This window comes from Ambystoma mexicanum, chromosome 4p (genome assembly GCF_040938575.1).
Source record: "Ambystoma mexicanum isolate Mex_15411 chromosome 4p, UKY_AmexF1_1, whole genome shotgun sequence".
In the NCBI taxonomy this organism is placed as follows: Eukaryota; Metazoa; Chordata; class Amphibia; order Caudata; family Ambystomatidae; genus Ambystoma; species Ambystoma mexicanum.
In genome coordinates this window covers 817,412,770-817,484,858 of record NC_090927.1, presented here as the reverse complement: position 1 = coordinate 817,484,858, position 72,089 = coordinate 817,412,770, and the positions used below count along the sequence as shown (strand labels likewise).

Below are 72,089 nucleotides of genomic sequence, written 5' to 3'. Positions count from 1 at the left end.
GCTGGATGATGATGACAGAGAGGTACACTCACTTCTGATCTTGTTTGGCTTGGTTGAAACAGAAGACACAAATAAGAAAGCACCTAAAATGATTATGGGTTTACTGCTGGCCGTTCGAGCGTGCCTCACCATGGTGTGGAAAAGAGAAAGGCTCCCTAATAAGACTGAATGGCTGAGTGTTGCCTTGAATATATATAGAATGGACAACCTCACGGCGGTCCTACATGGAGATCGCACCGCAGTGGAGAATGCATGGTCGGAATTTCGGGCTAAATATGTGATATAAAAAATGTGTGGAAAGCGTTACAATGTTTGGAGGCATTTTGGTTGATGGCTGAATCTCACTGCTAGGCTAAACTTGCAAGTTCTAATATGTCTATGTACCTGATGTCAGGTAGTTAATATTGGTTCGGAGATAGATACTGGTTTCTTCCAGCCCTTCAGATGGTACTATTCACAAGGGGGTGAGAGGGGAGGGTAGGGGTAGTTGGGTTTGATGAACCTACTCAAGGATTCTGCGATGTGCATCAGATCCTAAACATTTTATACACTGTTCTGCTATCAATGTGATATTATTTTTTTTTGTACCTGACCGTTCGGTTTTCAAAAACAAATAAAAAGACGAAATTAAAAAAATGTTTAAAACGGGGCAAAGATAGCTTTATTTTTCAGGATGATCTTGGCTGCAATAATATTTTCAAGGCACGATGAAGGGTGCATTTTGGCCAAGGTCTCTTCCATGTCCAAGTTGGTAACTGGATTGAAGAAGAATTTGGCTTGCTCACTGTTGATCACTCCTTCGATTTTGGCTTCTGAGGTCGAGGGATGTAGGAGCATCCGACGCACATTAGGGATTTGTTTTCAGTTCTTCTTTGATTTTATTATGGCCCAGGGTGAGTTTATCCACAAAGGCCTGTTGTACATCAGTACAGTCCTGATCTATTGGAGAGATAAACAGGCAGAGTGCTTTGGGTTTATATAAGTGTTTTAGGATTTCACAACATTTCTGGGAGTTGTTATTGGCCTTATTTATTTGCTAATTGGAGAATGATTTCTTTGTGTTCAATTGGCAAGTTTGTATGAGCGCTCCAAGGTCTTCCAGGTGGCTTTATTTGGGGCAGTCAGATTTTCTCACCAGTGATATTCTCTGAGTCTTTTATCTTTTTTTAGATTTATGAGGTCAATAGTGAACCACTTTTTGTGGTCAGAATTTTCCCTGACAAAGTTCCTTTTCAGAGGCCATCACTGTGCTATTATATATTTCAACCAACCTCTCTGGTGAGTCTAGGAAGGTTGTGGAACACATAATGTTGTTAAGACCTGAAGACCAGAGGCTGTAACTCTTTTAAGGACTCAAATCATTTGAGGTATGATCAAACTAAGGATGGTCATTACCTTAAATGTTGACCTTGAGTAGCATCACTGCCTAAAGAGGAAGCATAACGTTGAAGCCAAGATTGTCAGATGAAGAGTGATGAAATTCACGTTAGCAGCACTTTGGTGGGGTCTTATGTTTGGTAGTGTTAATTGAACAAGGGTAATAAGCTAGTCGCGCACCAGGCGTCAAATTGTGAGGCCACCTGTAAAGACTGGAGGGGGTGTCTGCACTTCTGCTCTCTATATGGTAGAGGAGAGGCACGGAGGACCCCAGCCAAGATTCTCTATAGGGTAGCGCTGGTCGAGCAATCAAGGCCTAGCTTCTCAGGAGGTGATGCAGGCTGGTTCTTAAGTACAGTGTAGTCCCCAAACCCCCACAAAGGAATGTCCACACACTGTATTAGTTAAAACACAGTCTTTATATTATTAATATTCAAGGTTATGTACAATATCACAATAACTCACTTTGTGCTCAGAAAATCAACAATGGTAAATATATACCGTTCTAAAGTGGTACCACAAATATTATCAGATCTCATTTAAGTGCATCAACTATACTGTCAGAATGTCACACAGATCCAATAAAGAGGAAACCAGCAGTAGAGAGAGGAAGGAAAGCAAGATGGTTGAACAATTGGCAAAATACTGGCCTCTACCACCTAGGCACAGTTATGTGTGGAGATCCCCCCACCTGAGCAACCTGTAAAGCAAAGATGTATCACAAGCCCAGTCCATATATTGTTCTATGAGTCTTATTTCCCTTCTACAATAGTTCTACAGCCCCAATGTACCTGGAATTGTAGCATTCGTCGACGGGAAATCGACAGCCCTTCTTGAGTGCCCTCCCTTTAAGGTGGGAGTCACGGGTCGTCGAACGTCCGACGGAGAACAGGGTGAACTACGGCGGTGAAGTGGCAGCTTCGTTCCTAGCGGTGCTCGTCGAAGATGGAGCGTTGGCGTCCTGCAAGGAAGAGGCGCGCAGGGCACCTCGGTGATGACAGTTCTGGACCGCAAAGAGATGATGAAGAACCGTAGCCCAGCAAGGGCGTCGAGTCGTCGGCGTCTCTGTGGTCTTTAGGTGGCGGGAAACCCACCGGCGGATGCTCCTTGGCGTGTCGACGGTCGGGCCTACTCCAGCGGGATAAAGTGGCCCGCGATGCAGAGGAGAGCATCCTTGGATCAAATGAAGTTCTTAGGCAAACGGGAGCACGGCGGCTCCAGTCGGCGACGGCGGTCGTCGACAGTGGCGGACAACAGTCCGGGCACTTCTCTTTGGGATTCCGCGGCAGTCCCCATCTCTGGTCAGCAGCCTGTCGTAGGTCTGTCTACCAGGGAGCTTTGGCAAAGATCATCTGATGCACGATGGTCCCTCGTAGCTCGGGAAGAGGGTGCCTTACCAGGTCCTCTCTGGGTTAGTCCTTGGAGACAAAGCAGCTTTCAGATCGACGAAGTAGAGCAGCAACAAGACTTCTCTTCCAGCAGGGCTTCAATGTTAAGCTTCAGATTTACTCCAGTTACTCTTCGTAGTGGACTTCAGCTTCTGAACACCAATTCTAGCAGTGAGAGGCCCGGAGATATACTAGTTGATCTCCCATTCATTCTGCTGGGTCACACTCAGGCAACCAATCGGTCAGAAGGGCATTCATGCAGGCAGGCAGCCAATCAGGTGCATAGTGCATTCAGGCCATTCACTTCTCTCCAGACACTCACAACAAGTTATGTGTATTGGGATAAGTACCCAGCCATTCAACACTCCACACTGCATTCATACCAGTTTCGGGCAGGTTGTCTCAGTCATGGTGTCAAACACCAGATACTAGACAACCACAACACAGAATGCATATTCGTCACACACTCCATTCACCCAAGTCCCACCCACAGGCGTACCCACAACATACGGTCGTTGGGAAGGCTCCAGTCAGTCTGGTCAGCACTTCCCCACACTCCCATATATGGAACTTCCACCCAACAGCCAGTCAGGGGGAAGGGACAGAGTCAGGGCTTCCCAGGACTTTGGGGAAACAAGGTAACAGGCAATATAAAGCAAGAGGCCACAGGGGACATCTTGTTTCCTATCAGGAATCAACTGATTGCAATGGCAGGGCCTGGGTATCCCAAAATGGAGGATACCCAGAGCACCTGTCAAAATCAGCATGGAGCTGCCACTAGCCCATACCCTGCTCTGTGGGCCACACACAGGTGCCCAAAAACATACACTAGGGGCACAGGGTTGTACCCCCACCCATGGGTGCCATAAGGGTATCCCATGGGTCTGTTCACCAAACCAAGAGAGAGAGCTGCACCGCCAGGAGTCCCACATGAACTCCTGCGTGGAAAACACGACAGAACACACGATAAAAAGCAGTAAAGGACAAGGATACGGAGGCTCTGTCCATCCGATGCATTTCCAGCATCACACCACCCGCTTATTTTCTGATCCTCATAACGCTCCTCATCACTAACACGATTCACAAACATTTTCCAAACAATGGAAAAGTAGAAGGGAGCCTTGTACAACCATTACTACAAGACGCCTAAGAAATATCCTGCACCAGACAATGATAAAAGAATGAAAATGTTTGTTTTATAAAATGTCAATATATCCTCCAGGTTCACCCAGAACACAGAGAGAGGGCAGGAGGAAGGGACCGTCAAATAGAATTTCCTACATCAGTCCTATTCATTAGCATCAGCTAATTTCCACCCTCATTAGGAAACAACCCCCTGGCAAAGGTTGTTCTCACAGTGTGACCTGACAGATGCTGGGGATATGGAAGATTGACATAGGGCTTCATTCCGAGGTGGGCGCAAAGGGATTACCGGCACCGCCAAGGACCCCGGTGGCGGTAATCCCTTTGCGCCCTATTCTGAGGTCCCTTTGCGGCCCCGTCCTTAACACCTGATTTTACCAGGCGTTATGGACGGGACCCGCAAAGGAACAGAGCTAATAACAGTACCGCTATTTGCGGTAGTGTTATTAGCACCTTCCCATTGAGCCCTATGGGGGCTGAAATGGGAATGGGGAATGGCTTTTTCAATGGGGATTTACCGGTCCCGCAAAGGTCAGATTAGACCGGTAAGTCCCCATTGAACCAGGGCGGACACGGTACCGGTATTGGTGCTAGTCATGGCGCCAATAGCGCCATGACTAGCATCAACCTTGGAATGAGGCCCATAGTGTTTTGCAATAGAAACTCCAGACCTATGCCTATTGTTTTTCAGCATCTGGAAGAAAGCCAATGGGCAATATTGACAAGAGCGAAAACAATGACTTCTAATTATTCCATGCAACCCAAGATGTGGAGTTTTTCGTGAAAGAAAGTTGTCTGTTTATTAATGTGAGAAACTGTCTAGGAGTTTATATAAAATAAGTGCAAGAAATCATGTTTACCCCCTGATGAAAGCCCACAGCATTTAAAGCCTATATAAGGAAGGAAACATGCGCATGTTGGGGTGTTCTTGTCGATGGGATCTAGACAAGTTTTGCAACAATTATAATGTTTTTGACATAGGTTTGCTTACTATATACTGTGGATAAAATAAAAAACAACTGTTTTCATATACTTTGGTTTAAAATAAAAATGTTCTATATATGTATAAGGAAAGACATTGTTCTTTGTAATCTTTTGGAGGCTGAAGGCAATAGGGTCTGATTGTGTCTGGATGCAGATTCAGTGTTGCGTGTATAGGTTATGTTCAACTACATTGGAACTCCATTTTCATTCATAAAATCTCCCCAAAAAAGATAAACAATCAATTATAGTCAAGGTGTAATAAAACTGGAGAATGGCACTGCCCAGATCTCATAACTAATTTTTACAAGAAAATGTGCCATTTGGTATTGCGCTTAAAGCGTAACATGAAAGGCATTACAATAGCATGATGTTGCTGAGGGTTAGCTATTCCCAACTGTGGCAAGTAAGCCTTGTGACCTCGAGCAAATATATTCAGAACACGTGTATTCATGCTCAACAAAAGTAAGTGATCACCACTTGGAGAGGGAGGGCTTTCATTCTAGTGCAGTCTTGTGATCCTGGGCAAATAATAAATAACATTAATAAGTGGTGTTTTGCATAACACAACATAGAGGAGTCGTTCCCGGTTTCAGAGAGCTTGGTAGCAGGCGATACAATTAAAACTATTACCATAGTTGTGGTACTCAATTTGTGACCTCAGAGCGATGACAGCATGAATCAGCCCAGCAGCGATTTGCACCCTTGTCCCTGCAGCACTCTTCTCACCAAAGGCGCATGCTCTATGTGTAGAGATATTCACCCTAGACACTTTTTTCAAAGGGGAATATTCAGTACTGGGAGATATAAACCCCCATTATAGTGTATCCTTGTGTACTTTGGCAAGGCGAATCCTCTGAGCTCTTGTCATCCTTGGGAGGAAAGAAAAGCAATCAGCACAGGGAGATAGTAGGAGTCATTACAGTTCAACCTTGTAACTTTGGTCAATCAGTGTATTGTGAAATCCTGTTTTCCAGGGTGGAAAGAGAAGGATTCAGCACATCAATGTGAAGGGATTCAGTGCAGTGCAAAATAATGATCTGTGGTGAACAGTGTATTTTGCACTGCTGCGTTCCAGCCAAAGAAAGGCTATCAAGCAACAGAGCAGTCAGGACTGGGCTTAGATGGCTTAATTTCAGTGCAGCCTCAAGATCATGAGCAAACAATTTAACCAATGGTTGGAGTGTAAACAACCAGCTCTGGGAAGTGAATATATGTTCACAGCCTTGTGATCTTGTGCAAAGAGTATATCATGAGCTCTAGTGCCCCATTATGAAATATGACAAATAACACTGCCCAAGAGCCTTTTATTCCTGTGTGTGCTTTTTCCTTAACCTCACCTGCCATTCCCAATGGCCACGAGAGATTTATTTCTTTGGGGCGGGATCAAGACTGCGGGGCTAGGCTGCTGTTGCTTATTTTGCCCCTGTTGCCTCCACAGTCTGCAAATTAAAATGGCCTGCAGTGCCCCTAGCTGGACCTGCAACCATTGTGCTTTCTGCAAAGTGAAAAAAAGCAGATTTTGCATATGAAGATCGTTAATTGCCACGTGTAGATTCTAGGCTGGGGGAGTCGTCAATAGCATTTATTTCTGTAGACCGTAGGCCTCACATACTCTTCTGTAACCAACATTAGGCAAAGTTTTCATTGCGTTCAAATGAACCATTGCACACATTTCTCAGAAAATTTAAATTTTTTAAAAAAAGAAATACTAATTACAGTCAAAAATAGATCAATAAAATGACTGTTAGCCAGTGCCACGTGTAGATAGAACTGAGAATATCAGTCATTGCCACATTTAGATAGAAATGTGAATATTAGCCATTGCCACATTGAGATAGAATTGTCAATATTAGCGCGCGTCACATCTAGAAAGGATTGTAAATGTTGGCTTGCGTCGCTTCTAGACAGGACTGTGAATGTTAGCCAGTGCCACAAATAAATAGAACTGTGAATATCAGCCATGGTCACTTTAGATAGAACTCTGAATATTAGCCTGCGTCCCATCTAGATAGGATTGTGAATGTTAGCCAGTCCCACATTTAGATAGAATTGCTAACATTAGCCATTGCCACATTTAGATAGAACTGTGAATATTTGCCATTGCCACATTTAGATAGAACTGTGAATATTAGCCAGTCCCACATTTAGATAGAACTGTGAATATTAGCTTGTGTCACACGTAAGCAGGACTGTAATTATCGGCTTGCGTCGCTTCTAGACAGGATTGTGACTGTTAGCAAGGGCCGGATCTGGACAGAAACCGGGAGATGTTCAGATACGACATCTAGAAACTACTTGGAAATTAACGCACGTATCAAATCTAGATAGCAAGTCCATTAACCAACCCACTAACAATCTCACCCCTCTGCATACACCTGTAAACAGACACAACCATAACCCAAAAGCACAGCAAACTGCACAAACTTCACTACACCGCAACAACAAAACAAATTGCACATAGTTTCGCACAAGAGAACACGACGGCTACCGACCGAAAACCACATCTAAGTTCAGCAAACGGTGCTAACCAAACTGAAGTTGCCAACAGCACATCACAGCTCTCTTGCACTTTTCCCGCCAGAGCGCCACAGGACCACTCCGGTGGTGATAGTGCGCGATATAAATATCCTCTAACATTAACATTAAAATGAACACCATAAAATTATCTTTTGTCTAGTTTTTTTAATAAAAGGGTTTCCAATGCAAAGGTTCCCCTGGAGCCCCTCTTTGACAATCCAGTCCCCTAATGTTGGTACGGTACATTTGCCCCATGAAAATAAAACACTTGTACGCCCATGTTGTAATTTCTTCATTAAGTTTTACAAAGCTGTTGTTGGATGGGGGTGAGGTGTGAATCACTTTTGTTAAAGCCGCTAGTGATATTTGTCAACAGTGTACTGAACTGAACAACCCTTTCTAAATTGAACAAATGTGTGCACTATTTCTGAAAAAGTTAGGGTTAGCATGTTTATTTTCAGAATACAGTCCATCCACTCAACTCGTTCCATGCACTTCTTATAAACCATCCTATATGAAAGTAATTCATAATGTAGAGGAAGAAAGACGTAGTGTCTCCACCATAAAACAGAAAATTATGGGTCTGCAAACGATTCCCGACTGATTTATGGCAAATGTAGCAATCATGCCCCAGCAGGGGGGCGTACATGGCTGGAAACAGCCCGCTAGCCCGAGCATAGACAGGCGCAAGCGAAGTGAGAGTCTCAGCGAGGGCTCCTGGCCATTACCAGCATGTACGCCCCCATCCTGGAGCGTGATTGCTACTCGTACCCCAGGGTTTGCCCAGGGTGGAAAAGAGTTGATTATTTTTCCCCAGGAGATTGGCTGCGCTTATTGGAGCTGACGACGGAAAAATCAGCCCAAGATGGAGGAGGCAGCAGGGTAACCCCTGCGGGGTCATGCCGCCAGGACCTGGGACCCTCCCCTTGGGGTCAAAAGGCGAGGGGCGGAACGGCGCCAAAAGGCCTAATGGCCCAAAAGCCCGCGAAGGGCTGAACAAAGGAAAAGGGGCGGGGCCACCAGGATATAAGCAGGCAGGACCGGGGTGCCAGGCATCTCGCTCCTGCACTGGGACCCGGTCGCCGCCTCGCAAGTGGAAGGAATTTCGTTTTACTCCTGAAGTGGGACTCCGCCGACTCGCCGGAGCAGAGGATTTCGTTTTGTATGCTGGAAGATGTTCGGGATGTTCTTGGTCCAGGTTCCTGGTGCATGAAAAGGAGAAGAGGCGTTCGAGGGAAGGGAGTGTTCCGGTGTATGCCGAGGTGAAGTTCCAGCGTGGAGGGAACTTCGTGTGTTGCAGTGCAAACCGCGTTGGAAGGTAAAATCCGAGTAAAAGGGGCCCCAGATTACAGGAGTCAGGGTATGGAAAGGTAGAGCCTTCCTTTAAAGGAAAGGAAGGGATAAGAGTGAGAGAAGGGGCAATGGAGGCAAAGTGGTTTTGGAAAATCAAGCAAAAGGAATTCAGCTCAACCTCACCCGCCAGGAATGGCGCTCTCCCAACAGGGTAACTCCTGCAAGGGCAGGCAGAGCAAGGTTAAATTGGTTGGGAGCTTTTGCTGAATAAAAGTGGTGAGGAACCTATTGTCCCAGAGCAGGCCCGCCCTGGTTAAGGGGGAGCGAGATGGAAAGGTGGCGGGTGGCAGGGGCAGGAGTGTCCCGGAGCAGGCCCACCCTGGTTAAGGTGGAGCAAGATGGAAAGGTGGTAGGGGCAGAAGTGTCCCGGAGCAGGCCCGCCCTGGTTAAGGCGGAGCAAGGTGGAAAGGTGGCAGGGTCAGAAGTGTCCCGGAGCAGGCCCACCCTGGTAAAGGTGGAGCAAGATGGAAAGGTGGTAGGGGCAGAAGTGTCCCCGAGCAGGCATGGCCGGAAAACATCAAGAAATTGGGGAGATGGTCTTCAGGATGTTACAAACGATATATCAGGCTCGCAAAAATATAAGTTAACCATGCCGTTCCCTCCTTTTATCATTTCACAGCAGCACAAGGAAGGAGGAAACGTACCGTGTAGGTAGTGGGGCACTCATTCATCTCAAAGGCTAAGGCGAGCTGGACTCAGCAGCAGGAGGCACTGACGGCCGGCGAGTTCAAGAGTGAGTGGCACGGGGTGCCAGGGATGAAGTGGGCTCAGCTAGAGGGGCAACTATGGAAATTGCTGAGTAGGCGGCAGAAGCCAGAGGTGTTGGTAATACACTTGGGAGGGAACGACCTGACCAGCCTGAGGAGGGGTGTCCGGCTGAGGGACATTACGAGCTCATTGCAGGAAATCGCAGCACAGTTGGGCGAAACTGAAATTGGATGGTCGGAAGGTATTCCCCGGGCACAATGGAGGGGGGCAGAGAGCCATGCAGCAGTTGAGAAGTCAAGGAGGAAGCTGAACGGGGCTGTTGCAAAATTCTGCAGGGGCAGGGGTTTCCATCAGATCAGGCATGGCTTGATTGATGGGAAAACACCCGAGTACTTCCTAACGGACGGAGTACACCTGTCCACGAAGGGAACGCAGCTCTTTTTCTGGGACATTTCTACAAAATTACTGGAATTGTGAGAAGGAGACAGGAAGGAGGGGAGCCACAGTGGGCGAGAACCCACTCAGTGGCGTGGCGGTGTTTGGACAACCAAGCACAAATGATAGACTCCGGACGAGCCAGAAGGAAACGGAATGGGTCTTTGCTCTTCCGGACCAGCGCCTCTTGGGGGCCTAAACGGCGGGGCGTCTGGTAGGGACAAATAAGGCTCAGCTTCCCCCAAAACAAACTGCGCTCTCCCCACCCATGGACACCTGCACGGGCAGGATAGGAACAGGTACAATGGGTCGGGGGAGTTGGGGGCCTACTATACCAAGTATAGGGGGAAGCAAAGGAAATCCGGCAAGCAAGCGCCACACGTACAGAATGAAGTTCACAAATGTGTACAAATAATTCTGTTGTCATGGAAATAAAACTGCGGCCAAGTTTGCCATTTGAAATTCTGTGTCATGCCAATTTGTGGGGATAAGGAGTAATGCATTGGGGTGCATGCGCAAAGAATAATTGGCAGTAAAGGCAAATGGACGGCTGCAGGGGTTATGGATCTGACGACGGAAAAATCAGCCCAAGATGGAGGAGGCAGCAGGGTAACCCCTGCAGGGTCATGCCGCCAGGACCTGGGACCCTCCCCTTGGGGTCAAAAGGCGAGGGGCGGAACGGCGCCAAAAGGCCTAATGGCCCAAAAGCCTGTGAAGGGCTGAACAAAGGAAAAGGGGCGGGGCCACCAGGATATAAGCAGGCGGGACCGGGGTGCCAGGCATCTCGCTCCTGCACTGGGACCCGGTCGCCGCCTCGCAAGTGGAAGGAATTTCGTTTTCCACCCACCCACGAAATACAAGCAAGGAGCAGGAGACCTGGGCGTTGCTGTCGCAGGACACCCAGGCAAGGATATGACAAGTTGGCGGTGTTTGGACAACCAAGCACAAATGATAGACTCCGGACGAGCCAGAAGGAAACGAAATGGGTCTTCGCTCTTCCGGACCAGCGCCTCTTGGGGGCCTAAACGGCGGGGGCGTCTGGTAGGGACAAATAAGGCTCAGCTTCCCCCAAAACAAACGGCGCTCTCCCCACCCACGGACACCTGCACGGGCAGGATAGGAACAGGTACAATGGGTCGGGGGAGTTGGGGGCCTACTATACCAAGTATCGGGGGAAGCAAAGGAAATCCGGCAAGCAAGCGCCACACGTACAGAATGAAGTTCACAAATGTGTACAAATAATTCTGTTGTCATGGAAATAAAACTGCGGCCAAGTTTGCCATTTGAAATTCTGTGTCATGCCAATTTGTGGGGATAAGGAGTAATGCATTGGGGTGCATGCGCAAAGAATAATTGGCAGTAAAGGCAAATACGGCTGCAGGGGTTATGCACAATGCCAATCTCCCAAGAAAAAAAAAGCAAGATAGCCACCGACCATCGGAAAAGGGACTACATCCCTTTTCCATTTCAATGGTCGCCGGGGGCTGGAGGAGAGCTGGGACCGGAACACAAAGCTCCAGTCCAGCAGGGAAGTGAGGAGGGAGAGGAGGGGATGGGTTTGTTTTGTTTTGGGGGGTTCAGAGGCAACAGGGAGGGACTCCCTGTTGTCTCTGCACATTAAAAAAAATGGTGCCATCCGGGGAAGGGCCACTGGTGCCTGTAAACAGCAGGCATAGACTGTGTATTGTCACCTGCTATTGCAGCCACCTAATTGGCTGAGCGCCCTTCCCCAGGTGTGAATGCATTATAGGTGCGAGTCAGAGAAATGAAAACATGTGTAAGGCTGCACAGCAAACAGGAAGCTTAGCAATCTGGCAGTCATTATACAGCAGATGCTTTGGGAATTCTCTTCAAAATGTAAATTTACAATATTACGCATTGGCAAAACCAAATGTTCTGCCTTTGGAAATACTGAGGCTAAGACTAAGACTTGTTTGCATTATTTTGCAGAAAGATATTGGCCTCTACGTGCAGAAGTCAGACTTTTTGGCTTTGCCAATGGTTGTTATCTGCTGTACACAGTGCGATGCCTCTTATCAGTGCGCTTAGTACCCGGAGGTGGCAGGCAGAATTCCTTACCAAAAGAGGCAAGGAGATCGCAGCGTGTACTGCACTACCCGTCCTTCATTCCTGCGCCAGACCTGCGCCGATCGAAACACGGCAACATGAACCAGAGCGCCCTGGCCGCGCTCATCTCGAAGTGCGTCCTTCGATTTCTGGAGAAACCCCTGGAGGAAGGCGGCCCCACCCTGGGCCAAAACCTGACCGGGGACAGCGAGCCCCCAGTCAAGCCCTACGACAACGCCTACTTCTTCATCCTCTTCGTCATGCTCTTTTACTCCTTCCTGGCGCTGACCGTCTTCTTCGGCTACGTCCGCTCCAAGAAGCAGGTGTCGAAGAAAGACCCGTACCAGGAGTTCATCGAGGACAGGAACAAGAGCAAGAAGTGGAACACGGCGCGGCCCGTGGAGAAGTACGACTTCGAAGAGGAGTGCATTTTGTGACGCACCTCGGCAAACTGGAAGGTAACAACTTGGTGACATTCTTTCCCGATGTTTGGCGTGTTAATTCTCGTGCGTGTAAGTGGCACGGCTGTCTCGGACTTGCGGAATGGTCATGTGAATTGTGGCCACGATGTTTTTTTTTCATTTTTGCATTGGACCAAGGAAAGTTTTTTTTACAGAATCTGTGGTGGTCTAACACTGAGGTAAACTACAGAATCAAGTAGCATGGCCAAGCATGTGCTTAGAAATATGGCCCCATGGAAAAAGTGGATGAACAAAAAAAGACATACATTCATGCATATAATTTGCACTCTACATTGCAATTGTTTGCACGAATGCATGTATGTGTCCTCAACTGAAAACTACCAACTGAAGATGGCCGCATAAAAGCGTGCACCTATCATGAGGCATATGTCTCTTTTCTTCCTATAAGTGATGCCAATGTGGCACTACCCTCGCGATACCAAACAATCTACCAAGAACGCTTTCCTTGGCACTGGATGTAACCATTTCGGGCCTGATTCACAGAAGAGTTTCATAATGGCGCAATCCCATTCAAAAACGCTCTGTGAATCAGGCCGCTAGTGTGTAAACACTGCCACAATAAGTAACACAACTTCAAAACATCTCAGGCATCTTTGCAATGAGTTTTACAACTTTAATTGAAAAAAAGAAGAAAAAAATCCATCCATTATCAATACAAAGGCAAGCAGGGATGCTGTGTCCAACGCATTTCAGATCTATATCGATCCTTCATCAGAGGGCTGCCTGTAAACGGTTTGTGGAAGACACCCTATGGGGCCTGATTCACAGAAGTGTTTTATAATGGTGCCATCCCATTAGAAAACTGCTGAAAATGTAACCAACAACCAACACTCAGCCATCAATGAATGTATTATGTAGCCGGGAGGACAGCTCAGGGGCAGCACACATTTATCTCCGGTATTGGGCGCATTATAAAAGATTAATTAATTAAATATATTAGTCACTCACCAAAGGGAGTTATGCCGCCCAGAACTTAACTTTCTGCTTATGTCCATAGGGCGCGCAACCTAAGGTCAGCATTTTTGAAGTTCTGTTACTTATTTTGGCATTGTTTACACACTAAGGGCCTAATTCACAGAAGCATTTTATAATGGCAAACCCCCATTGGAAAACACCCTGTGGCTAAGGGCCGAAATGATTACATCCAGTGCAAAGAACAGCTTTCGTGCTCTATTGTTTGGTATTATAGTTTCCACATAGTGCAAACGTGGATACTGGCGTGTTCCAAATACCAGTTAAAAAAATCTAATAATATTTGTGTTACTTTCTTAAACATCTTTTTAACAAGCATTGACAATGGCAACAGTTTGGGCTTTTGTGTAGGTGTGGGAAAAGCACTTGCCAGGCAAAGCCGTAGCAGTATTATCTGGCCATTGATGGTAGCAGGTGCAAAATGGTGCGACTACCTGGGCATCTAATATCAGTATAACACAAAAAACGTGCTAAACCACCCGAACAGTATCCAGTGCAACACATTCTCCATCCAGAATGAAGTGAACAGGTCAAAGCTACAAATGCAACAGTGCCCAAAGGGGGACAGAGAGATTGTCTAACTGTCCCTGCTTGTGGAACGCTATCATTTAGCCAAACCGAAGACTAGTAAGTAGCCACTCATTTTTATTTTTAAAGAAGACTGTCCTGGGTGAAAGTGGGTGTATTAACCAGAACCACTGAAACCGGCAGACAACACAGACTGGAGCAAAGGTACTGTCTGGTATCTGATCAATGGGGACGGGAGGCATTTCGAATGCAAATTATGATGGTAAGGCTTGATTAAAGCAAGCTCAATGAGTTCCTATGGGGATGTTTTTTTGTGCAGGGAGGGGAAGTAACTGGGTGGGAATGGCCATAGGGCTTAGCATTGCCAGTGAATGGGTGGGCAAATAACCAAACAACACCTACAAGCGTGTGTCGCTCCTCATATGCCATCTCTCCCTGTCTGTACTCTAATGAAATAATTTCGGCATATAATAGCCCAAACTAAAAAAGGGTTACTAGGTTTATAGTAAAAGAATGCCAAGCTTTCCTTTTAAAATGCAGTAACATAGATGCATAGGAAAGCACTTGGCTTAATTTTCTTTTAGTGGCAGTGAAAAGTGGCCGATGGTAAATCAAAACAGCATTATCTGAATGGATAACGGTGTAGGCCTTGATGAATCATTGAGTGTTTCACTCCCTGAGCTAGTGCAGTGCCTATTATGAGGCATTACCTCCTTGTCCCTCTTCCTCGTCACAGTCCTTACAGTATGAGGAATCTGCCTCCCGAGGCAGGGGGCTCACTTTTTTCCAATCATAAAGGCCCCCTTGCATGGGTAAACCCCACACCGTTCCCCGGATGCGGGAAGGCTATAAGGGCACCACATGCCTAGCATGCCTCCTGAATTTGCTGTCTCCTGACAGGTGGCCCCCATGGTAGGTACGATGAATGCTCTTGTTTTCTGTTTTGCATGTCAACCTGAAGGCGCGTACAGGCAATTGTTTTTCAGCACCATTGTCACCAACCTGAACTGTGCCCTATAGTGTAGCAGTCCACATAACATGCCATGCTTGGCAGGCATACTTGTTGTAGCCACAGCTTACCCCACAACAGGCTCAGACTGGCCTACGGGGCAATTCACAATGCCCGAAGTGCAAGCCAAACATGCTAGTTTGGGCTCGGTTTTTCCCTATTAAAATAATCCAGTTTTTTACCAAAGTGGGCTGGTTTAATGGGTTACTGTGCAGCTAGCAGTTTTGATCAGTGTTACTACAGAAATATTCTCTGAAAAATACAATTTGCAATATATTTTACCTAAAGTCTACCACTTGGATGCTACTTAGTCTGTCGCAAAACAAATGAATTGCTATTTGCGACTGTGGGCCACGTTTTCATTGGTGCCCGAGTCCATTTTTTGTCCCAGTCCAACTCTGCCTCGCAAATCCCACGAGCTGCGTGGATATGCCCATCCACATAGTTATGTGGACAGAACGAGTTTCTGGTGCTTTTTGGACGTAGCGCTAGAGTGTGGCAGGGGTGGGGAATATACTGGGAGCCCCGCTATAGACGGGAGACCTTGTTTAAAGTTGCGGTGCATCTGGTTAGAGGTGTCTGCTCCTTTATTTTTATATTGTCTATAGTGGCAACCATTGAATTTGGGCACTCCTCACATCCATGGATAAAAGACTGGTCCAGAGGCCTTCTCATTCCTCTCAACACAGGTGTGAGTAAAGGGGCCATACATCCTGCTCCACCGACCACTAGTCAGGAGGGCAGACATAGGCGTGGGAGCCACCCTCCAAATCTCATTCCTGCAGAAAGAGAGTTAGGAGGGCTGCTCCTACCACGCCAACCTCTCCTCCAGTACCTTACTGCAGTTCCTGGGGTCCCCTGGAACCTTCACTGACCATCACAGTGTCTGCGACCAAACCGAGAGCCATGATCACGGACATGATGAGCAGCACTACTGATGTAAATTTGCCACTCCTTCAACCACTGACCCCCCAGCAGTAGTTTCCCCAAATCCTCTGCCCCAGGGTGAGGTGCTGGACCCCTACCCCAGGGGTGTGCCCAATGATGAGGGAGTGATGTCTGGGAAAACTCATGAGAAAGAAGATTCTGGAGTAAGTGGCTGTGCATCTCCTGCACAACCTCAACCTGTGGAATGTTACAGCGTCCTCATTTCTGGCAGCATTCCTGATGCTTACAGTTGCAATGTAACAGTTCCAAAGTGTGGCTTGCCAGTGTTGCAGACTATCCAGAAGATTACTTCCATGGGGTGGAAGGACCCTGAGAAAGCCGCCATTTTAAGGGGATGGTTTAGACTCTATCTGCCACAGGGTTTTGAGCAGGAGCTCCCAGAGATCCTGAAGCTATACGCTATTCTTTCCTACTTTCCAAAGAGTGGCTTGCCAGTGTTGCACAGTATCCAGAACATTACTTCCGGGGGGTGGAAGGACCCCGGAAAGCTGCCAGTTTGGACTCTATCTGCCAAAAGCGTTTGAGTAGGCGTTCCCAGAGATCCTGAAGATATCATGTATTCTTTCCTCCTTTGCAGAGCACACGTCTGTGGCTACAGAGTTTCATGTGGAGAGGAGAGCGGACTATGCACCTAATATGGCACATGGGGCTTAAAAGGTTTCACAAAGGGCAGGCACATATTTTGGGTACGTTACTCAGGCTCCATAAAAAAATAAAAACTCCTGCTCTGAAGGAAGGTCCAGACGGTGAGGATCTGCTGCAGATTATACAGAAGGAGTCCATTCTGACTTCTGATATCATCTGCGATGTGATGGGGATCATCAGCTTGGGTGATATCTCAGTGGTTTCCACCAGATGTACGTACTTTAGAATGGCAAGGCATCTCAAAGGGCCATCCTGATGTGTCAGCTATTAGGGAATAATTGAATGATTTGGTTAGGCAGGCTAAACAAGACAATGCTATAAGAGGGAAATCAAAGTGCAGACCTGTACAACCAAAGGCCCCCAATAGGTATCCTTCCACAGACCATGTGGGGCAAGTATCGTGGCAGGTGAGGGTGTAAGCCCTTTAAGTCTTGGGCTTACCCCTCTTCAGCACTATTGAATTCCTTACTCCTAGAGATAAGCTACCCACCTATCATAGCCCAGTGGAGCAGGGAGGGGGCACCTTCAAATGTTTAGCAATATTCGGGAAGTCACAGACACTGTGCCCGGGATGTTGTGTGCAGGGGTTCTCCATCAGGTTTAGGTGCCTTCGCCATGCTTCCGGTATGCTGGTCACCTCATGCTCCAAGAGCGAGCAGAAGAGCTGGCTCTCTGGCAAAGGCTTGTTCAGCTCCTTTCAAAGAGTCCAATCCGTCCTGTATCCAGATCTGAGTGGGGAGAGAGGTTTACTCCATCCTCTTCTTGGTGGCAAAGCTCTCAATGGAATGGCGGCCAAACACACACACGAAGAGGGTCAATCATTTAATCAAGGTGATCCCATTACAATGGAGTCCCTCCAAGGAATCACCCCCATGATACCCAGAGTCGTCTCCCTAACGTCAAAATAGCTCAAGGACGTACTTGAGTTTTCTCAGATTTGCTGTGGGTTGAATTATTTTCAGTTCCAGGTTCTAACCTTTGGCTTAGCTTCAGCTTCCAGGGTATTCACAAAAGCTTTGGCTTCCATGGTATTCATGTTGCTTGACAAGGCTATGTGGCTCCATCCTTACCTGGCGGACCCGTTTATCCTACATAATTCCTTTCTTGGAGGAACATGACTATTGTGTACAACCTACTGGAGAGATTCAGTTGGCACTGAATTTGCAAAAGGCCCTTTTCATTCTGAACCAGAGGATGGATTACATTAGTGGGCTCTTCATCACAGCAGGGAGGGGCGAGTCTCTATACCACCTCACAGGGCATCCAAGCTGGAGAGGCGGCCCTCAGAACTCAGGTTTGATGAGGAAGGATGACGGCTGAGTTCACCAATGACTAGCAGTCTACGGGGACATGGTGGCATCAGTCTTGGTGGTTCCCTGTTCTAGGCACCACCTGAAACCCCCAATGAGCCATGTACTGGCCCAGTGGGATTTTGATAGGAGAAAGAGCTTGCAACCATTCTAAGGGAAATACTCACCCTAGTCACACCATTTTAGGGAAGGGCAATCTTGGTTCACATGGACAATCATTTGGCAAGGCCTATGACAAGTAGCAGGGGGACAGGAGGACCCACTCTCTGCAGTCTTTGGGGTATACTGTTTATTCATCGACAGTAATTACTTTGTGGGAATTTATCAAAAAGTAATTACTTCCAAATTACCTCGACAAATATGGGTATTTAAGGGGTAAAAAGGGCTTGTAGAGGGTTTTGGGGAGGGGTGGGGAGAGTTTTGGGGAGAGATAGTAATGAAGGGTAAGGAGGGGCATGTGCAGCCCTAAATAAAATAAAAGTGAAGTAACATTTGGAAGTAATTACTGTGTAGTAAATTGTCACGAAGCAACTACTGTCAATAAAATAACATGGAACTGTCTGTGGCACACAAGCTCATATACTGGTTGGAGGCAAACCTCCTTTCTCTACATGCTTCTTACATCACAGGTATGGAGAATTGCAGAAAAGATGTCCTGAGCAGTATATTTCCCTCCTCAGTTGAGTACTCCATAAGAGTCCCATCTTCCGGAAGATCTGCAGCAAGTTCGGCGAGGCCGTGTCTTCTTCCTGTCAAGACTTTCTCCTGCAAGGCACATGTAGATCCCCAAGTAGTGACAACGGATGCTCCCTCATCTACATGGGCAGTGTCCCTTCTCTTTTCTCTATCACTCCCTTCCTTGGGAAACTCTTCCCCCAATTGACCAAGCACACTGAACTTGTCAGTTGCCTACACAATCAACAATCTGGATTCCGAGATTCCAGAGGCATGAAAACTGCTCTCCTGAGCATCCGTAAAGAACTGCTTGCATCTCTTGATTCTAACTCTCCAGCTATTTTCATTCTACTTTATCTCTCCTCTGCATTTCATATGGTCAACCACTCCATCCTCATAAGGCTGCTCCACGATACCCTTGGTATCTCAGAGCAATCACTGGATTGGCTGACCTCCTTCCTGAACGGCCGTCCCTCCCAGGTTATTCTTGGCTCTTTCTCTTCTCCCACCTCTATCTCCACCTGTGGCGTCCCCTAAGGCTCCACCATTTCTCCTTGCCTCTTTAACATCTATCTTGCTCCGCTTGCACATCTAATTTCCACTTTTCCCCCTCATTTCTAGTGTTATGCAGATGACGCGCAACTCCTCTGCAAACTAACCTCTGATCCTCTCCTTACTTCCTCCATTATTCCAGACTGCCTATCTGCCATCAGTCCTGGTGTGCCTCCAATGATGTCTGCCTCAATACCAGCAAGACTGAGATCATACCAATTTGGGCTCCTCCTCACTCTTTTTTCCCTTCACTCTGGCTCCCCCTTCTCCTTCATCTGACGCCAGAAACCTTGGAGTCATCTTTCACTCCTCGCTTTCCTTCCTCCCTCACATTCAGGACCTTGCCAAGAAGGCCCACTTTCAACTTCACCTCCTTAAAGGAATCCTTCCTTTCCTAACTTTCCCCCAGAATATCAATGTATTTAGAGATCTGGTATCTGTAGGCTGGACTACTGCAACAGCCTCTTCCTCAATCTACCATCTTCCTTTCTACGACCCCTCCAGCTTATCCAGAATAGGGCTGCGAGAACTTTCCTTGGCCTCAAGCACAGGGACAGCATCTCTCCAGCCCTAAAGTCTCTCCACTGGCTCCCATTTGCTGCAAGGATCAAATTCAGATCCCTCTGCATCATTCACAAGGCTGTCTGAGTCCAGGGACCACGCTATCTACAATTGTCTCTCACCAAATACTCTCCCTCCAGATCTTTACACTCCTGTGGTGCCAACTCTGCTTGTCAAGCCCTTCCATAAACAGCGAGTTGGTGGCCAATCTCTTTTCTCAGCTGGCTCCCTCCTCTGGAACAGCCTCCCCTTCCTCTTTGTCTTGAGCCAGATCTCCTCAAATTCTGGAAACATTGAAACACAATTTACTTGATGTATAAGTGTATTACAAATGTACAATAAAGATATAAAATAAAATACATTGTCATGTCTTCCTTTTCCTCTCATCCAGATGGTCCTGATGTAAGTAAACAGAGAGAGTGTGTTAGTAATTATAGTGGCTCCTCTCTGGCTAAGGAAATCTTAGTTCCCTCTCCTCCTAGATTTCTGTACCCTCCACAGGGTCCCACACATGGAGCCCTGATGAAGGCGGACCTGATTTATTCCAATACCGCCGAAATGTGAAGAAAACCGGGAACACCCGATCAAGTCTGTTCCTGTGTTTACAGACCCTGTTCAGTCAGCCTCTGTCACGTCGGCAAAGATATCTTTCATCCTATGACCCTGGAACATTCATTGTTCAATTGAAATTAAACCCGTAAAACGGAGCCTTTGAAACCCATTTGACATACCGGTGCAGGAGATTTAGTGAACCCTTGGCCTGCATCAAAGCTAGAATTGCTAAATCTATAGTGTGAGTTCATGGGCATTTCTGTTCTTCTCCCATCTAATACAAAGTACTTCTGTATTTCAGCATATGTGTCGATGAAGTAAGAATCGGTACTTGCACAGTAATATGCACACCACTTGTGTCAATGGAGTAATAGTTGACGCTTACACGTAATCCTGTACACAATGTAATGTTTTCTTGTTGTTCATTTTGTATGATGTCACTGCAAGTTGCTATTCTTCTTTTGTGTGTTTAGATATTTATTATGTCACACTTGTCTACCATATATCGTATATGATTACATGCATAGTGAGTGGTTATTACCTCCAGATTTATTCCTTGGATCTCTAATTTATGAGACTACACTTTAAACTTGTGGACAGACCCAAAACTCTGTATCTGTCCCCCGCATTATCTTGTTTTGCTTGAAATATTGTTAGTAAGGGTACAAATACTTGTTTATATGTCCCTCTCCTCCTTCACCTTACATCTGGTTTCCCCGCCCTCCAACTGAGTTTGAGCACTCTGACATGGCTACTTTTGTCAGATCCACCCTATCTCAGCTTCAGTTGATGGCCTGGTTGCTGAGCCGTTCAGGCTAGTGATGGAGGGCATTTCTCCTCAAACTGGCAGTCCTTGATTGCAGTTGCCCATCCAAAATGTGGCATGCTTTAGGCACTGGCATTCTTTTCTCACCTGGTGCTTCAATGAAACAATGACCTCATAATTACCAGAAGTTAGATTCAAGCCAGGAGGGTTCCAGGCAGGGCTTGGCTTCCTCTACCTTGAGACCTCATCTGGCAGTGGTGAGGGCGTTTGGGGCCTTCTGCTTTCCGATTACTCCTGTTAAGGAAAAAGCTTTCTACCTCCTTAAAGGAAAAGAAATTGCTTTTAATATGTAATTAGTATGTGGTTTTATAAATAAAGTCGGGTCCCCGTTTGGCTCCCTATAAAATGCACTTTGGTATCTGAGTGCATTAGTAAGGTTAGAACCTAGGCTGTAGCCCATCTCCTGTTAACTTTATTTTACAGGTGCAGTGCCCCACCCTATCTAGCTGGCCTGGTGTTTAGAGGTGGTGGCTCCCATGGGGACTGTCCCTAAGAGCACACCCTTGGACGGACTATGGCCAGAAAACAGCAGCTCCATGTGGAGGATGTGTGGAAACCTCTCAAAAACCATTTATGAAGAGCAGAACTCCGCTACATTTGACCATTCTCATTTCTAGTAGGAGTTCATGGTAGAAAACAGGCATAGATGCTCATATAGTGGATGCAGGAAAAAAGAGTTTCCCTGCCTCTGCCAATTCTACAGGAAGCAGGAACCTGGCAGAAAGTCTCCTCTGCAGGTTTCCCGTCCCAGTTCTATGCATGGAGGCATCAGTATTCTAAGGCTGCTGGAGTGACTGGGGTCCCTTCTGATTTTCCCTACTCTTTAATGTCTGCCAAAAGTAAGCAGAGTCTGTGGGGATCTGTTGTACGGGTGGTTGAAATGTTTCATCATGGCTACTACCTTACTTATCCCTGCCATAAATATGTTCATGAGCCCATGTTTCCCCTTTCCCCCCTCCCCTGCACTTGCGCGATCTCAATGTCTCTTGGCCTAGCAAGATCGTTGGCTCTGTCTTCGCTCTGCTGCCCCTCCCTTGCCTCGTCACGCCTTGAAACACTTGGGTATAGGCGCGTTATGAATGCCATATCATATCATAGGAGATTGAAGCAGATCAGTACATGATGCAGTGTTAGAAACAGGAACCTGAGGTACACCCAGATTCCTGTGCATAAAACACCATTATGGAATGAAGCATCAGATTTCCTCAAGAAGTGCCGTCAACATGGAAAGGGTAGCAGTTTGCCTCTTTCCAGCCTCTACCCAACATATTATTTGCCAAAAAATGATGTTAATATAAGGTAAGAAAGAGCATACGTTATGTTAAAAGAAATAGAATAAAGACCAGTGTCGGCTGGTCACTATTTCATGTGGAGGAGTATTGATATTTTCCCTGGATTGACCTAAACGAACGAGTGCAGCGAGTGAGCATTAACCATTTAAAGGGGTTCAGGAGGATGTCCCCTCAACACCTTTTTTAAATAATGAGTTTGAATGTGAGTTTTGCAGCATAAATTTAAGAGCTCTTCCATTTTTTAAAACTTAAAGAGATCTCTAGTGGCTCCTATGAAAAACTCCAGTAGTTGTAGGTCACCAACAGTGACATATATTCAATCTGGCAGTGTCCAAAGAAAACGGTGATGCCTGTCTGAACAACTTTTGCCCTGTAAAACACATTTTCATGCTGCCAGTGCCCATTATATGCTATTTTTCCCACTGTAATAAACATGTTTATGATAGCTGTGCCCAATATAACAGCATGCCACTATTAGAACACTATTTCATGCTGCCTGTGCCCAATTTATGCCAGCATTGTCCCTGTAAAAACATACGTTACTGTATCTGTGCACAGTAGGTGCCAGTAAGAAACTATGAAAACATATTTTCATGATGGCGGTACTGAATGCATGCCAGTATGGAAAGTGTAAGAAAACATTTTCATGATGCCCATGCCAGTATTCCACTGTGAGAACACATTTTCATGTTGGTGGTGCTAGATAAATGCCAGTATTGCAACTGTAATATATATTCGATCTCAATGTCACTTGGCGAAGTGCGGCTAAGTGAATTCTAAGGCAATCCCACGTTGCGTTTTCTCTTGAGGACTTGCATTTCACCAGGATTGTGCCAGGATTGTAAAGACTGCCGTGACTTACTTGGGGAAAACTACGTATCCACGCTGCTAGTAGCAGCAGGCTCTGGACCAGCAAAAGAGAGCCTGTTGCCTGAAGGGAACGCGCGTTGATCGGGTGCTCCGTCTCCCTACTGTCTCTCGACTGCACATAATCTCGTGGCAATCGTAATGTGACGCAAAGTGCAGCTAAATTCAATCTCAGACAGTCCCACGTTGCGTTTTCTCTTGAGGACTTGCATTTCACCAGGATTGTGCCATAATTGTAAAGACTGCTATGGCTTACCTGGGAAAACTACGTATCCACGCTGCTAGTAGCAGCAGACTCTGGCCCAGCAAAAGAGAGCATGTTGCCTTAAGGGAACGCGTGTCGAGGGGGTGCTGCGCCTCCCTACTGCCTCTCGACAGCACGTGATCTCACGGCATTCACGAAGCGATGCGAAGTGCGGCTAAGTGCAGTCTCAGGCAGTTTACGGCATCAAGGCCTTGAGGCAGCCAAGGTAAATGAATCTGCTAGATATATGATTTATTGGCCCCGTTATTCACTTGTACTGTCAAGTAGCCCCAAGGATTGTGCTTCTACCTCTGGTCTCCTGTATCCAAGCGGTAGGTGTGGAGAACAGCGGTGATCTAACACCACAGGATATATTCTGTGGAAACAGACATATTAAAGTAGAGTGTGCTCTGTTGGGGCTTTTGAATGGAGTCCTCTGGTGCGCTCTACCCAGGGGTGGTAATTGCACACTCCACGCCGTACTACAAAAATAACTTGCAAACTCCACAGGATTTGCCCGAGGTAAACCCATTGTTGGAGGGATTGCATTCGCTACCGCAGGAAATTATCCTTCCGGTTAGTACCAGCTTATACACGAGCAGCCCAACGCCGGGAGAGGTTGACATTCGGGTGGTCATTGAAAGGGGGGCTGAGGGCCACCCCTTATTAGACACCAACATGGAGCCAAACCCTTCCCCAATTAAAGGGCCCCACCGTCTGTTGTATCAAAGGAGACAGAAGGTAACAAAGGGGAGGAGAAGGATGTAAGGAGAGAGGTTAATACACCCTTGGCGGATCTTTTTGTCTTCGGTCTGGGGCACTCTAATCAGATATCATATAATTATGAAGTAAACAAGGGCTAGAAGCCCTTTGGGATAACGCCTGCACTTGGAAACAACTTGCAAAATGTTTTTCGCGATGTTCAGTTGAAAAATGTAAATGAAGTACTAAAGGCCACGGATAGACTCACTGCCCACAATGACTTAGATCTCCCCCCTTCTCAGATGACATCCAAAGAGGGGACAGAGATCAATGATCTGCCATTAAACTGGGGTGAGGCACCTCGACCTAAACTAAAAACCCAATGACATACGGGGCCCACACTTACGGTTCCTCAAGCAGTACATTTACAGCAGGCACCCTTTCCCAGCAAACGCCAATGAAGGACAGCTCCACTCTCTGATGAAGATCTTTTAATGGATCTGGCAGCTACACAGGGGGAGGATCAGTCCAAAATGGAGTCTGCTATTGACCCAAAGTTGATATCAGCATTTGTAATCACTATGGCTCCTTTTATGAAATTGAGTCGCAGAATGAACAACTGCGTGATCATATGACAACCATTGCTATGCTCCACTCTAAAATGATCTACATAGAAGGATTTATCACTGCTCTACAAACCAACTTAGACAAAAATATGGACCAAATCACTCAAATTCTGAAGAGCATTTTGGATCCCATCATCCGAGAAAAAGAAAAAAGGAGAACAGATAGGCTTAGTTGCCATTCCCTAACCACAGGAGTAGTGGGTGCAATGGCCGGGTGTAAGGGGCCTGTTACCAACCATCCCCAGGCAACCTCATTTGGATGTAGGTTTGGTAGACAGAGCTAAAGTTCTTATCTTAAAAGATAAATCAACCTCGACTGAACAAATCATGCAGGAAGAAAAGTCTATGGAGAGAGTGGAGCTTGAAACAATAAATCCAAAAGAAGCAAGCATTCCGGACGAGGAGGCAAAAAAACTGACGAGACCTGGGCCAGCCAAGGTGCCCGGAGTGGAACCTCCAAACCAACTGACTAAATTCTACGATATGTTTAAGAAGTCCCAGGGAGGTCTAGCAAAGTCTCCTAGTAAGAGCTTCGAGTTGAACAAAAGGGGGTCCCGGACATGTGCAAAAATTGTAGCTATTCCTGTTGGTAGCATAATGAAACAAGGTAAATCCAGTACTAACAGGCCCACACCCAAAGGTCCTCCCTCAGTTGTGAAAGGAACTAAAGCAGCCCTACAACAGAACTTATCACGACCTGATAAACCGGTAATTTTTAAGAGAAATTCTTCAAAACAAAGTCCCGCCCCAACACGATTAAGATCTGAGCCACTTGTAGTGAGTGAAGAAGATATGGAAGGTGAAACATCATATGAAAGCTCAGAAAATTTGCTGATGAACTTATCAATCTACTCTGATGGAAGCACCTCAGAGAAGTGTGAGGAAGCAAATGAACTTTCTGAGAAAGATGTAAGCTTCGAGAAAGAGGATTCCCCAAATAAGGTTAGGCCCACTAGGGATGACCTGAAGCCAACTGATCTTGTGGAAAAACTGGCTGTTAAGAAGGCCTCACCCCAGGAAGATACGGGATCATCCCGTGATGGAACGAACAGGGGATGTACCTGGAAATCAAGAGTACATTTGACCACAGAAAGGAGGGTTCCTAATTCAGAGATTGAAGAACGTACTTCCTCCTCTCTTGGTCTTCAGGACTTTATGACTCTGGAACACAAGAGACGGGAGCTGGAGTCCAAGAGAACCGCAGAGACCAAATGCCCTGACTCAATGCACAGAGTGGGGACAAAAAGGGACCTAAGAAGAATGGTCTCATGAGCCGATAAAATTTCCCTGGATTCTAAAACAAGGGGAAAAAGGACCCACGAAGAAAATCAGCCAAATAGAGTCTCTAATAAGGGCACATTTAGAATGCCACTTGAAAGAACTCTAAGCCATGAAGATAATCTCATCATGAACAGGGCTAACGTTATGAGATTACTGCACTGTGTTGAACCATTCACTCATATAAGTTCCAAGGACATCGACTTAATCGAATTCCACAGTGAGGCATGAGAAGACAGTGTCACACTGTACATGGAGTCATGGAAAATAAAGACTCTTCTCACGAAAGAGGGGTCTAAACTAAATTGAAATGGGTTCTCCCTGATGGAGCTAGACACCTATCAGAGCATCTCAGGAGTCTCGTTTTCTGGAGGAGCGGCGAAAGAGGGACGAGAACAATCACGGGGTCCTTTGATTGAACAAGGTCTCCATGTGAATTATAACAATAAGGAAAAGTAAGAAATACAAATTGGTATGCACGGAGGAAAGAGATCGGTCCTCTGGAAAAAAACTGAAGGAGGCATAGTGGCCAGTTGTGATAATTGGAGCTTGCTGGCGGGTTCACTGGCAGTACAATCATAATGCCAGCAGGGGAGTTTGAGAAACCCTACAAAAAGGAAGTTCATTGTTAGCTGGAAAACAAGGGGTTTCTCACACCTGTTTGGCAAAACTGCCTTTGACATGATTAAGTATGGCCTTATCTGTCTCCAGGTGAAGTGGTTACGAGAGATTCCACTACTGGAAGGCTATGAAATACACATAAATCCAGCCCTAAAAGGAGTTAAAGGTAGAACCATAGCTGGCCTCTTAAAGGGTAGCAAACGATCAAGTGTCCTGGAGGTCCTTTCTTCTGTCAATTTAAGTCCATGGATACAACTCACAACAGTCATAAAAACAAAGGACCTGGGGGTTAATTCCCACTGGAAGTTGTTGATCTGTAATGTTTATTGGAGGACGGGGACTGGGCCTGACCTAAACATCAAAAATGACTTATTAAGGGCCATTGATGACGCCAGGATACACTGGGCGAACTCAGATGTGCTCCTCTGTGGGGATTTTAACATGGAATGCTTTGATAAAAAAGGCATGAAAATGGAGGATTTACCCTCGACTTTGAAAAAAGAGACATCTTCATTTTAAATGGCAGCCTCTGTGGTGACAAACCCCCGGCCAAAACATGGAAGTGAGGGACGCAAGACAGTATGCTGGACTACATTTTTGTCACAGAGGGTCTGCTATGGAAACTCAGGTACTTAGTAATGGTAAACACGGACTTGAGTGATCACAATCTTCTCGAACTTGAAAGTGAAGACAGGGATAGAAATGCTACCCTGCCGGTATGCCACCAACAAGATAATCACTATGAAGTGACACCAGGGGGAAACCGGCTACGAATAAGGAGGAGAGATACACCGACTCTAATAAACTCTCTTATGTTGCTAAACACAGAAGATCCAGACAATAGAGCTGCCATCATGAATTATCCGGAGGTACTTATGGCCTTCTGTGATAAGGTCAAACATGGAAAGGTTGTTGCTATTAAACACAGGCACGCCTTTGATGATCAAATTGGAGCTAAAAAAAGAGATGTTACCAGGGTGAGCAGGCAGGCCAAAAAATCAAAAACGTTGTCCAACTTAGCCCTACTTAAAGACAAAGAACATCTTTAAGAATTGACTGAGACAGCACAAACATCAAATCAGTCAACGGGATAGTGAAAAGATGTTACTTCCGATAAAGAGGACCATTATCGGAACCTGTATGTGGCTAGACTTGTTGGCCCGACAGAATTACACCTTATATCAAAGGAATCATGGGACATCAAGTTCGACAAACAGGACATAGTGGACCTCATAAGAAACTCTAACGCATCAAGGGCGGCCAGGCCGAATGGCCTCACTAATGACATTCTTAAAAAAGATCCTGAGAAATGGGCATCATTCATGTTAAAATTGTTTGAGACCATTAAGAAGGTAAAGAAAGTGCCCGTCTCCTGGACTAAATATATAGTTGTTCCCATCTTTAAGAGGGGCGATAGGTCGGATCCTGGCAACTACAGGACTATTGCCCTTCTTGATGTGGTGGGAAAAATATTTGTGGCTCTAATCCTGAGACAACTAAATGCCTGGAGCTGGGCTTCAAATCACCAGGATCCATGGCAGGCGGGTTTTCGAAAAGGTATTGCCACTGCCCTGAACGTCTTAATTGTTAACACACTAAAATGCATGGTAAAGCATAAAAATCTTAAAAACGTACACATTGCATCACTTGACCTAGAACAGGCTCTTGATTCAGTGGACCGCAGAATCCTGTGGAATTAATTGAGAAAATGGGGGTCTCCAGATGACTTAAGAGAACCCCTGGATGCTCTACACAATGAAACCACATTGAAAATCAGATTAGACAGAAGTGGAACCCTGTCAGAGTATTTTATCACAAAATAGGCTGAAGCAGGGTTGCCGACTGGCACCGGCGGTCTTCTGCTTATTTATATCAGACAAGTCCAAAGCTTTCGAAACAACAAGAAGTTTCCCGCCTAAGATCGCAGGGACAGCTGTGGGTCATCTGTTATTTGCAGATGACCTGCTACTTCTGGATCAAACCGAAATAGGCCTGCAGAGACAGTTGGTGGCACTGGAGATATATGTTCAGGAAAACGCCCTCAGGATAAACCCAAAGAAATCTAATCTTAATTCTGGGAGGTGGTACAAAAGCTAACAGGAGTAAGAAATTCAACTGGAGCCTAAATGCAAAACGGATTCCAGTAGTTCCTTCCATGGTATACCTAGGGATTATACTAAACGACAGTGTAAATGACGCGCCAGGAGTGTCCCAATTAAGAAGAATAGCTAAAAACTTAGCGTCACAAGCCATGCTACTTAATCATTATTGTACATTCTCCTGGCTACTTCTTATAGACTTCTTTAAATTGGAAGTCTCTCCCATCCTGACATACGCTGCAGAGGCAAATTTTTTCACCAATCCAAAGGTCTGCCCGACTTTGGAGGACTCTTCTGGAAGAGGGTACTCAGGCTTCCGAATTCATTACGGAAAGAACTGGTTTTAACATCCCTGTACAGTGCCATGGTATGGAAGTCATATGCCCTATACAGGAAAAGCATTGACCCGCCGGATAGAAGCGGGTTCATTACCATTAAAAAGCCATTAATAAGCAAAGTGGTCCCTGCTCTAACCAAGTAGCAGGAAATGTGTTTGTGTATTTTGGAGAATATTGCGCACATCAGAAAAATTGCTAATGGAAAACCCTAGGGTAAAGACCAAGCTTCTGGACTGGGACTGGATCTCGACTAAGAACAAGTTGAGGTCCTTTAAATTCGTAGTCCAGGGGCTCGATGAGTTCTATAGAAGAGGCACGCTTCCAACATACCTGGAGAGGTTCCCCTCAAAGGTGGAAAGGCAAAACTTCTTAAGATTTCGACTGAACCTATCCAACAAGGGAAGTTATCGAAAGAAGGAATAAGGCCCGGGCCGACCAAATTCTATCCTGTCGAATTTGTGGTAGTGGGGTAGAATCTCTGAAGCACTTAATAATGTGGTGCACGTCATTTTCAGAAATGAGAGCCAAATTTCTGGGAAAATTCTTCGATGAATTCAAGACTAGATTGATGGAAGAGTGGTGGATGATTCTAAGATGGGGAGGGAGATTATCCCTGACTCTGGCCTTAATAAACTTTCTGAGGGACATTTTTACATCCCTAACTAAGTAGGATCTAATTGGAAATGTCTTTGGGTAGTCACCTGGGCCTTTGAATTTGAGTCCTATGAATTTAAGCCTTAGTTCTACTGATATGGAAATTACTATTATTTTGTTTACATTTTGGTTGTTTGTATTACCATTCTATTTGTACGCATTTAAGGTTTTATTTTAAACCAACTGATGCTAAATAAATAAATAAAAAATAAAAAAATAAATTCTCACCAGCTGAGTCCAATATATGACAGTATACAGCGCTGCAACCAAAACATCAATGGTGTTGCAAAATATATGCCAATACTGTTTGTGTAAGAATCCCTTCCCATGCTGCCTGTGCCAAAAATTTACAAGCATGCCATTGTAAGAATGCATTTCCATTCTGGCTTTGGACAATATATGGCAGTATTGCCATTGCAAAATATTTCATGCCGCCTCTGTCCAATATGTGCCAGCATTTTAATGTAATATAATGTAAAGCGATCTTTTTGTTGGACTTGCATTGTGTTGCTCTGTACAAAAAACAGGAGAATGTGTTAGTGGGATAGTGGGACAGGCAGATGTAAACCTGTGGTTTTGACGGGTGCAGGGCAGATGTAGCCAGACCATGAGAGCTGAACTGCTTTGGTGGGCTTTGAGAGACACATAGGGATATGTTATCCAAACAGGAGAAAAAGAAAAGAGTCCTCAAGGTAAGGACTCTTGCACCCCAGCTCACCTCTTATACTGATTACAGTAAATAATTAGAATATAAGATACACACAAAATTGTATAGAAGGTTTCTTCATAGTTATATGATGCAAACGGAGCTCTACGAGTTTCGGGTATCAAGACCCTTCTTCAGGAGCAGCACAATTTAAAGTCATCAAAAATCCATAATCTTCAATTGGGTCTTCTAGAAATCAAAAGATAGAATTCATTATTTAATAACTTTCTCACACATTCTTATTATCAAGATTGTATATTTTACATTTTAAAGCAAACATCTGGCACCCATATCATGTTGTTAGAATTCACCTGGTTTCGCATTGGAACGCAGCCCCAGCTTATGATAGGGTTGCTTCAAGACATAAGTTACCGGACTCTTAGGTAAACCCACACTGGGCTGCTGTCAGTGCAACTAAAGAGAAGTGGAGAAGCAGACAGAATAGGAGGGAAAAAAAGATGGCGGGGATACTTTACCCCTGATGTTAACAGGCAAGAGGTAGTAGTCATGAGATGGGTTAGGATGCACCCCAAGTGGTAAGCCACTTAGATCTCGGTCAATTCACACCATTACTTGATCTGGGGAATTCCCCAAAAAATTACAATACAGACACAATTAACCTATGGTCTGGGGAATACAAAAAAGTGAAAACAAAGAAGCAATTAGCCCGTGGTGAGGGGCCCTATAATGCAGTGGTTGCTAATAGCACAAAAAGTAAAAAATAACCGCCCAATGGGCATATTCCTTACTTACCAGAGTTTCCTCTTGTGGGTGATCTAGCCGGGAGTCTGGATCCTTCAGTTGGTGAGTTTCCGAAGGCCATAGTCGCCATTTTAAGATGGCTGTGATCGGCCGTTTGACGTCATCACTCACGTCATTACGTTCTGTAAACAAGCGCTGAGGCGCTACGGGAGTAATAGCATTGCTACGATCCTATAATGAAATAAATGTAAGTATACTTGCCACGGGATGGTTCAAGTGCTAAAGCGTTATAAATGAAGGCAATATTCAAATAATCATTGTTTGTACTTTTTCAACATCCTATATGGGAACTCCATTGTCGCCATTTAAAGATGGCCATAATTGCCCTTGTGATGTCATCTCGTCAAAGTGCGATGAGGTCATTACGAAATCTAAACAAGCGCAGAGGCGCTACAGGAATAATAGCATTGTTGAGATCATTAAATGCGATGGATTCAAGTATACTTCCCACGTGATGATGGAAACGCGGAAGCGTTATGTAAATGAAAGCAATATTCAAGCAATAACTGTTTGTGCTCTTTTGGCATCCTGTATGAGACTCAAAAGTGTAATTATGAATGCGAGGCCACGCACTCGATCTCTCAGTGTGTTATCTTATACCAAAAAAAGGCCAGTGGGTCAAGGAAGTATGTCCAATGTGGTAGTTTGAATTTGAATGGAAAATGCTAGTCTGCCAGTGGGCAGTTAGATAAATGACTATTAGGAAGTATGAGGCGTGTGAAGGCCCCGGGCATTACTTGAAGTAGTAATGCCCCCCCCCTGCCAGGGGCCTATTGCTATTAGTAGCCCGGCTATCATGTTGGCTATCCCCTACATACTATAAGTCAGTATTGCCAGACATGTACATTCTCCCAGTTCTAGCATTGCCCTATACAGTATGTTAATTCTCGCTGTGATCAATATATATGACAGAATTACCCAGTAAAAATAGTGAAATGTATATGCCAGCATGCATCTTTAAAACATAGGTTCATGCTGTTGGCCTTCTCACTAACCCTCTTTCACTCTGACCTTGCTCTCCCACCAAACTGACCCGCATACATGTGTTTCTCACTCACTCATTTAAACCCTCATTGAAACACACACACAAGCACACACGCTCTACTTGTGCGCATTCATTTAAACTCTCTCACACATATATATTCACACAAACATTCATAAACAGAAGCACATTATTTTTTTACACTCAACTTAGCTCATCGTGGCAATGCCTTCTCTCCCTCTGGTACAGGGCTGCTGAGAAGGCAGTGGCAGCATACAAGTGTGAGAGGTCAGGTGCAACCCGTCACCCCTTTATTTCCCTGCTCCAAATTTGTCCGGGTGTGGGATCAGCATTCTGCTCCTGTCCCTGCCTCAAACCGAAAGGGAGAGGGAGGAGAGTGCACCCCTTGCACACCATGAAGGCTGTAACACCACTGTGACTGGTCTCGGATCTGCTTAGTGTCTTATGCAGTGTTGTGCATGCATCAGGTTGGTGCTGATTCGCAATTGCCCTTCCAGGCCCGAAGTACAAAACTGTGCAGAATGAATGATGCACCAGTATTTGCTCTTGCAAATAATCTAAATACCATTGGATTATTTGCCAATTCAAAGCCTGTGCACTTGTGCAAACTTCATTTGCATGTTGTAGAGAGACAAAGACACGTATTCCATTATGCAAATGATTCAAGAGGTTTACGGTACCCAGAATGTCCCCAAAAGGGAAGGGGCAATGTGTAGATTCCCACAATATACCAGCCTCCAATGCGGTGGTGCCCAGCTGCCCACGATAGACCAGCCTTCACTGCACACGCTGCACCAAGGTGTGCCTAGGCCATGAATCAAAGACATACACACTGTGAGAGCAGAAGAATATGTGAATAAACTCAAATAACAAAATGGAGCCAGAACTCCTTCTGTTGTTCTTGATCTATGGTTGCCACATCAGACTATTTTGGGCTGTGTCAACGCTCGTGGTGTACGCCATTTTGGATGCACACTGGAACACTACATTCTGTGCTGCTATATTTGTCTCATGCTTATCTGTACTGAAATGACCACACTGTCACATATCGCCCATGGAAAGTATGGAGGAGATGGTCGATATGGAAGAAGGACTGAATTATTCCATGCAACGCACAGCGCGTTCTAGTCTTCCAGTATTAGCCACCTTAAAGACCAGCAGATGAGAAGCACCTGTGCGTTGCAACTTCCTTACTTTGTTCCCGCGAGTAAGTTTGCTTACGCTGCCTCTTGTGTTCCCTTCCTGGTTTCTGCCTTCCTTGATGGTCGTTTGTTAGTGGGTTGCGTCCCACTCGAACGGCTCCTTGCCTCCTTCCGTTCTGGACTGCTTTCCTCTCTGCCTGTGCGGCGTCTGTCGCCGTTACCTGTTTACATCTCTCTCCGCCCCTCCTGCTACTGCTGTACTCTCTCCCGCGCTGGGCGGTTGCTCAGCTTTCATTTTTTCTGTGAGCGGTGTCTATCGTTGGAGCAGTGTGTTCCCGACACATAGTTCTTCCCTTGTGTACCACTATATCCGCGTGTTATCCGCACGCCAACTGGACCTCTACCTGGACAACAGGCAATCTCCAACTGCGACAACAACCAGTGCATTCTGGTACTTGTAGGCAAGACTACTCTTGCCTTCACTCTAACTGGATACCTCTACGGACTACATCAACTACCATCCATATCAAGATCTACCAGGGTTTTTTCATCCGGTTTTTCCCTGGTTTGGGGTGGGCTCCCTGGGGTCCCCGCTGCTGGGCACATAGCCTCTTTGGCAAAGTGGACTCTAGGCGAGCCCGTCCTTCTATCTTCAAATCCAAGAACAAGATCGAAACCACCTGGAGAGAAAAGAAGAAGGAAAGTTCTACAGATGAATCTACTGCGTCTCCAACAGATTCATCAGGTGAGGAGTGGGCTAGTGGGGCTAGTTGTGTAGACACTGTACTTGATCAACCTGTCAAACCTGAGAGATTGCAACGCCAAAAGAAGATGGCTAGCCTCAAGCAATATCAGGAAATGGCCAATGCCATACAAGCTCTAACTGTGGAAAGGCAAAACCTCAGAGCGGATAACGCTGCTTTGAGACAGCAAGTTCAACAGAGAGAAGACACCAAGGGAGACTTACCTCCCATTTCCCTACACTGTGGAAAATTTGATGGAAACCCAAAAAAGGTGAAGGAATTCCTCGATGCTTGTACAATACATTTTACCTTTCGCCCTAAAACATATGAGCTGGACAGGGCTAAGGTGGGATTTCTGATTTCCAATATGGTAGGTAACGCCCTATCCTGGGCAACTCCCTTGGTGACCGCTTCAGATCCAGCCTTAAACAACTATGGCACCTTTGTAACACATTTGAAAACAAGATTTGAAAGACCCGAAGTCTTCTATTCAACTTTTGAGAATCTACTAGACATTCGTCAAGGAACCCTGGACCTACAAACTTATGTCACCAACTTTCAGAAAGTAGCAAACTAAGCCGGATGGCCAGATACGGCTCAACAGGCCATTTTCCGTCGCGGTCTGCATGAAGATTTAAAAGACGAATTGGCAAGAGTGGCCAGACCTACGTCTTTCCAGGAACTAGTGGCCTTGGTTTTGCAGATAGACTACCGCATGACCGAAAGAAGAGCAGAGAGAAAGAGACCCTGTTCTTTTTCTGCCCTACCTAGCCTACCCCAAACACCTAAAAAGACACCGACTGAAGAACCTATGCAGATAGGAACAGCAAGAGGACCCCTTACTGCATGCGAACGAAAGAGATGCAAAGATCTCGGGCTGTGCATGTACTGTGGCTCCAATACTCATTTGTTACGGGACTGTCCCGAGGTACCTCCCAGAAGACAGGGAAACGAAAGACCCCGACCTTGAACAGGGAAAAGGATGTGTAAGAGGATTCAATTCAACACTACAGCTAAGTCAATGCCTAGTCTGGGATACTGAATGGAAACCCTTATTGATATATCTTTATGTCCAGTTCATGAGTTCTGGATGACTACCCCTATATAACACCCCTCTCTTAGAATCCCCTCACCCCACTGAGCCAAGAAGTAGGTCTGTTTTGCAAGTTTAAAAGGTTTATTTGAGAAATAAAACAAAATATAGATACCACGCTTTTATACTAATTAATAATCGATATCGCCCTTATAAATATAATGTTAATCAACAATGGGTAACCTGACACTAGCACACTTCTTTATAATCAATGAGGAGTTGGTGTAGGATGGATAAGGCAGCGAAACTACTTTTATGATTTCAAGGGAAAAGCAATGAGGAATAAATTGCAGTACAGAAATACTTGATATTATTTTAGCAAAAGATAAGATAATCACTTTTTCTCTGGCAATTCACCCCCCTCCCCTATGCAATGTAAGAAATGGAAGGAGATGGAAAGAGGAGCACACAGTTCTCAGGAATGCAATCAAAGACAATACGAAATTCAATTCCCACCCCAGCAAGCTTAGAGAAAACAGGTATGAGTTTTAAAACACAGGCCCAAGTGCTTTGAATGTGGTGGCAATGAAGTGAGAAATATGCTAAAAATGCTTTTAATTCCCTCTAGAGATTCAGGGTGAGTGGGAGATGCGTGTTGGTATTAGTTCAGGCTCACTTTAGCAATGCTCTATGATTTATTACCAAGTTGCAAACGGATTTTAACAAAGGAAAGAATGGAGCTGCTATTTTGACAAGTGGAGAAATTGAGCCAAAATCGCAAATCGCAGTAAATTTCGCAAGTGCGTGTCTCGCGATTGCGGAAAAAGTATAGGGAGTAGGAAGTCGGTTCTAGGTTCGTTGGAAAGCCTAGATTTTAAGCTTTCAGATGAATTTCGTTCCTAGCCCAAACGGTTCCAGAGATACGGACGATTAAATAAAGGTAGATTTTCGCATTTAAAGTAAAACTCAAAATGACAGGTGACGGCTTGCAGCTGCAGAATTGACAGGTGACAGTCGTGCAGCTTTTAAAAATGACAGATGACATGATTTCTAGGAGGCTGTTCTACTTAGGTTAAAATAGTTTAGATTAGATTATTTTAACAAGAGATTGGTTCTGCACAGTTCTGCTAGGTACTCACAATATAAATTTGAAATAGGCCTTGCCATGGATCTGGTCAGGTTTTTGACTGTACTCCGGTTCTGATCTCGGCACATCACAGTGATCTGGGTCAGCTCTCTGGTCCTGCTCACAGCGGTCTGGGTCACTCTGGATCTCTGGTCTGGTCTCTGGCAATTGTTCTTGGCAAAATAATTCAAACAGCTCGCCCGGCTGTGGAATAGTTCGCAAATGATTTTAAGGTTGCTGAGGCCTGCTGAGAAGAGTTCTCAGTTTGTGGGTTTAGGCCCTTGCTTTAAGTTCTGAAGTAAAGTTATGGTCTTTGGAGATTGATGGATTTGAAGTCTGGATCTCTGGATGTGAAGTCGTCGGTCAGCATGCTCCGCAGCAAATGGAATTGAATGTCTCTATCTGTCCCAGCAGTCTATGGCCCTCATTAGGACCCTGGCGGATTTTTTCCGCCGTCGGCGGACTTTTCCGCCATGGCGTAAAGTCCCTTTACGCCATGGCGGATGGCGGACTTACCGCCCCATTCCGAGGTCGGCGGGGCGGTAAGTCCCCATTGACCCATTTACCCTTCCCCATTCCCATTTCGGCCCCATAGGGCTCAATGGGAGTGGGGAAGGCGTTAATTACGCCACCGTAAATTACGGTGGCGTAATTAACACCAAGGTCCCATAGCGCCATGGATTTTTACGCCCGCAAAAAGCGGGCGGAAAAATGACCATGGCGCTATGGGAACTCGTAGTTGGCGGTAAGGGGTCGGCGCAGCTAACGCTGGCGCAAACCCCTTACCGCCAGGGTCCTAATGAGGGCCAATGTGTTTTGAAAATGGGTGTGTGCCTGGGCCTAGCTAAGCCTGCCCCTCTCTACTTGTCATTGGCCCAATTCTCCCCTCTCGCATAATTGGGGGAAGGAAATGGATTGTCAGCATGATGAAGTCTGTTTATGGGTCAGAGGATCCTCCCCTGGTCAGTTTGCCCACAAATCTATATTTGATTCAAATACATCCTTCCCAGCTATACAACTTGTTGAAATTACATGTGCACATTATATATTCCTTATGGTCCATGCTTGTCCGCCTCTGATCTTCCTGGGGGCTTGCATTCAAAAATGACAACATTTTGCGCTTTTTAACTGGTTTTGCAGTATCGGACATTTACCCAAAATTACCCACATGTGCGCAAGGAGTATGGACATTAATTGATGAAGTGTCAGATTTTTAAGATGCAGACATTTGGAGTGAGACCCAAATGTTCTCTCAAAATGCCTCTCAAAATGTTCACAGAAAAATCACAAAAATAATTATATTACTTATATAATTCTGACAAGTCCGCACTATGAGTTATCTATCTTTTTAAAATTATGCCCTGGTCAAAAAGGGGTGTGGCTTCCCACATCACAGGGTGAAATAACTGGTTTATCCACTTCCCCCAAGCTCAGCTGCTAGCAGAGGCACCGCCCCTCCCAGTTTCCCCTAAGAGGAAGCCACTTTACGGCCCCCCAATATAACATTTGCCTGAGTCCAGGACAGGCCTTTGTTCAACCCCCTGTAGTCCCCAGCTGCTCCACCCCTAATCTAATCAGAGAGGTGACAACTCCTTTTGGCAAGGGGAGTGTCTGAGCAGGTTTCAACTCCTGTCGGGGTTAGTTGTCAGGCAGAATCCAGTTTCATTAAGCCAGGTTTCAGCTAAATGTCACTTTTTGTTCCCAGTTTTCTACATTCAAATCAAACTGACAATTTTTACATATACATTAAATAATTACTTCCTTCAAGTCATTTCAGAATAAAGTTTTACATTGTATCCACCTCTTAGCAAGTCTTTCCTTGGTCTGGTTTTGTTTCATTTGTTCAGTTTTACACAAAAAACTGGTGGTTTTAAAACGCCGGCTTTCTGATAGTGGTGAGTACTGGTAATGCAACCATTTTTGGGATTAAGAAAATTAATTCCCCACAGTTCTGAGTTGATTTTTTTTTCAATCAGCATTGCCATTCCCAATGGTTTCAGGCTACTGTGTGTGTAGCCCACTGGTGGTTTTAGGCAGTGCCCTCCTGTGCTCACAACATAGGCAAAAATGGGTGGCAGCCTATTCTTCATGTTTTCCCTGTGCACTCTCTGGGGAGTTCTGGCCATCATGATGTTTTCCATGCCAGTACTGCACAGTTTTTGTGGTAGGGCTCGGATGCATGGGTAAAAACATCCCACAGAAGGGGTAAGTACAATTAATCCCTGTGCATTGGCTCAACCCGCTGTAATTGACAGCAACAGTCTAATAGTGATCTTGATTCTTATTAACTGGAACATTGGAAATCCTGTTGAATGCCTAGCCATGTTGGATTGTGGGGCAGCTGGTAATTTTGTGGATGATAAATGGGCCCTGGAGCATCAGATACCAAGGCACTCCAAGATAAGACCTATCCCAGTTGAAGGGGTTGATGGTACCCCGTTAACCTCCGGACCCATCAGTCAAGAGACACAGGAATTAAAGGTCCAGATGTCCAATCATCATGAATATCTATCCTTTGACTTGATAAGAGCAGCACATGTTCCTATTATCTTGGGCATACCATGGCTTCGAAGACACAACCCAAGCATAGACTGGTGTCGGAACTCGGTTGAATTTCAATCCCATTACTGCTGTCAACATTGTTTGATTCCAGAACCTGCAAAGCCGAAAGTACAAACAATAGTACACAGATCCATAAACAGTGTCAGCTTGATACCTGACCAATACCAAGAATATACTGATGTGTTTTTAGACATTCAACCACGGAATCTTCCACCTCACAGAAAGGAGGATTGCAAGATCGAACTGGTTCCAGACGCAGAAGTACCGTTTGGAAGAATGTTCCCTTTGTCGCTACCTGAAAAGGAGGCCCTCAAGGAATACTTAGCCACAAATCTAAAGAACGGACTAATCCGGGAATCCACCTCATCGGCAGGGGCATCCCTTTTTTTTATTTCAAAGAAAGGGACGACAGAATTAAGACCATGTATCCATTACCGAGGACTTAACAGTCTAACCATAAAAGACCGGTATCCCATGCCATTGATGAAAGACATTATAGAGGCTGTCCAAGGAGCTCGAACTTTCACCAAATTAGATTTTAGGGGAGCGTATCATCTTCTGAGAATCCGTGAAGGAGACGAGTGGAAGGCGGCTTTTAGAACACCTCTTGGACACTATGAGTACAGAGTCATGCCCTTTGGTTTAGTGAACGCACCCTCCCAGTTCCAACGGTTTATGGACAAAATATTTGCGGATGTCCTATATTCTTCGTTTGTAGTATATTTGGATAATATACTCGTTTTTTCCAACACTCTGGAAGAACACCGCCAACATGTTCAGGAGGTACTACACAGGTTGAGAATGAACAGTCTGTTGGCTAAACCCGAGAAGTGTGTCTTTGAAGCTACAACCGTACCATACTTAGGATTTATACTCTCAGCAGACAGTGTACAAATGGACCCCTCCAAAACACAAGCAATAACTCAATGGCCAGTACCCACATCAGTAAAAGACATACAGAGATTTTTAGGTCTGGCCAACTTTTACCGTAAATTTATACCCAACTTTTCAGAAATCATCTTGCCCATTACTAATCTTTTAAAGAAGGGTGTTAAATCTAATTGGGACCAGACGACAGAACAAGCTTTTCAAAGACTTAAGACAGCTTTTGTGACTGCTCCCATATTGAGACAACCAGACCAATCCTTACCTTTCATTGTTGAAACCGATGCTTCAGGCGGTGCAATTGGGGCAGCACTACTACAAAGGAAGGAGGATGGATTGGAACACCCCATCGCCTGCTACTCTCGTACGCTTAGCCCAAGTGAACGAAATTACTCTGTCTTGGAAAGAGAACTCCTGGCTATTAGGCAAGCATGCAAAGAATGGAGCCATCTATTACAAGGAACCATTCATCCTTTTCAGGTTCGTACTGACCACCAAAATCTGAAGGTACTCCAGAAGATGGAATGTCGGAATTCCAGGCATGCCAGATGGGCCTGTTTTTTCTCTCAGTTCGACTTTGTGCTGACATACTTACCTGGAAAGGACCACCCCCTTGCTGATGCTCTCTCACGCAGTGAAGGAGACTTTGGAGGATGTCAGGGTCAGGAGATCCTTTTAGCAGGGAAGCGGTTTGTTAATACCCTTAACACTTTTCTGCAACAAGTACAATCCGCCCAGAGCAAGGAAAAGGACCCTTTAAACAAGGGTATGACTCAAAGGGGAGAACTGTTGTTCAAAGAAGGTTCGTTGTTTGTGCCTACGACCGACGTACAAGAACAAGCAATGGCCTGGTGTCATGATGTACCATTAGCAGGACACAAGGGACAACATGCCACTTTAGAATTGGTTTCTAGACAATTCTGGTGGCCCACGATGGCAAAAGATGTCAGGAACTATGTCGTCTCATGTCCTGTATGTGCACAGAATAAGTACGCATATTGCAAACCCCTGGGTCTTCTATAGCAGGAAACTCCACCAGAAGGTCCGTGGCAACACATCTCCACTGATTTCATTGTAGACTTACCCATTTCTAACGGGTACTCAGCCATCATGGTCACGGTCGATTCATTCAGCAAATTGGCTCATTTCTCACCCTTAAAAGGGTTACCCACAGCAGGCATTACTGCAGAGGTGTTTTTGAGAGACGTGGTCAGATTACACGGGCTACCCCAGGCCATAGTATCAGATCGTGGCTCACAATTCACATCAAAATTCTGGACTGTTCTATGCAAATCTCTAGGAATAAAAATATCCCTTTCATCTGGGTTTCATCCGGAAAGCAATGGACAAACCAAACGTCTCAATGCCACTTTAGTACATCAGGTGTTTTTGTAATCAAGAACAGAGTGATTAGTATCGGCTTCTGCCCATGGCAGAATTTTCATACAACAAAACCAGACATTCCTCTACAGGCATGAGTCCCTTCTCATGCACCTATGGATTCCATCCCCGACACATACCTCTGTTTGGTCAGAATTCTTCTAATGTACGCTCCGTTGATCTGCTCATGAATACTCTGCAAGATCTTCACAGGAAGACAAGAGCCAACCTCGAGATGGCACTTCATAAGAGCAAAAGGTGGGCGGACCTCAAGAGACGACCCAACCCGGAATGGGAAATTGGCACCAAAGTATGGTTGTCAACCAAATATCTACCCAGGTGGATACACCGAGGCAAGTTCTCTCCCCGCTACATTGGACCCTTCCGGATCACGGCTAAAATCAATCCGGTAGCCTTTCGCTTGGCTCTACCAGCCAAACTACAAAGAATCCATCCGGTATTTCACACCTCATTACTGAAAGAATACACAGAGGACTTACACAAAAGAAAGATAAAAAAGACAATCGGATTCCAGCAGAAAGAAAGCACCAAGGAATATGAAGTCTCCAGACTCCTTGATTCCAGGTACAAGAATGGTACCTTACAGTATCTGGTACTATGGAAGGGGTACCCAATGTCTGAGAGCTCTTGGGAACCTATTAGACATATATCAGCACCTCGTCTCATTCAGAAGTTCCATCGACTGCACCCGGGAAAACCAGGAGGGTGTCTACTGAGAAGGGGTCATACTGTCACATATCGCCCATGGAAAGTATGGAGGAGATGGTCCATATGGAAGAAGGACTGAATTATTCCATGCAACGCACAGCGCGTTCTAGTCTTCCAGTATTAGCCGCCTTAAAGACCAGCAGATGAGAAGCACCTGTGCGTTGCAACTTCCTTACTTTGTTCCCGCGAGTAAGTTTGCTTATGCTCCCTCTTGTGCTCCCTTCCTGGTTTCTGCCTTCCTTGATGGTCGTTTGTTAGTGGGTTGCGTCCCACTCGAACGGCTCCTTGCCTCCTTCCGTTCTGGACTGCTTTCCTCTCCGCTTGTGCGGCGTCTGTCGCTGTTACCTGTTTGCATCTCTCTCCGCCCCTTCTGCTACTGCTGTACTCTCTCCCGCGCTGGGCAGTTCCTCAGCTTTCATTGTTTTCTGTGAGCGGTGTCTACCATTGGAGCGGTGTGTTCCCAACACACAGTTCTCCCCTTGTGTACCACTATATCCGCGTGTTATCCGCACGCCAACTGGACCTCTACCCGGACAACAGGCAATCGGCAATTGCGACAACCAGTGCATTCTGGTACTTGTAGGCAAGACTACTCTTGCCTTCACTCTAACTGGATTCCTCTACGGACTACATCAACTACCATCCATATCAAGATCTACCAGGGTTTTTTCATCCGGTTTTTCCCTGGTTTGGGGTGGGCTCCCTGGGGTCCCCGCTGCCGGGCACATAGCCTCTTAGGCCGTCCTTCTATCTTCAAATCCAAGAACAAGATCGAACCCACCTGGAGAGAAAAGAAGAAGGAAAGTTCTACAGATGAATCTACTGCTACTCCAACAGATACATCAGGTGAGGAGTGGGCTAGTGGGGCTAGTTGTGTAGACACTGTACTTGATCAACCTGTCAAACCTAAGACACACATCCACCAGTGGCATCAACTCAACTGTGTCTGATGACGTGGGCCCCTCGGCGACGGCACTGTCACTGTCATGAATGACATTACATGGGCTTCACTCCGAGCAGCCGACAACACCATTTGTAACCTATTCTTTGTTTGCTCCAGGCAATCATGTGTTTCTGCCTGCACCAGACAAAACAGGGAGTGCTTCAGTCGCTAGTAGTAGGATTGGGTCAAATGTACACTTCAAAGTGAAATTCCTCTTTTCTGTGGCACATTATTGTGTGCTCAGGTGTATTGTTTTCAAGTATATCAAAGCGTAAAATCCTGTGTTGTTTTCATGTTTTATTACATGTCAATCTTCCCTGTTTCTCTTACTCCACAGGATTGCATCAGCTCGAAAAATGGCAATTAGCTATAAACTAAAACATATAACCTGCTAACTAAACAATTTTCCCAAACTGAAAACCACTACTTGATTTCCATAACGTATTGTATGTTTTGTTTTTGTGGGACTGAAATAATTATCCACATTATGCATGGCAAAAACCTGAATGACTTTATCAGGGAATGATTATGGCAAGGGGATGTAATCAGATAGGTATATACCACGAGAGAGATTCAAGATGTTTCTAGATGCCTTGTGTCAAGAGTGAGCTGATCAGCAAGAAGGGGTTTTAGGCTCCAATAACACGGCCTGCCTCCTAGTACTTGTAGCCTTACATTTATTGTGGGAAGCAAACAGAAATACTGTACGCAAATACCCAAAGGCAGAAGTACTGTACACAAACGCCCAATGGCAGAAGTACGGTACACAAACGCCCAATGGCAGAAGTACTGTACACAAACACCCAATGGCAGAAGTACTGTACGCAAATGCCCAATGGCAGAAGTACGGTACACAAACACCCAATGGAAGAAGTACAGTACACAAACGCCCAATGGCAGAAGTACTGTACGCAAATACCCAAAGGCAGAAGCACTGTACACAAGTGCCCAATGGCAGAAGTACTGTACACAAATACCCAATGGCAGAAGTACGGTACACAAATACCCAATGGCAGAAGTACTGTACATAAACACCCAATGGCAGAAGTACTGTATGCAAATACCCAATGGCAGAAGTACTGTACGCAAACACCAAATGGCAGAAGTACGGTACGCAAACACCCGATGGTAGAAGAACTGTACGTAAACAGCCAATGGCAGAAGTAATATACGGAAATACCCAATGGCAGAAGTACAGTACACAAACACCCAATGGCAGAAGTACTGTACGCAAATACCCAATGGCAGAAGTACGGTACACAAACACCCAATGGCAGAAGTACTGTACGTAAACACCCAATGGCAGAAGTACTGTACGCAAATACCCAATGGCAGAAGTACTGTACGCAAACACCAAATGGCAGAAGTACGGCACGCAAATACCCAATGGCAGAAGTACTGTACACAAGCACCCAATGGCAGAAGTACTGTACGTAAACGCCCAATGGCAGAAGTACTGTACACAAACACCCATTAGCAGGGAGTGTCTGCCGGGTGTTTGGCAGTGGAGAAGGAGAAGCTCTGTTACCTATACCCTGAAGGAAGAAAGCCCTCTGTTGGAGTCTGTTGGAGTCTGTTTTTGTTTCTACAATTGGAAACCATAAGAACCACTCACAGACGCGGAGCGTAGCGGAGTGTTTGCCGAGTGTTTGGCAGTGGAGAAGGAGAAGCTCTGTTACCTAAACCCTGAAGGAAGAAAGCCCTCTGTTGGAGTCTGTTGGAGTCTGTTTTTTGTTTCTACAATTGGAAACCATAAGAACCACTCACAGACGCGGCGGATAGCGGAGTGTTCGCCGATGTGTGAGCAAATGGACCTCGAAATATCAGGAGAAATGCACTCAAGAACACGGAGCAAGGTACGTGCACTTGATGCCTCGGCTGGTAAGCAGCCTTTCATTACAACATTAGCCACAATATCTACTTGATCCACTACAAAGACTGCCATAAAAAGTATTGAACAATGTAAAAAACCAACCACAAACTTGTGCTCTAACAAAGTCTGTACGACAAGCACAAATGAAATGTTTTCACCTGTCTCGCCCAGGGACTGCTCCTCCCCGTTGTTTGGTGCTTATGTGGTGCCTGGTGGGTCGCTGGCAGGTTGCGGGGAGGCGTGTGGCTGCCTCTGTGGCTCCGGCGGCCTCTGTGATAAGGCGCATGCAGCCGCTGTGGTTGGCGACCAGCGTGACCAGCGGGATGGGAGACGCGGTGGAGCCGAGATGACAGGAGCCGTGGAGCCGGCCACAGACGCTGTGGCGCTGACCAGCGCTTGCTCCCAGCGGCGTGCCGCGGGCAGGAGGGGGCGTGCTGTGGGGAGGATGCAGGTGTCGGTCCGCCGTGTCCCGCTGCGGCCTCTTGGCGGGCGGTGGCGCGCGACCCGGCGGAAGCAGTCGCAGAGCTCCGTGGAGGCAGAGGGCAGTGCGATCCACTTCCTGATCTGGGTGGAGCCTGCCCCGAGCCTGAGCTGGCTCAGCGTCTTGCAGGCACAGAGAGCGGGATTAACCCCCTGCTGCCTGGAGACGCGGCCGGCAAAGCTGAAGAGCGTATATTCACGGAGAGGCTGAGGCAGACGGGCCTCTGTGGTGGGCGGGACACGAATCTCCAAATGGATTCTGTGACAAACCAGGCCACTACCCACTTATCCTCAATTTCAAATGCGATGCATAAAAGCAAAGTGACCCAAATACAAAATGGAAACACATACATTGAAGCATTTAAAAAAAATATCAGTACAAAAAACATGAACACTGGCTTAGATGATGAGCAAGGAAAAGGTCTCGAATCATATGGACTACAAAATCTGAGGAAACAGACAAAAAAAGGTGCCATTCTACATCCGAGATTGGCACATTAAGATGGCATTTCAATGGGAAATCTGCTCACTTTGAAGCGAATAAAGCCATAAACAACGGCAAAATCCAAATGACTAAAAACAACCATGAAGACTTAACTTCAAAAACAGTGCTAAAGGAAAGAAGCACTATACTGACAGGAAATGCTACTTCAGAAATAACAGATGATGACTTATTAACTAACACAGCGGAGATCATAGACATACAGAAATCAAATCAAACCCCAGAAAAATCTAATGCTATGAGTGCTAACTCAGAGAAAAGTTTATATGAAACAAGTCGAAAAGAAAGCACATCAAAGCAAAGTGTAGAGGAGGCGCAAAATGAGTCATGGGCTCCCAAACGCCCCCAAATTCACTCACCTGAGCAAAATTCTCCCACAAATACACCGGATGATTTCCCAGATCCTGTTAGAAAAGCACCCCAGACTATCGATGCTACATGCAAAGTTGCGTTGGATCCAGCAATTCAAATGCAAAAGTCTTTTGAAGAGGGAGAGATAAATAGACAACGTGCTGTAGAAATAAAAGCACTACAAGACCAAATCAAAAACTTTTTACCACATACAAAAAATGGTCCAAAAGAAACCATGTCATCAGATGATAACTCCTCATCTTCATCAGAGTATTGCTTAAATGAGAGCAACAGAAATAAAGGAATAAACCTACAAAGACGCAAAAATGGTACTAATTTTGGAGCAACAAATGAGAATAGGTGGTTAAAAGAGGCACAGGAAGCGATCATATCCTCTGTATCAATAACTATGGCTCCTTTTCTAAAACTGTACAAAAGTCTAAACGAAAACCAACGAGATCAATCGACAATGATTGCCCTAATGAATAGTAAAATGATCTATGTGGAATCAGTCATGGAATCAATCAAAGAAAAGCGAAGCCGAGAGAAAGAAATGGACGGAGTGATCCTAAAAACATATTGATTCACTGCAAGATGCAAAAACTGGCAAACATCATTTTCTAGAAGGAATTTGAAAAATCATCACGACTTTAGCGCCCCAACCAAAAAGGACTGAATCAGGATTGGATAGCATGCAACCAATTACATGTGAAGATCAAAGAGACGTCCAACTTGTCCCATCTGCGGTCGAACCTGACCCAACACAGCCCATTGCACAGGGAGACCAAGGAGCATCCGCCACTGTGTCATTGAGTGCAAGATTGACTCCTAAACCAACACAAATCGAAAATGGAATTGGCCAAAAAACCTTACCTGAGACTTCAGAAAGATTGTTAGAAAATGCAGATAAAGCAGTCACAAGTGCTTTCCCAATATTTGATTCCAACGCAAATAAAAAGTCAGAAGAAGTAAAAATAAACAATACACAAAAGAAAGGCCAAAAAAGTACATGTAAAACAAAAAATGCGATCAATAAAGAAAAGAAAAAGATCTGTGGGTCAAGGAGTTTTTTGCGAAATGCAAAAATCACAATGGAAGAAGAGCCACTTAGCACCGCTTTTCGCAGTAAACCTGTAGAGACTTCCCCGCAGTTGATCTCGGAAAAGATTCAGACGGTATACGTGTAATCCGAAGATTCTAGTTCACACGATGGAAGTCTACAAGAACTTTTGGACTGTTCGGTCTATGATGATGAAAATTCGCAAACAAATGAAACACAGGAAAGGGTGATCATGGATTTCAATATATATGAAGCCAAAGAAGTATGCATTGATCCCAGGGTGCCAGATGAAGAAGACTTTCTAACCCTAAGTGATAAATTAAAAAAATGCACAGCCAAAATTCCGAAATAAAAGAACTAAAGGAAAGTTTTTCGCAGAAAGAAGTGCAATCTACCAACTCGAATAATGTACAACAAAAAGATACAAGAAATGGGACAGGACCACAGAGCGAAAAACAAGGAAACTTGAGAAACACTGGCCTAAACCACAAATGGATGAAGCAAAAACCGAAACCACCGAAAAATACGGTTGTAATACTCGAAAAAATGGCAAGAAATTCGGATGGGCTGATACTAAACAGATCAGCTGTCATGAAACTTCTACAGTATATCCCACAATTAAAAATAATAAAATCAGAGGAAATACTGTCAGTAAGTTTCCCCGATGAAGCTTGTGTCGATCTAGTTGAAATTGTGACGAATTCGGTGATACTGGCTTCCATCATGCTAGAGGCCCACGAAAACTTCAGAGTACTGGGCTTTAAGATCACAGAACCAGTAGATCTCCAAAACCTCAATGAAGAGCCTGGAACTAGTGGTAAAAACAAAACAGAGCACTTCAAGAGAGATTTCTCTGAAGTTGAGGAGATGCAATATAACAAATTGAGAATTGAAAATGGAAAGCCAAACCAGAGAGAGAGCTATCATTATGATCAGAGTCATTTGGGCGGAAGCAAAGACCCAATAAGACTGATTTCAGAACCAACAAACAGATTACTGAAGGAAAATGGAAATGAAGATCAAATTCAAAAGCATGAAAAAGAACATCTAAATAAAATTAAAATAACCATAAGAAGAAATCAAAAAATGGCTGAATCAACCAACTCATTATAAATAGCAAAAGAGGATCCGAAGTACTGGAATTGGCTAGCTGGTACTCTTGCTATTAAACCAAAACTGTAGCCATCCAAAAAAGTCCAGATCAACCAACGGAAAATAGGAAGCTGGAACACCAGAGGATTTCGCCACCTTTTCAATGACTTCAATCCCTCCTTAAACGAGCTGGCCATAATATGCATACAAGAATCTTGGTTAAAAATCGCTCCATTCAAGGAAGGATGTGTCGTGCTATGCAATCTGGCCAAAGGAGGTTCGCTTGGAAGACCATCTGCAGGTCTTTTAACCCTAATCAAAAACGGGTCTGGAATAATGGTGCTTGAATCAACAAATATTAATCCGTAAATACAGGCAACAGTTGTACAATTTCAGTTGGAAACTCCAAAAGTCAAACAAACGATGTTAATACTGAATGTCTATTGGAATCCCTTAAAAAATGAAAGCAAACGCTTCACAGATCAAATAATGGAATGCCTGGATGAAAAAAGAGAAGCGTTCCAAGATCTAAATATCATCATCTGTGGTGATCTCAATGCAAATTTCTTCGAAGAAAATAAACTAACACAAAGTGACATAAATAAAAAAAATGGTCAAAAATGCAAACGTGGGAAATCATGGAATGATGAAATGGAAGCAAGGAGATTGCACAGATGAAATGGGAACACGAAGGGAGATATACCGCCAGCAAAGACCTGGTCAAATGGCAATGTGAGTAATACACTCGACTACATGTTTGTCTGTGAACAACTGCTAGCGTAAACTCAAAGCTTCAGGATATCACCTTCAATTTACAGCGATCATGAACCAATTATCGCTGTATTCTCATATTGGGAGAATAGAACAAATCAAACATGGGATGCAAAAATAGAGCTAGAACACGGACTAAACTGCTTAAGGTTGAAAAAAAGTGACTTTGATACTGTATTGGAAAATCTGGAAAAGTGGCAATCCAAAGAAAAAATGTCTGTAGAATACGATACATCACTACAGATATTTAGACAAAGCACCGGAAAACATGCAAAACCAAGCGTCAAAAAATTACATGTATATGATCCAGAAGTGGCGACACAAAAGAAACAACTAAGAAAGGACCTATGCGCATTAAAAAATGAAAAGAATAAAGGAATGAAAGAACTGATCCAAAAAAGAAAACAAAAATACAAAAATTGGCAGAAAGCACACAAATCACAATTGTTACAACAGGATGCAGAAGCCATGCAAAAAGCCATGAATAACACAAACAGTAGGACATCATGGGATCTCCTAAATGATAAACAATCATCAAAAGCGGCGCTCACGAATCCAATATCAGAAATTGTTTGGATGGAGCACTTTGCAAAATTGTTCAACGAGATAGAAAAATCGGATACTAAAAATAACACTAATGAAGAAAAAGCAGGACCATGGGATATTTCATTCGATAAGGAGGAGATAAAGTTGCCAATTCTGAGAGCAAGCTCCTCAAGAGCCCCAGGGCCAGATGGTCTATCGAATGCAGTGTTAAAAGAAGAACCAGAGAAATGGGCAATCTTTTGTGAAAGACTGTTCAAGAGAATTGTTAAGCAGGGACAAATACCAAAATCGTGGAAGATGGCCATTGTCGTCCCAATTTTCAAAAAAGGCAATAGGATGGACCCCAAAAACTATCGGCCAATTACCCTACAAGATTGTGTTGGGAAAATCTTTGCCACTCTTTTGCTAAAACAACTGAAAACATGGATCAAAGATTCAAACACATATGACAAAAGACAATCGGGCTTTGTTGAAAATGTGGGGTGTAATTTAAATCTCCTGATACTAGGATTGATGAAAAAAAGAGCCTATACAAATAAACAAAAACTGTAACCAGCTAGCATTGATCTGCGCCAAGCCTTTGATAGTGTAAACAGAAGTCGACTTTGGGAAAAATTGGCCTCCAAAGGTTGCCCTCCTGAAAGCCATCAAGGAACTGTATGCCAAAACTTCGATAAGAGTCAAATTAGATCAAGGCGGCAACCTTTCAAGGGATATAAAAACAACAAAAGGCCTCAAACAAGGATGCCCATTAGCAGCCACTTTATTCTGCTTCTACATTGAAGACTTGCAATACTGCCTGGAAAACAGCAGGACCTTTCCACCTAGACTAAATGGCAGACCTGTCAACCATCTGCTTTATGCTGATGATCTGATAATACTAGATCACACACAAATTGGTCTACAAAGAGCCTTAAATCAGGTTGAAAAATACATAGAAAAAAATGATCTAGAAATAAATGCAGATAAAACCGGAATACTAATATTCGGCGACAAAAGATGGAAAAAAAGCAAAAACGAAGAATGGAAAGTTAACAAAACGTGGATAAAACCATGCGACGAAATGAGATATCTGGGCATCCAGGTAAGTGGAATAAAAAATGAAGAGCCCTGGAAAAGGATGCTAAAGACAAAAACAAAACAACTAACAGCCCAAGCTAACATCATCAACAAAAGATACCGAAAATTCTCCCTCCGACCGTTGATAACATTCTAAAGGCTCAAAGTAATACCAACACTAACATACGGAGCAGAGACTTGTATGAATATCTCAGAGAAGTTCTGGAACACTTCGGAAGGACTCTTCTGGAAAAACATCTTACCGATACCGAAAGCAACACCAATGACGGTAATTAGACATGAACTTGGTTTGACAGCCCTATACGTACACATGCGCTACAATAAGCTGATGTTGTACAGAAAAACAATGAGCAACCAGACGCCTCCCCAATTTGAAATATTTTGTAAAAATAATAACTTCGAAGAAAAAGTAGTAGAAGACTGGAAAAGAGAAAATGAACATATTCTGACAGAATCTGCCCTCAAAACCCAAACATTAGCAGAAAATCCAATAGCTGTAAAAAGAGCCCTTTGGGCCGAGGACTGGTCGAACACCGAAATGAAAAGAGCTCTGTCAAAAACTCATACACTCTTGAAAACCAATTGTGGTGTGATGTCCATCATACCGGACTATTTGAGAAAATTTCCAAATTGCAAACAAAGAGATCTGCTACTTCGCTTCAGACTGAATACCCTTCAAAACAAAACAACAAAGGCTAGATACAATAAAGAAAAGATATGCACAAAGTGCAGACTGTGTAAAAGAAGTGAAGAATCACTAAATCACTTAGTGTTATTCTGCACAAAACTAAGAGATCTTCGAAATTTGTATTTAACCAGCAACATTGCTGACCTATGTGACCTAGACGCGGAGAAATGGTGGAGTCTAATTTATGCTTGCCAAACTCCAAAAATAAATTTTGTAACGGTCAAATTTCTAGAAAAAACCCTTAAAAGGCTAGACCATATCAATGTAGAAAATGTATTGTAAATAGTGAATTGATATGGTTAAAAGGATGCGTTGTTTTAGTGCTTAGTGTTTATTTTTCGCTGTCTAATTTGGTCTAAATTTATTATTATTGGTTAAAAACCAAAACTTGTTTTAAGTATTCCGTTTCTAATTTGAACGGTTTTTAAATTAGATTTAGCCTATTAAGGACTTTCTGGTTTTCCCTGCATCTGACCTCTGTTTTGTACTTGCCTGATGTTGTCTTCGTATGATAGATCTCTTTGTGAAACAAAATTCTTTTCGCTGATTGTGAAAGGTTTGTAATAAACCAAATACACTTAATAAAAAATAAATTAAAAAAAATTGGCAGAAGTACTGTACAGAAACACCCAATGGCATGAGCTATAAAGGCAGAACTTGTAAAATATCTGAACTATCACCCAGGGCAATTTGGCAGCTATGGCTCTGCATAGTTTAGAGTAAACATGTGCAGAGTGTGGCCTTCCTTAGTTTCCTTCCATCCAGACTGTGGGGAGAGTTGGGACTGAAAGGGTCGAGGACCATAGAGCATAGGTGCACATTTGAAACACAGTCCTCATCCTTTCACCTGCACCCTTTCCCCCTAACTTTCATTGTTTTTGGAAGATGTCCCATTTCTGCGATGTCCCTTCCAACTCGGTGAAGGTGTGTGCCTTAAAATTGAACCCCCTCCCCAACACACAACATCAGAAGTTGGCTCCAAGGCGCTGGGTACTTGTTTCAACTTCTGCCAGACGACTATGCCGAAACCATTGTATTTTGGTGCAAAACTAAAGACGCAATAGGAGAATGTGTCTGAAGGCTAGAAAATTACAAACTGGGCCATCAGAAAACCTTGATCCAGAGCCCAGCGTCCCCATTTAACGAAGCTGGTGTCCTTTTTCAGTGGAAGAATGTACATATTTCCCTCAAAGTTGTGTGAGTGATTGAGCATAGCGAGGGGCCCAAACCTCCCTTCGGTGCGCCAGAGGGTTCTCCCCCCAAGAACATGTTTGAAATAAGGGTTTTAATGTAATTGTACAATTTTACAGCACATGTATTGCTTAACATTGGGTGGCATGCCATACATTTTGCAATCAGTTCTGTAGGATGACACAACAAATACCTCCACCAGAGACCAGGTCACCAATAGTACAAGGGCGTATTTTACAACACATTTTCATGATACAGCTGCCCACACCATATACCAGATTTGCCACTGTAATTCACATTTCTTTATGTCTTTCCCCACAATATATGTCATAATTGGCACTGTAAAACACTTACATAATGGTGATGTCTACAATATATGTAATTGTAGCCACTATCCAAATGATTTAATTAATGCTGATATCTACACTGTATGTACTAATTGCCACTGTGAAACACTTTTATGATGCTGGCATCCACACTTTGTTGTCATTGTCACTATAAAACGTGTTCCTGATGCTGCTGTCCACAGTGTCTGTGAACCTTGCTACTGGAAATCACATTTGTGACACTGGTACCCCCAAAATATGTAATCATTGCCACTTTAAATCCTGTTCGGGATGCTGATGCCCCATATCATAATTGCCACTCCAAATCACATCCATTATCACGGTGCCCCAGATAGTGTCAGCATTGCCACTTCAAAGCAATGTCATGGTGCTGTGCCCCCAATATAGGGCACCATCGCCACTTTAAAACCATTTCATGATGCTGGTGCCCCCAATAGACGTCACCATGTTCACATTAAATTGGTCTCTTGATGCTGGTGCCCATAAATAGATACATTAGCATTTCTCCTGCATGCGCACTCCCCCGTGCACATGCACAGACACACGCACACATGAATGCATAGCGCACACATTAACACGTGCATGTCACACATAAACACTCCCAGACACTCGCCATGCACTTCTCTCTCACACACACACACTAAACGGGGCATTAAACGAACCTGGCATTCGCCCTGGTTCTCCTGCTGCTCCGCTGCAAGGAATATCACACCCTGCACCACTCCAGGAAGCAGGTAGCTCCAGGGTGTGACATTTTAGGGCCTGGACATGCGGACATTGCGCATGTCGGTGCTCTGAAAATAGAACATCCCGGCGCTTCCGATTTGACTGTAATAAGAGGAGGGTAAACTGAGTGCTCCCTTGAGCTGCCAGGTTGCCCAGTGGGCCAGTCCTGGCTGAGACAGCCCTGCGCCACAGCTAGGCATGACCCACTGGGCATGCGCTAGAACACAGGATTCCTGCAGGGAGAGTGAGCCCTCTAGTGCGCTGCTCTCTCTCTCTGTTTTTTTATCAGATGCTGCCTCCTCCATAGTGGGGGGCAGGTCAGAACCCAGCAGCCATTATGGATGAGCAGCCCTTCCTTGGTTTAGTACATTGCAGTGTGTACACTATGTGTATCATTGTATTACTTCTCATTTAATTAGGGCACGCTACAGGCTTATTCCACCCAGCTTGCCTGTTGCTCATGGCACTGCCACTTGTGAGTTGTGATTCTCGTTTAACAGAAAAGGGAACTAGACAACATTTGATGGGTGAGGGGTGCTTGCCCGGGGCATTTAACGGTGTTAGGAGTTTGCCAGCACATTTAACTTTCCTCTTACTCTAGCCTAGTGGCTGCAGCTATGTCGTCTCAACCTGCTCACAAATTAGTGAAGGAGGTGTCATGGGCGGGCGTCACAGTGGTCTTAGGCATGCATGATACTTGTATAGACACAAAAATTGATTTCATATGGGTGCCCCCTGAAGCTCCCACGTGTGCCTGCTGGAGGACTAGCGATGCCTCTTCTTGGGCCAATGTCAGTAAACACACTATAAGCCAACTCATTATTACTCATGGTATCGCCCTCAGAAGGCTGGAGTGCTTTTCCTCCTCGTTCAGGAAACAAACATGTGATCTGCAGCTTGCACACAGATCTCCGCAGCAGTGGCATCAGCCAATCGCCGTGCCTTATACAGTATATTCCAATGATCTTCTCTGCAGGTTTCCCTAATTAAAGACAGATGAAAAATACAAGAGTTGGCACCGGATGAACGTAATTCTGGTGGGGAATGAAAATGGTGAGGGATGCAAGGATTTGAATTAATCATAACCACTACAATTGCTCTGGCCAGCCATCCGTGTCATGATTCACTAACCCACCTGTGCCATTAACAGGACCAGGCATTTTCAAACCAGTCTTGTCCCTGGTAGCAGTCCAGTCAAACCAGCTAATGCATGTCCCCACTGCATGGAATCAAAAGCAACTCCAGCCATGTTTTAGCCTTGTGGTCTATCTCCTTTGATCCAATGGTGGCAGAAGTAAGACTGATTTGCATGTTTGCATGGAAGGCTACCATGAGCAATGCTAGTGGGTATAATTGATTCACAGCCTCGCGGCATCACTCTGTGTTTTTTTTGTGTGTTTCCCTACCAGAGGCGTAGCCAAGATTGTATAGCAAGTGGGGCCTGGAGCTAATGTAGTCGGCCCCACCATAAGGGGAGCCTGCAGAGGGAAGGGGGCTCATTTTGCCCCTGGCTGAATGCGCAGCAGCGACCAAGCGTTGCGCTTGAGCGTGAACCAATGAAGATGGGTTCAGCTGGCTCTCCCCTCAAGAATATTTTTTTAATAATGACCTAAAATGGTGCATTTTATAGTACACTTTCTGTTATAAACTATGTAAAAAGCCACCCATTTTACAATCGGGCTTGTACGGTAAGATATAAAAAATGGCCATTATATGTCAAGTCATCAACAATACACAGGAGCATTTTCCAACACTTTTTCATAATGCCATTGCCCACTGTTCGCCAGTACTCTGCAAGTGTAAACAACCTTGCATACTGCTTGTGCCCATACGTGTTCATTCTGTTGATTTGCCCATAATGCCACTAATGATTCTATGACAAAATATGTTCATACTGGCTTTGCCAATATATGCCAAGATCTGCACATGTCGGCTTTGCCTTAATGCCAATAAAAAAAGCCATGCCAGAGTAAGAAAACATGATCTTGCTGGCTACACAAATTCCCATCTCCCCCATGTAAGAACACTAATCAGGGCTGGACTGCCACACCGGGACACCGGGACATCCCCCGGTAGGCCTCTGGCCTGTAGGGCCCCTTTGGCGCCTGAATCCGCCTGGGTGGTTTGTGTGAATTGGCTGCCTGCAGTGCCGGCTGCCACCACTGACGCCACGCTGGTGCCTGGCGCTGCCTGTGCATTTTTTTCTTTCCAGGGTTGGGCTGGGAAGCTAAGCTGCGCGCCTGCGCACGAGGGCCTCGGCTGCCTCCTTAGCACGGGAACCGAAACCGCACATGCCCTGCCTGCCCCTGCACACACATTGCGCAGCAGCACAGGTCAGGTGCAGGGCAGGCTGGCAGCGCGGGCCGGGCAAAGAAGTGTTTAGTGTGCACTGGCAGGGCAGCGTAGGCCGCAGTGAGGGGCCTTCTTCGCTATGGCGTGATCAAGGTAAGCGTAGTTGACAGAGCCCATGTCTCCTCTTCTGCCGCATGGGCCAAGTGTTTCATTCCCCTTGTAGCTCGCAAGGCTCTGACAACGATCAGGTCGTTCATCACGAGAGATGTGAGCACCGCTCTGGTTTCGCGCACCTCTCCATTTTACTAGACAGTTGACTATGTCAAGTGTCACGTGTTGTTGTATATCTTTACACCAGTGCAGCTTGGCTGCCGTATCCCCCCCCCTGAATTGGCTACTGGTGAGTTCAGGAGAGGAGGTAATAAAGTCAATAAAGCGGCCCTCTTCGTCATCACACTGAGCTGCATAGCACACTGTCTCCTGCAAAAGGCGGTAAAACACACAAAGAGCAGCACTTTTAAAATCACACCAGCCATTGTTTTATTATTTTTTTTGATAATTCAAATAGGGCTGGAACAGTGCAAATTAACCTTGCAAATCAGTATGCAACAGTGCCAAGCAACAGTGAAAATCAGTACAAAATAGTGCATACTGTAAATGGAGGACTAGTCATTACCTGCGGGTTGGACTCACATTTGAATCCTTACTTTCCAAACCTTGAAGGGTGTATATGTACATGAAGCAGTTATTGAACTGTATATTGGCAGAAAACCTTAATTTCACCAGACATGAATGTTACAATGCGAGCCAAAAAAGTCCCACAATTCATCACAAAAGAAAGTCAAATATCTGCGCTTACACTAGTTCCGATTACATCAACAAATTGTTCAATGACATCATCAAGGGCTCTGCACATAAAATGATTAACGTGGCCATAAGCACTGCCCTTGGAGAGTACGAGTTGCTGAAGGTTGGGTTCTTTTTACTGTTAAGATAGCCCAGCGGGTTGAGAGCTTGCTGCTGTGATCTATGTGTGATCTGCAGGTCGCAGGTTCAAATCCCTGCAAGGTCAACTCAGCCATTCATCTTTCTGAAGTCCATAAATGAGTACCAACTTCGGTTTCTACGAAAGCGCCATTTAAATAACAAATCATTATCCTTTTTAGGATTTACATTGTAACCTCGACGTCCCCAGAACTGGGGATGTTATGTTGCATTAACATAGGCCAATCTTTCTGCTTAGTAGAAAACCTCAGCATGACTAAGCAACAGTATATTGAGCTGGGTGTGTGATGTGGTCTCATGACAAAGCATATCCATATAACTCCAGGAAGCACGCATCACAACCTTCAGCTGGGCCCCTGTTCATGGCATGTCATGGCATGATAGCACAAGAAGCACATGGCCTGGGTCCTTGTAACGAGTGTCCCATTCACGTATGCAGCCTGTGTTAAATGGCACGCATACTCCTTCACTCAGACATGAAGACACATGTCAGTGTATGCACATGGTACACATTGCATGCTCTGCAACAATGCACTGTTTGGGGAGCTCAGATGCATGCGCAGGTTTTGTTGAGCGCATAGTCATGCTGTGCTCTGTATAATATAGTGGTGCACACTGCATGCTCTGCAGCAATGCACTGTTTGGGGAGCTCAGATGCATGCGCAGGTTGTGTTGAGCGCACATTCATGCTATGCGCTGTATAATGTAGTGGTGCACACTGCATGCTCTGCAGCAATGCAATGTTTGGGGAGCTCAGATGCATGCGCAGGTTGTGTTGAGCGCATATTCATGCTATGCGCTGTATAATGTAGTGGTGCACACTGCATGCTCTGCAGCAATGCACTGTTTGGGGAGCTCAGATGCATGCGCAGGTTGTGTTGAGCGCACATTCATGCTATGCGCTGTATAATGTAGTGGTGCACACTGCATGCTGTGCAGAAATGCACTGTTTGGGGAGCACAGATGCATGTGCAGGTTTTGTTGAGCGCATATTCGTGCTATGCGCTGTATAAGTTAGTTCAATGCATGAGTATGGCTCACACAGTGGGGGTCCTCCAGTCTTGTCCAATGTGTACCACTCGAATATACACTGCTGTGTGCTTAGCCACGGCTGTGTAGTATGTGTACCACGCAGATGTAACATAACACTCTCGGTTATAGAATGCAAAACTTGTTGTTAGACAGAATTGCATGCAGTACCCTCTGGGACCACCACACACAATTAGGACTACAGGTGTAAGCAAGGCCAACCTTTGGTATCAGTCTGTACCACACAGTTTGTTGGTAGTGAGCTGAGCAGCCAGGCTTATCTCAAGAGTGAATGTGAGCAGTACAAGTAGTTACACAGAGGACTTTCAATCACAGTGGTTCAAGTTTCTTGGTAAAACACTTATTAATTTATTACACAATCATTTATAAAACATTTCAGTAGAAGAAGACAACTTAATATTATATACCAATACACTTCAATACAAAACTCTAGGTTTATGAGACAGTTTGAGCTCCCCTGAAAAAGGAGCCAAATGGCAGTTCAGTTACTTAGCAGTGAGCAAAAAGGACAAAAGTAAGTTGAATAGATTACATATACTTTCTAGGCAGTGCAAATACTTTCAGGTCACCAGAATAGTTCAATTCAAGTCAATAGGCCGTCAATGTGCTAGCGTTCTGGATAGGAAAGAGCAGTTCTGGTATCAAACGGTAAAGTCTTTGTAAAAGTTCTCAGAAGTAGTTTAGGTGAAAAAGAATCATTTGTGGGGTCACAGGCTGATTAGGCCTGCGAGTTGGGAAAGTTTCACGAACTTTCACCGCGAGAGTGGCGTTCTCTCAATTGGGTTGGCACAGTACCTTTGTATGAAGAAAACAAATGTTGCTGAAGTCGTGGTTCCTGGCAGTTCCTGCAGATCTCGCTGTTCCTGAGCCTCAGTCGTGGGGACAAGAGGGAGGACGTCGGGGGACTCCTGCACTGCACGGGATCGTTGAAGAAAGCAAACAAAATGGAGTCACTTCAGTTCGAGTAGCTGTAGATTCAAGAACACAAACTGGTGTCCTTCTCCCTGGTTAAACCTAACCAGCCTTGAGAATGGTATCCAGGTGTCTTACGAGTTGATTTGTCCCACCAACTCAAAGGAAGAAGCCGTCCTTGAAGGAGCTTCTCTGTCGAATGGAGTTTGGCAATTCGGACCTGCAACAGGGCTTCACCGGGAAAACCGACGGTCCAGTGGTTGCAGCAGCCGTCCTCTTCCAGCTCGTCTTCGGTTCTTTCAGTCCAGTGGTCGACTCTGCCTTCCAGTCGACGAGACTCGCCTTTTAAACAGTTTTCTCCCTTTCATTCCAGCCTAGCTGTCACTCACCCAGCAGGGTGGCTGTCCTTGCTGGACAGTCAGCCAACCAATCATGCCAGAGTGCATTTGGGTCTCCTAGGAGACTAAGCACAGGGAGTTTCAGGCACCTCCCTCACTTCCTGCCCACCCCAGAAACTCAGACGCCAAGGGCGGACTTCAGTCCTGAAGCCCGCCAAAGTCACACGAACAAAGGGACCAAACCTGGTTTGGCGCTCTGACACAAACACTAGAAGGACCTTTCCAAAAAGAAATGGCGAAAAAAGAAGACCGGGACCTGTTTAAACAAAGGGGCTTAAGGCGCCATCTTGAAAAACATGGCTCCTGTGATTTTTAGCTACCAGTGTTCGCGGTCGGGAAAAATCATGGTAGTTAGTTTTAAAACCACTGCCACCAGCCTTTTCAATAGGAAAGGGTAGCATTTGACTGCCACATGAGTGTTTAGACACAGGGAGTACTATGTAACCCCTCCAGCACTCCATTGTAAGATGGTGTGTGCTGGGTCTAGGAAGTTGGAAAAGACTAGTAAAGTCAATTTCACTTTACATTCTCCGGGAAACAGTAGTTTATCCCAGAGAAGGTACTTAAACCTTTGGGAAGTCTAAAAGACATCCCTGTGTCACTACACGGAAGGTGCTGTGTAACACACATCAAAAGTTGATGCCCATGGAGTTATCTAAAACGCCATAATCAAAGAACACAAATGTAAAACACACAACAAAACACATGAAAGAGTGGGAAAAAAGGCTCACACTCTTTCTAGGTAATAAAATCAAGTCCTCAAAATCCAGCAAAGTTGCTGGAGGTCTCTAACATGAAGGGAATTAGCACATTTACGAGAATTCTCCCTAACTCTTAGACAAGTGTACAGTCGTATTCAGTGAACGCAAGTGGTCAAACAGTGTACCAATGAGACATGGGAGGGGTGTACCACTCAGACATCTGGGCTGTGTTCACTGCATGCATAAAGCACACAGTAGTCTTCCCAACCATCCTGGACACATATCAAAACTGCCCGCATGACACATAAGGGAACCATTGCCTACTTGCGAGTCGCGACTCAGGTGTGATGCTAGACCATTGCACAAATCGAGATTAAACCAGGAGACAGGCCTTCTCTTGCTACGCCTGGCACCTGGCCTACTGGAACACCATACTGAGGCCTTTCCAGGACGGGACTGAATACCCTGGTTATATGCCGACCCCCTAGTGTGGGATTCACAAGCTAGTACAACCTGTAACTTCCCTGTCACCGCACTCTGTTGCTGCCTAGCTAGTTTCAAACTTTATAAAACCAATAACAAAATACTAATGCAGAGTTCAAGCCGACCAGATATGAAGTCAGTATTCAATTCATATATTTTTTCCAAACTCATTTTTAAAATATTTGATGCTGTTTAGCCTGTACGGGTCAAGATTACAGCAAGTCAAACGTGTCACAGTTAATTGACCTCTCAGAATGTTTCTTTTGCAAGTTGTTTCTTTTATTTCTTATATGGTTAACTTTCTTTTAATTTGTAGAAGGTGCAGCCATGACCCTCTGCCTTTTCTTCTAACCGATTGAGTGTGGAATGTGTGTGGATCAAATGCATTGTGGGTATGCAAATTAGCCCAAATGCAAACCTTTTCTGCAGGAAATTGTCTTTGTCTAAGAGGGCAGTGGTTCTTCATACATAACTTAATCAACCCAAGACAGACATTTGCAAGATCATGAACTTATTTAAAACATGAATTTTTGATAATCCATATATGATTTAAACATGGTTTAAACACACTAATTTGGACTAATTGTATCGATCATCTTCTTGGGGGATACTCACAATTCCCTCATAAAAGGATTGGGCTCACGTACTATGCATATAATTTCCAGGGCCACTTTTGGTTCCCAGTCCAGCCCTGACACTAATCATGTTGCATTTGCTCCGTAACACCATTAGAACATGTTATGCAACAGTAAGAAAACATTGCCAAGCGAGCTTCACAAATGCCCCCACTCTCCAATGTGCCCCAACCCTTCCTTTACACAATAACACTCAAGTTGGCCTTGCTTTGTCCAAAAACGCCAGTAAAATATGCCATGCCCCTGTCAAAAAAGAGCATGCTCCAATGCCCCTCCTCGCATAAACTCACAGACAGACACTCACACACAGACACACGAACTCATGCACACTTGCACACATATGCAGTTACACACAGACACACACATACACACGGACACACACAGATACACACATGGACCCACACAGATACAAACACACACAGGCATGCAAACAGATACACATACAGAGATACATGCACAGATACTCAGACACACAGATACACACACACACACACAGAGATACACACACACACACATTCATGCCACTCACATTCATACACACACATTCACGCACCCATACAACTTCTCTGTCATTCACATGAGCTCCCAGAACATTTACATTGAATTCACACGCGCACTGGCACTGATGTACACCATTTACACTGCATTAATTCATATACATGCACTTACAGACACCCCCTTGCATACATACATGCATGCATACACTGACACACACCCTTGCATGCATGCACGCATACATGCATACATACATACTATACTCGCATATGCAAATAAACAAAAATGCATTTTTTTTCCTTACCTGTTTCCAGACCCGCTGCTGCCTCCTCAGCTGCTCCATAGGTCTCTGCAGAGCTTGCGCAGAGCACGGGAGCTGAAGAGCAACACCTGCTGCTCAGCCTCAAATTGACATCTGTAAATGCCCTCACATCGCTGCATACTGAGTGGGCATTCACAGATTTTGAGTGGGCTTTGCCCACTCAGGCACTACCCTGACTACACCTAAGTGAGTGAGCATAGGCAGTATCGGACAGGGACAAGAAATAGGCTCAGTCAACCAAAAAAAGTGGCCCACCCCTGGCCTCAAAAAAGTGCCCCACCCCTCGCCTCACGACCCTTGACCTCTGATGACATCACCAGAAGTGATGTCATTTGACCCCACCCCAACGTGACATCCCGGGAAGCGATGAAACACGACCTTTCACCGCTTGACAAAACAGGAAGTGGCATCAAATAGCATTGTTCCTAAGAACACTAAATTACTGTGAATCCAAGCAGACGTCCAAGGCCAAATGATATGTTATTGTACAGCACTTACGCTTAAGCTCTTTTTTATAGAACAAATATGCATACAATATCACCCAACCTGTGTTGGTACTCTTTATCGACCTAAGAAAGATGAAAGGCTTTTTGAAAAAAAAAAATGTTTCAATTGTTTTTTCTTCCAAACCGGCCCAGGCATGGCCAGAAACCGGCGCCCACTCTCCCGGGATGATTTCGGCCCGGCCACGGGCCGAAAGTCCGAGGGGCCAATCCAACCCTGAGCATAGGCTTGGACATGGGTGCCTTGCTTGCTACGGCTAGGGAATTTGGTTCCACCATACTGATTAGGTCCATCAATGCAGTAACTTGTCTGGGGTTGCCCGGGTTCCCATAGAGAGTGGACATGGCTTAGCTGTTCTGACTGGATTGCACCCATTGGTGGCAGGGCCAGGATTTGTGTCATATTGAAGGCGTATAGAGAAACTCCCCACGTATTAACCTGTGTTTCCCCTTTTGAGAAGATGAGAGGTAGGATGATGTGCTCTCCAATGTGTCCTCAATGGCTGTGCGAAGAAGAAAAATGAGCTGTTATGCATAGAGACATCAGTAGTACAGGTTCAGCGGTGGTATTCACGTTATTTTGATCCCATAAGAGTACACAAAGTGAGTGCAACACACATTGTGACGAGTGATGGTAGATGTTGGAATATGTACAGTGTTGCTTTACATTGTGGTGTGGACAATATGACTTTAGAGAAAAGTCAAGGCAACAACGATACAGAGGGGGTAGAAGTTGATGAATAGTACCAAGATCGGGGTGTTGATTGTTGGTTCAGGTGCTGGTGGTGGGAGTATATACATACCGGAGACCAGGATTGGTGGTGAAGAATCTAGGGATAGTGGCTGAGTGGATGTTCAGGGGGAGGAGTTGGAAAGTACCAGGTGTGGGAGGAAAAGGGGAGCACCCATGAGATGTATGTAATCAATGAGATTATGGGACCATGAAATGTCTACCGTTCTGAATACATGTGTATGTAGTCAATTTTACTCCAGCTTTCTTCATATATCATCATATTATGATATTGTATATATATTTATTTTTCATGTTATAGCATCTCTATTAGTTTGTTAACTTTAATGTGCACCTGCAAAGTACAAGGAGGGGCATAAGTATATCTATTTATGCGCCATGTGTTATTGTAATGGCGTGATTACATTCAGCATTCAATTTAGAATGTCATCACGCGCAGCAACGGACGTTTACTTATTCCGCTGGTTTTCCTGCAGCACGTGAGATGTTGGGGTCTTTTACTTAATTAAAACTTTTGATTGTATACCCCTTCATTACTGGATTCTCCCACTTCCTTTCACGATCACAACAATTTGTTTGGAAATGCTAGTAGGCTTCTGTGATGGCACAGACTTTATGCAATAATTATGGCACATAAGTTGCCTGTGATGTCACTTCCTATGACACCACCTGGGACAAATTTGCCATAAAAATCCTGCCTGCTAATTGTGTGCTGATGTACTCAGCCATAAAAGAGTCTCTTGGTGAAACAGAATTCGGAAAACATGAAGCTAGAAAAAATATGTGACTGATGAAACAATGCAAAACACGCCTACATTTGCCCTGTTATCTTTGAGCTCTAGTTTCCTCATTGTCTTAACACCGACGGACAATCCCAGAGAGAACAGGTAAAAAGTCTGTTCAAGTTGTTTAGGTGCTTGGGAGGAGACACATACCTAAATCCTCATTCACAGAAGCATTCTATAATGGCAAAACCCCATTGGAAAACACGTTTTGAATCGGAGCCTCAATGTATTAATTCAAAATAAGTTTGTATTAGTGACATTTAGTGAAATGCGTATCAGGTTCAGAGTTGAACGCAAAATAGCCCTGGGCACCAAAGTGTCCAACATTCACAATTTGCAGTATATGACTTTTCGCAAGAAAATGTTTGAGTAGTAACTAGGACGGATTTTGGGGGGATTTTCTGGCAAATTGTGAATTTAGAAGCAGATTGCGTCAGTAACATTAGTTCACACCACCAGATGGCCAGTGCACTAATTAAAGTGGCCAACCTTGGCCCAGAGGTGTCCCGCCGTGGGCCCGTCTGATCAGCTTCCAAGGCAGAGCCTTATAGCCCCATGGAGTAGCCAGATTCGGCTTTGAGTCTAATAATATGTGTGTATGTTTATTTCTGTGACTTTCAGTGTGTTATAGGATCTAACCCTCTGACTTTTCCTGTTTCTTTTCAGGAGCTGAAGTGCATTCAAATCAGAGGCATTAAATACTCAATTTAATGCCCGACGAGTAATCCTCTCAATAGGTCTTCAGCCATAGTGTGGATATAAACCATGTTGTGCAGAAAGATCACATTCTTACCAAGAACAGCTTGAAAGCAGATTTTCGCTGAGGGAAGAGCCAAATGCGAAGAACTGGAACACGCTGCTTCTGGGTGACATGCAGGGGAGAGTTGACACCAGTGGCATGTACATTTTCTTCACTCCAGTGACTCCAGATATTTTGGACTACGCCTCCTCTCAGCCCTAGCCAGCATATTCGATGGTGGGGAATCATGGGAGCTGTAGTCCAAAGCATCTGGCGAGCCAAAGGTTGCAGATCTCTGAAGTGGGCCAGTTGAACTAGATTCATTACAATCATTGGATCCTTAGATTTTGCATTTAGAGAGGGGGCTTAGACCCCGAACACTGTGATTCCCACCTGCTTGCTGTTTCAAACCACCAGTCCATATTTCCCTCCCTTCGAATGAACTATACTGAAATGCAGTGGACGGTGTACATCTCAACCTTGACGGCCTTCTTGGAGGAGGATCCTGCGAGGCCTGTGCACTTTGACCCTTTGTTCTTTACTGCTATTCTTTGCCACATGTTTCATTAGACTTCATCAAGATCACATGTATTTCCCTCGTCCTTTGGAATTGTTGTCACACATCTCCCCAATCCTCATCTTGCTTTGTAATTCTCATTAGTTCTACATCTCAGTGTTGTGTTCTTTAATGTTGAATGGTTGGTATTCTGTGTGTTTGCTCTGAACTCTGTTTTGGACCCTTTCCCCCTTACTCTCACACTCCGAAACCTCCTGTCTTGATGGGTGATTGACCCCAAAAGTCATCATTAGAACAATGCTATGAATAATGGGTCACCATTCACCAAACAAAAGTATTTATCAGAAAATAAAAAAATTGCCTACGTTGATACACAATTGAAAATATGGAATTGCTTAAATATGAATTGGAAATTGCAAATCATGCTTACCCATACTACATCACCAACCCCACCATCCTACCAACATTGAGTTTAGAGACCAGCACTAGGGCATGAGCTGATATTGTATATTTAGTGCCTCATTTTGTGTTTGAGGTTAGTAGTAAACCAGGCCACATCTGGAAATCCTGACTATTTTACCACTCTGTCAAATTATGAGTTTTGTTACAGAAACCCTTAAAATCCATCTTCATTTTTGAGTTAATTACCACCATATGAATGAATTAACGGTTGTGATATTAACCATGCCGCATTACTGCACGCGGTATACTGCGTGTCCCTAATGGAGTCCAGTGTGACTCCAAAAATAAGGAATTACTACTGGGTCTGTATGACTCTGAATCATGCAGACCCTTATCTTTACCCCACTGAAACTGCATGCAGTAACTGTAACCCAGTTTAATAGTACACCAGATAATATCTGCATGCTGGGCTGCACACAAAAACACACACACACACCTGCACATATTTGACTGGACTTGAGCCTAAGCAAATTTTCCTAAACACATCCTCACCCCCACATTTCATTCCATTTGTTTATAAAGATCCCTCAATGCACCACAAAAGGTTTCACATTACTACAGAAGGCATGGTTACAAAGCATAAGACAAAAAGAATAGCAGTAAATACAATAAATTCATATAGCCCAAAGCCAGAGTGGAAGTAGACACCTGATAGTGATTTACACCACCCAACTGTTGCTGAACATGGGTCAGGCTGGGACTCTCCATTCCATGCTAGCACATGTAGGGCATGAATAATAGGGTGACCAGTGACACCTTAGCAATAAAGTGCTACTGAGAGAGCATGGCTCAAGGGTGCGCTGCTGTCCAGGTCAAAAGGCCCCAAAATGTACAAGTGCATGGGTCAAGGGAAGACGGTATCAAGGGAGGATATTGATTGACTGGTGTCATTGGGTAAAGGTGGTCAACACTAGCAGTAGAAAGGAGAGAACAAGAATCTTTTGCAATCAGAAATATAACTGTTTGTACCCTCTGCAGCCCTCCTGCATTGCAGCATGTGGGGAGAGGATGCAGGATACGAGTCCCATGGAAAATCGCTGGGGGAGACCGTATCCCTCACAGACAGTCTCTGTTGTGGGAAGAAGGCAGAGGATTATTAGAAGGGAAACAGTGGTGTGGGAAGGTAAGACTCAGGCTCCAGAATGACTGTTCACACTGTACTGTTGCATGCTCAGAAATTGCAGTCCCAACAAGTCTCAGGAAATTAAGTTCCAACAGAATGGTAGTAGTCACTTCCAGTAATAGTAAAGAATCTGCCCACACATTTCTTCTGCAAATGTCCAAGATGTTCACACCACCATCTGACAGCTCCCAATGGGACCAGGCACCCAAGTCTTATGCTGTGTGACAAATTGATGGAATTCTTCCCTTCTATCCAAGGGTCCCCCGGCAGGCTAGGGAGGTGAGCCCGCTCCACAACAACCTCCTTAGAAGTCGAGGCAAGTGGGACCTCACCGAGAGACACTCCCCTTTTGGGGGCTAGGACTCCCGTTCCTGTAAAGAACTCCCTGATGCTCTTAAAGTGAAGGCCTATATGGATTTGTCTAACATAACTGAACATTTTCAATTCCATAAAATGAAGTGCACTTATGCTATCCACAACGGGAAACTGGACTATCCCTTTAAATCAGTGTCTTCAATGGACTGTACTGAGGATGCTTAAAAGGGATGATATGACAAGAGAGAGTGAGAGAGGGTGAAAAGCTGAGAGAAGCCACAAAGTAGAGAGAATGAGTGGAAGCTCCCTGTGCGTAGCAGAGCAGAAGGAGGTGGAGTTCTAGTAGAACACAGAGCCTGTGTAGGCCAGTCGAGCTCCAACACGGAGCCAAAGACGTTGAGAGTCCAGCGTATGAGAATGGAAGAAAACACAATACATTTGATGAGAACGTTTGGTGGTGGCATGACCACAGAGCAATGGTGGTGGGCAGTCCGCCTGCAGCACAGCGCTGATACCACTGATGGGAGAAACCCACTCCCGAGCCAAGATACGTGCAAGTTCGATTCATAAAACCAGAACAAAACACAGGTGAAACTAGGCGGAACCACAAGTGAACCACAGAGCCAAGAAGAAGCAAAAAGAGAGTCCAAGACCTTACCAGTACCAGTGACTTTACCACATCTGGAATAGAAGGTAATGTGGGGAATGGGATTACGGGACAATTAAGAGAGACTCATTATGACCCGAACAAAACTTGTGTTAATGAGAAAAGTATTGGAAATAAGCTGAGGAATGAGAACCATGTTCATGAAAGGCAGAGCTACATGAAGTACACAAAGTGGGAGAGGAGCAGAGTTGAAAACTCGTTGCCTTGGGAAAAGGGAAAAAAATTCCCAAAGATGCAAAAGAGTATATAATAAATGAAGACTTGTGGGAAAAACACAGGAGACCAGGAAATTAAAACTCATACATGAAATAGCACTCTGGGAAGAGAGTCTAGAACCTGGTAAGCAAGAGAGAAGGAACTTATACAAAAGTAAGACTGTTTGCGTAAAAGGGAGAAGAAAACTATCAGTCCCCTACAAGAGTTACAGAACTTAATCCAGAAAATAACAAGAGACTATTTGCATATGGTCTATTGAGTGAAACGAAAGACCATAGAAAACCCTGCGACAAAACACAGCAACCAGGAGAAAGGAGTAATTCTCCTGTCATTAGTTAGTTACATCAGTAGTATGGTCCGATTGGACAGTGGACTGACTTGTTTTTGGACATTCATCCTGACGGACGAGCACCTTAGTAAAATAGGTAGGGAACACCCCATAGATATAGGGATAGTTAGGCCTTATTTTACTTTAGAATAAATGTCATTATTAAAATGTCTTCACAGCCTCTGTGTTCTTCTGATACTCCACAGCTGGCACATTTCTCATTGGGCAGTCATGCATGGTGGGTGAATGCCATATTCTCTTGATGGTTAACATTGTTTCCACTGCAAACCCTGAGTCAACTATGTGTCTGCTGTGTTGTCTGCTTCTATTACAGACCGTACCCCTAATGTTGCAGGTTAGTCGTCATCCCAAGATTGAAGTTGTGGGCCATTGCATCAGCAAGATAACACAGAGGCATCTTTCAACTCAGCTGATCAGTGGCAGTACCACTTTGCCTAGCATCACTCCAATCATTGTGCATGCAACTGCCTTGCATGTGGACACTGGCTTCACATGAACCTCCAACAGCGAGAGTAGTATTACAGAAGCCTCGTTTAAATTAGTCTGATGCTAGAGGCTTGTTATTTATCTTCTGTGGCAAATCCTCCAAAGAGCTGTACCAGATACAATGTTAATGGTAGTGGCACGCCCATGAAGGCATACCCAGGTAAAAACATGGTAATGCACCTTCATGCTGCCACACATCATGCATCTACTTAGCTGTGCGTATGTTACAATATTATTTACATAGTAATCGTCTTTCTATAGCTTGCATTTCCTTAGGGTCACATGGTATGCATAGTCTGCCATCTAGTGCTTGGATCTGAGTATTACATATTTTTAAATTAAAAAAAAAACCTGGCCATCACGAGGGGTCTTCCTGTAACATCTCTATCCTTACGTTTACAGGGACCCACAATTCTTCATGCGTCGACGTCCTCAGATTGTTATTTTTCTTGCCCTGAGTAACTAATTTGTACTGTAACTGAGTAATTGATCTATCTATATACCACTGCTCCACTTCTCCCTTGGAGGGTGGTAGGGTGGGCACATATGATTTTAAGCAAATACAAGCTACAGAAAGATGATTACCAGGTAAGTAATATTTGTCTTTTGGAGCTTGTGAATCTGCTTAGATTCAGGCTATGCATAGATTAGCAAGCAGTACCTGAAGCAGGTGGTGGGCAGTGGTGGGTGAGAAGTAGGAATAATAAATGTTTAATTGCTTGTCACTCTTGTCCGCACTTGCGTATGTATCTGTACAACTGCACAATACTGTTGTGTAAAAGTATGAACCAAGCTCCAAGTTTCAGCTTTACAAATCGCTGCTAGAGGTACATTGGCAAGGAAGGCTATGGTTGTCTCTATTCTGCATGTTGTAAGGGTGCAGAAGTAAGGCTCGGACACAAACCTGTCATGTTTTTGGATATAAACCAGTATTATCCAGTAAAGTGTTGGGAACATGCTTCTCTATGCCTAAAGCTAAGAGGGGTTTCCCTGCCTCAAAGAAAACCAGTGAATATGTCAGGAAGCCAAAATAAAAAGTATTTTACGGTCGTGTCCTCAAAAAGCCTACCTCTATCCCTAACACTAAAAACCTACATCAACTGTGCAAGGATGATCTCATCCCAAAGTAAAGTGTTCATGATTACTCTGGCCAACAGAAAAGTTCCCAATGTTTATTTACTCTCCTGCCAAGCATGTGTTCCCTTCTGCACTCTCTCTGCTTCTTTCAGGGTCCCAGACCCGCTTATTCTTGTTCTACAGATACTCTGTGAGACCTCCCAGACCTCCAGCACCTTTCGCTCTGCCCGCATACCTGCTTCGTGTCTTCCGGGCAGCGGTGCTTCCCTCCGAGGCTCTTGTAGCATTCAGGCATTCTCTGCAGTCAGCGGCGTGACCTCTGATCAATCTTCGTTCAGCTATCCCTTCTTGTTGGCGGGTCAGTCCCTTCTGGCTTCTCGGAGTGGGGCTTCGCTCTCCGGCAGCTCACCGGACATTCAGTGGTTTGTTTGGGGAGCATGCAAAGGCGCTCCTCCTCCTCTGAATGCTTTCTCGGTCCCGTTCACCTCTGTGTTCGGTGTCTCCTTCTGAGGTCCCCTGCACACTGAGACACCGTCTCCCAGACTTCCTCACTGGAAGATGCCTTTCCTTGTTCCTCCAGTGAGGGAGTCTCAAGTCTTCCTCAGTCCCCAACAGAATGCTGGCGTTCAAGGGTTCCCCCTCTCTCTGGGAGACACACTGGTCCACAGCCCGTTCTACTACAGCACAGGACTCCTTCTCCTTGCTCCTCTAGGGAAGGCTTGAATACTCCTGGTTTCCCTCCTCTATTTCTACTCCTGTTGGTCCAGTAGGAAGAGGGTAACCACTAGACTGCTCAATGTGGTTCCCACAGATAATCTTCATGCCTCTGCACTTCTCCCTTGTTACAGTACTGATCTTATGACTCCTTTATGAGTCAATGGTATTCTTCTTCGACACAGTACTGGGAAAGGGATCTTCACTTAGGTAATTCCTATTCTTCCTAGTACCAGAACTTTAAGGGGAATGGTAGGGTGACAATAACACATGACCTTAGTAGGGAAGGGGTTGTTCTTAGGGTTATAGGAAGAACATCTCAGGTCAGGTGGTTGGCAGGGATACCACATTCTCTGTGGATGGCCGCACCTAATCGCATAAGGGGCTGCCGCTTCCATTTGATCCCCCCCTGTGTACCATCCCCAGGAGGACTGTTGTACTGTGGATGCACCGACCTGGCCCCATGAAAAAGATATCCCCCTAGGGGAGAAAGGAACACATCAACAGATTTGTCACAGTGTGGAGTGAGCTTTCATAATGAATAGTAGTGTTTTATGTGCTTGAGAGTGGCACATTTGTTTGCCTTTTGCAATCCATCTTGAGATGGTAGCCTTAGGAACTGAGTCTCCAACTCGCCCTGCTACAAAAGAGACACAGAACTGGCTTGTCTGGCTGATTTGTTTTGTCTTTGTAAGGTAGAATTTGTCTAGCACATATAGAGTGTGCAGTGCTTTTTCACCCATGCTCTGAGGGTTTGGAAAGAACCATACTAGTTTGATGGATTGATTGTAATGGAAATTTGATATGTATTTGGGGGAAACCCGTGCATGAGTTCTTAATGCTACCTTATGTTTGTGAATGGATGCAAACAGCTCCATTACTGATAGTGCCTGTAGTTCGCTTAAGATAGATGTTGCTGCTATTAGAAAAAACACATTACACGTGAGATCCCTTAGAGAAGCCTTGTGCATAGGTCCAAAAGGTGCTCTGATGGGTCTCCGAAGAACTATATGAAGAACCCATCCTGCGGGCAGATAAGCCAATGAATGATGGATGCATTTAATCACTTCCATGAATGCTTTGACAACTGGTATCTTCCACCAGGATGTTTTATACTGAGTGGTGGAATAGGCAGCTAGTGCTGCTAAATTAACTTTGATGTAGGCCAACCTTGACTCTAATAAATGTAAAAGGTATGTTATGATATCCATGGGCATGCAGTTGCTGGGGTCAATCTGCTTTGCTTTACACCAAATGACACATTGTTTCCATTTGTTGGAGTAGCAGTGCCTTGTGTTTGGTTTTCTTGCTTCCCTTAGGATTTCCATACATCTGTCTGAGAGATGAGGTGCCCAAACTCTATGATTTCAGGCACCAAGCTGCCAAATTCAAGGGCTGGATGCAGGGGTGTGTTATCGGGCCATGTTGTTGTGTTAACAAAACATGCCTGTTCTGTAACCTGATAGGGGGCTGAATGGTAATCTTTAGTATGTCGACATTGGTGCTATAACTATCAGAGTTAGCTGTTTGTGTAGCAAAAGTGAGCGGTCGGGGGGAAAGGGTAAGCAAAAGTCCCTGACCAGTACATCCAAAGTGCATTCCCTAATGACCCTTTCTC

The 72,089-nt window shown here is 44.9% G+C and overlaps 1 protein-coding gene across 1 annotated transcript; it reads left to right on the top strand.

The window, feature by feature from the left end:
* The first annotated feature begins 12,055 nt into the window (after positions 1 to 12,055).
* LOC138453486 (potassium voltage-gated channel subfamily E member 3-like) lies at positions 12,056 to 69,417 on the top strand. Its single transcript, XM_069606392.1, has 2 exons — positions 12,056 to 12,430; positions 64,473 to 69,417. Exon 1 carries the CDS (start codon positions 12,071 to 12,073, stop codon positions 12,407 to 12,409), a length of 339 nt encoding a protein of 112 aa, XP_069462493.1. The 5' UTR covers positions 12,056 to 12,070; the 3' UTR covers positions 12,410 to 12,430; positions 64,473 to 69,417.
* The last annotated feature ends 2,672 nt before the right edge of the window (positions 69,418 to 72,089 follow it).

Excerpts from the sequence above, each read along its gene's own strand:
- LOC138453486 (XM_069606392.1), top strand. The coding sequence starts at position 12,071 with ATGAACCAGAGCGCCCTGGCCGCGCTCATCTCGAAGTGCGTCCTTCGA.